General features: G+C 41.0%; 1 protein-coding gene across 1 annotated transcript; it reads left to right on the top strand.

The window, feature by feature from the left end:
• Positions 1 to 29083: 29083 nt before the first annotated feature.
• Positions 29084 to 62918, top strand: Slc25a36 (solute carrier family 25 member 36). Its single transcript, XM_028866048.2, has 7 exons — positions 29084 to 29357; positions 39904 to 40068; positions 43191 to 43268; positions 48368 to 48468; positions 55892 to 55958; positions 58476 to 58765; positions 59247 to 62918. The coding sequence occupies exons 1-7, from the start codon at positions 29317 to 29319 to the stop codon at positions 59438 to 59440; spliced, it is 936 nt and encodes a 311-aa protein (XP_028721881.1). The 5' UTR covers positions 29084 to 29316; the 3' UTR covers positions 59441 to 62918.
• Positions 62919 to 72089: the final 9171 nt, after the last annotated feature.

The following is a 72089-nucleotide window of genomic DNA, read 5'->3' as shown; positions in this document are numbered from 1 at the left end:
GGCAGGACTTTTACATCCCGCCTGATTGGCCTCCTGCCACTGCCACCAAATGTAGTTTTTAAGGAAATCTCTACCATTCTACTTATTAAAAGGACTTGGGAGTCAGAGGCTGGGGTGAAAACCTGCTAGCTCAGAGAGGTTAAGGTTAAGCTCAGAGGAGCAGCTAGCTGTAGCACGAATATTAAAAGGACTTATTAATAAAATCAAACCTGAAGCCAGGTATTGGGGTGAACGCTGAAAGATCAGAGAAGCAGAACAAACCACAGTCCTTACCTTGCCAATTCCTCAGCCGATCCTGTTTCCTCAAACTGGAAGCCTCTGTGTCCTTATCTGAATGGATCTCAGCTGAACTGCTGCTCAAAAGCCTAAAAGCTTAACAGGACCTTAGTTCCTGGTCCTCACACCTTATATACCTTTCTGCTTCCTACCATCACTTCCTGGGGTTAAAGGTGTGTGTCACCATGCTTGGCTGTTTCCAGTGTGGCTTTGAACTCACAGAGATCGGAATAGATCTCTGCCTCCAGAATGCTAGGATTAATGTGTGTGTGCCACCATTTTCTGGGCTCTATGTCTATCTAGCAGCTGTTCTGTCCTCTGACCCCAGATAAGTTTACTATGATTCACAGTATATTGGGGAACACAATATATCACCACAGCTAGCTGACCTTCCCAGGAAGAGATTGTTCTGCTACTCTGCCAAACCAAAAAAAGGCCACTCAAAGTCCCTCCTCACTACTTCCTGCATGTCTCTCTATTCATCTTCCAGAGTCTTTCTGACTCTCGTGACTACTTTCTGTCAACTAGTTGCTGGTTCTGCCTCCTGACCCAAGGTTAGTTCTATCTAATTAATGCAAGCATAAACTTGGGGGCTCACAATGTGATTGAATATTTGACTCTGCCATGCTCTTGGAGAGACATCACTTCTGTGTCTTGCTTTAGTCATTCATCATGTTCCCTTAGCACTCCATACTGGCTTCAGAAACTAAAGCTTCCTGGCCATCACTGGTTCCCCAACTCCAGTAGCCCAATGGGTGGCCAGCTCTAGTCTCTTTCTGAGATGCCAACTTCTTGGATCAACTTGAGCCCAGGTAAAGTTTCCTTCCCTGGAATCTACTGATTCTTGGAAGTGATCAACAGAACCTTTGCACATTTTTATTCAGGACTAGGACTTTTTCTAGAAGATAGCCTCTTCCTAGGCCTCATCAATTACCCACACAGTGACCCACTGCGAAGGTCAATCCCAGAATGGTTTGGCAATCCTTCTACAGAGCTTCCAGCAGCACACATGGTGGAACAGAATGGAGACCTTTCCAGCTTACACTGGCCAGCGCTATATAAGGAATTCAAACAGCTCGGTCTTGGAGGTCAACTTTATAATGAGTTCAGTTTTTAAATGAGGACTAGTTTTATTCACATTTCGTAACTAGACACTAGAGCTGTCAACACATTTAGACAGGTCACAAAGTCCCTAAAAATAGCACTTGTAGCCAGCCACTGGATTCCATAATGCTGAGGATTTAATGAAACCATTCTTCCCATGTTGGGAAAATGTCTGCATGTTGATAAACATGCTGTCAACTGTGGCAGAGCAGTGAACAAACAATTAAGTTTTGGGGTTTGTTTGGTTGGCTTTTTTAAAATAATAACATTGCTGTCTTGTAGGAAGAACTGTTTATATTTTCAGATTAATATTAGACTGGTGTATTTTAAGCAGAATTTTGAAGGGTGGCAATTTATTTTCTTCCACAGAAATAAGATTAGTTCAAATGGTCTTAAAGAAATACTTCCAATCTGGTTTCATGGTCTCCTGCTGTTTGCTAGCTGCCGTGGGAGTTTCAGCAGTTAGTTAGAAATCCCAACAGAATCAAAGCAAGTAAAATAGCATGTAAAGCTGGATGCAGAGAAATGTATGGTTGCCTGTGGCTGGCTGTTTCATCCCCCTCTTCCTTTTTCTGACTTCCCCAGTAGTTTTCTGAGCTCAGAACAAGGCATCTACTCCCAGCCAGCTTCCCACAGCCTACCACCATGAAAATAAAGTTAAGAAACTATCGACTCCTGTTTCTCCTGGATCCTACTGGCCTTGATAAGAGCCATTTTAGTGAAAGATGATGAAGTGAAAATCTGATTGTGAGGAGAAACACGACACACATGAAACCAACAGAAACCCAAGGCAATGGCCAATGAATACTAAGGCGTGGCGTGTTGACAGGCTATTTCTTTAGAGGACAGAATAGACCTCAAATAGAGAAGAGGGTAGGGAGATGGCATGAGGACCCGAACTCTGATCCCCAGCACCTACTTAAAAAGCGAGACACTATAGTGAGTGTCTGTCACCCCAATGCCAGGTCAGGTGGAAACAGGTCAATCCCTGGAACTCACTGGGCAGCCAGCTAGCTGAACCAAGTCAGCTGCAGGTTCAGTGACAGACCTTGTTTCAAAAAGGAAAGTGGAGAGTGGTAGAAGAGAATACCAACATCACCACTGGCCTGCGCACGCGCGCGCGCACACACACACACACACACACACATACACACACACACACACACACACACACACACACACACACACACACACACACACACGAGAGTGTAGAAGAGAGTACCAACATCACCACTGGCCTGCACACACACATACATACACACACACACACACACACACACACACACACACACACATACACACGCATACACACACATACACACACACATACACACACACACACACACACACACACACACACGAGAGTGGTAGAAGAGAGTACCAACATCACCACTGGCCTGCACACACACATACACACACACACACACACACACACACACACACACACACACACACCTGCATGGGTGTGCACCTACACCAACCCACACACGTCCATACACACAAAGAAAGAGATTTGAAATAGAACTACTGAGTTGGACCTTGAAATAAGATGACACTGATAGTATTGATAGATGACATTGATTAGTAGGAAAAAAAACAGGCTTTGTGTGGATGGCCTTGTTTACTCTTCGGAACAACTCATCTCACAGATAAGGAAACCAAAGCTCAGAGAGGCAAAGGACTTTGGCCAGTGAAGGAATCAGGTTCATCAGCAGTCTAAGCAGGGATCCGTCCCAGCACATCAGATGTGGCCCCTCCTCCAGTGGTAGACAAAAGCCAAATTTGTTGTCTCTCGATGAAAACCGTCTTTGATATTGTGAAGTTGTAAAACTAACGTAGTATGATTCAAGAGCCCCTCACTCAACCTAGGCTTCCAAAAGAAAGGAAGTCATGGCTTGTTAACTCAGTTAGAGACTAGCTGGATATTCGTTTGTTCTGGATGGGTGCCAAATCCCCCCACAGAGAGAAATGAGAAGTAGGAACTTCTATCAACCAGAAACAAAAGATGGGAGGCCAAAACAAAAGCCCTCACTCCCTGGGAAGGAGAGGAAGGACTAACTTCAAAAAAAATTTTTTTTTTTAAATTTTCTTACATTCCTTCATTGTGTGTTGGCTTGGCAAGCATGTATGTATCACTGCACACACACAGAGGTCCGAGGACAATGTGTGGAAGTCTGTTCTCTCCTTCCTTCCTATGGGATCCGGAGAACGAACTCAGTTTTTCAGGCTTGGCAGATAGTACTTTACCTGCTCAGCCAGCACTCTGGCCCCCAAAAGGACTACCTTTCTGGGAGACTGATCCAATGATAATGGACTCTAGGTAGAGAAGAGGCATGGGTGTCTAGGACCCACATCTGTGTGCTACTACACCTAGGATCGTGGGTGATGGAATCCAGTCTACCATAGGCTATGTGGTACCCAGTCTCCAAGATGAATCCACATTTGTGTCATCTCCTGCTCTACTGCACCAACACTGTGCTCCTGTGCTCCCTGCCCCCTCCGTGTGTGTGTGTGTGTGTGTGTGTGCGCGTGTGTGTGTGTGTGTGTGTGTGTGTGTGTGTATCTCACTCCAATAGAAGTTAGCTATCATATTATGACAGGTCTATTTTTATAAGTGCAAATCAGAACACAGAGGGGCATCCACTGAGATTTCTAAGCCATGTGCCCAAATAACAAATTAGAGCAGGAGTAGGTGGCTAGTGATCGAAATAAAGGCGTTTTATGAAGAAAGAAGGCACATTTCTCCAGAGGGTAGAAATGGGCCACTGAGCTGGGAAAATACAGAAGCTCAGCAGCTCCAACCCCTTGAGTTCTGATCCTTTCTAGGTCATTACAGTGTAAGTATCTTCTCCAGATCTCTCAGGCTCTTCTCCAGCATGTTCTATTTTGTTTCATTTAGTCCAGTGAGCAAGAATTTCCAATCCTTCTCTCTCTCTCTCTCTCTCTCTCTCTCTCTCTCTCTCTCTCTCTCTCTCTCTCTCTCACACACACACACACACACACACACACACACACACACACACCTATTCTACTGCCACTACTGTGGAGAAAAGCCAAAGCTTTGCCAACAACCACATGGATTTGGAAGCAGATTCTCTGACCTGAGTCAAATTTCAAGACGAACTGGCTCAGGGAGCATCTTGACTGTGACTTCATGAGCAATCCTGAGCCAGAACCAGCTAAGCTGCTCTGAGACACTGGCCTCAGACACTGTGGAGGATGATAACTGTCTGTCGTGTTGACTGCTCCTTTTTGCATTAGACCTTAGAGGGCTAGTATAGGGGTGTGCGGGAGCTTGCCAATCAGGCAGAGGAGCTGCTCCTGACAAATGCAGAAGGAGGAAGGAGCCTTGGGATTCTCCTGACTGTAAGTCCAAAACACATTCTGCTTCCTCTTCCACATAGGCTACTCCTTCGCCTGCAGCATCCTCCTCACGTGACTACCTGTCTCCTCCTTCTGGGGCCTTCTCTAATCTCCTCCACTGGGTACTTCCTCTATAATCATCCTGGCAAGATCAAAGATTGTTCTATAACTCGATTTGTAGACCAGGCTGTCGTCGAATTCACAGAGATCCACATGCCTCTGCCTCCCAAGTGCTGGGATTAAAGGTGTGCGCCACCACGCCCGGCCGAAGATTGTTCTAATGAGAGATGCATGCCTCTCCCTTTGACTATCTTGAAACAATGGGCCACACGGAACTGGAATTTCCTCAGGAATCCAGAGCCCTGGTGCTCACTTCCCAGGAAGAGATTTCACATACTTCTGACAACTTGCTACCACCTTGGAGTAGGGACTGGAGCCCCAACAATGGTGGGTCTGTGATAGATGAGACCACACTTTGACCAGGACATCTTAGCTATGCGTACCTCTTGCCCCTCTTTGAACCTAAATCTCACGCCACAACCCTGAAAGTGGGCTTGGAGTCGCTGGACGGCCCTGTTTGCTCTCCTTTCTCTGCTATTACTTGTTTATTTCTTTGGCATATTGAAGACAGCTGGCCCTAGGCTTTGTCCTAAAGTGCCAATAACAATCCCGTGGCCCCTCCCCCACCCCCCACTCCACTCGCCTCCTTTTTCACAGCCATGACTCCTCAGGGCCTGCTTCCTTGTCTGTCCACCACACAGAACAGGGTAGGGCTGATCCCAGCACCTAGCAAAGTGCTTGTCAGTTAAGAAGGACTTCCAAGTTTCAGTGGCTCTGGGAACTCGGAGTCATTGCTAGTTCTGGGGAAGGGAAGCCCCTGCAAGAAAGAGCTAGAGGAGACTCTTTGGGTTATGAGGACAAGGGCATCCCCGTTAAGAGAAGCCAGAATCAAGGCCACCAGGCTGTCTGCCCTCAGAGCTGAAACATAATGCCAAGTGAGTTGAGACTGGGAAGCCAGCTCTGGACAGGACCCAGCATCCACCCAGGCCACTATGTTATTCCAACCAATTGACCTTGATCTGGAAGCTCAGCTCTCTTTATTTAGAAAGCAGGAAGCACTGCCATGAGGGACGGAGCCCAGGCTAGGCGGGTGACCTGTTGAGTCATCAAGTCTAATCCAGGACTGGGTTCTGGGTTAATCAGAAACTAGGTTTCTGGAAGACACTAGGTTAAGGCAAGGGAAGGGTACTCTAGCACAGTGGAGTTTTCCATTTCTTTCCTTTCTGTGATTTGACCTGGGAAAGCAAACTCAAATGATGTTTTTCTTCATCTTGATCACAATCTGGAAGGAGAAGAAAGAAACAAAAACTCCCTTGCATTCCAGAGTTTCCCTATTCGGTCTTGATCTGTACACACAGGCTAGACCAGGAGTGTAGGTTCCTTAGCAGCAATAACAGCAGCAGCAACGGCTGCATGGGCAGTACAACAGCAGTCTGCAAGGATGTGAGAGCCAGACATTGAGGAGGCTAAGGCAAGAGGACTGTGTACAGGGGCCAGTGTACACTACGAGATAAGACCCCATCAAAAAGGAAGAAACCAAAGTTTAATGTGGTTGCATTTTTCAGTTCCTGCTGAGGGATTATACAAATAAAACCACTCTGGGATTGCCAAGCACTTTCTCCAGGAAGCCACGTTGTCCATGGCCAGCCCAGCCCCGGCTCCCGTTGCTACTTTCAGTTCTCAGAACTTAAGGGCCCTATTGCCCTCCCAGGCTCCATGTGGGCCAGGGTAGCTTTGTTCTAATGCCTTGTTTCAGGTAGATTCTTCAGAAGACAAAGAAACCAAGTTGCACATCTTTTTTCTAGCTTGTTGTTTGGTTTACTACTTTGCAAATGTTTTTCCCAAAGAGAAAACCCTCATTTCTATAATTGAATTTATCTTTCTTTTATGACTTAAGCTATATTTAGGTGAGGTTCCATATCACGCTACTATGTATTTATTTTTTTAAATCTTTCAAGTTTTATTGTAAACTTTTATTTTCTAATTTTAATCAAATTTCATATAAATCATATGCAATAAAATATAGCCATTTCAAGGATACCCTTCGATGAATTTTGAGAAAATGCATACCATTAAGTGGTCAACACTACAATTAGTAGTTCCACCTCCCACTGAATATGTAGCCCTGCATAGACAATTCCCCTTCCTGCCTCCACAGCCAAGCATTGATCTCTTTCCTCTCCCAAAAGAAGAATGGCATAGGAGTTGAACAGTGTGTTCTTTGTATCCTATTCTCCCTTTGAGCCTAATGTCTGGGGATTTATTCACGCTGCATATGTCTTCTTTCTTTTTTGTTACTTTCTATGGTGCCGGAGATTGAACCCAGGACTTCGCACATGCCAGGCAGGTCCTCCTCCATGAGCTGCAGCCTTCACCAGCCCTTCCCACTTTTTGTTTTCTTTTCTTTCATTTTCCGAGACAGGATTTCTCTGTGTAACAGCCCTGGCTGTCCTGAGACTTGTTTTGTAGCCCAGGCCGGCCCCATACTCACAGATACTTGCCTGCCTTTGCATCCCCAGTGCTGGGATAAAGGCGTGCACCACTGCCACCCAATCCTTACTTTTTATTTTGAGATAGGGTCTCACTAAGTTCCTCTAGCTGGCGTGGAACTCACTCTCACCTAGAGAGGCTATGAAATGTCCCTCTTCCTGCCTCAGCCTCCAGAGTAGCTAGGATTACAGACTATGCAACCATGCCCAGATTTTCTTCTCTCTCTCTCTCGCTCTCTCTCTCTCTCTCTCTCTCTCTCTCTCTCTCTCTCTCTCTCTCTCTCACTCTCTTTATTGTTGAGTATAATTTCACTCTCTGGAAAAGCAGAATTTGTTTATCTACTCACTAGTTGGACATTTCCCAGAGTTTTGTTTTGTCTTATTTTCATTAATAATTCTTTTGGTTTTACAGTTTTGTTTTCTCATGGGTTAATTTTTAATAGATGTTTTTAAGTCAGAACAATAAAAAGCACAAAGTTCACCTATACCACCTATCCTACCTAAGTTCAGCCTAGCCCACTATCAACTTCCTACACCACAGTGGCACATTCGTTAAATCAAATCAACACAGTATTGTGGACCAATGTTCAAAGTTGATACTGAAGTTCACTCCTGCTGTTTTCATAGTCAGTGGATTTGGATGATGTATACTGTCACTTATCCCTCATTATAGCATCATACAGAGCGGGCACAAATCCTGTGTTCTGCCTGTTTATACTTGTCTAAACCTGACCACCGGCAACTAATCTTCTTGCTGCCTGCCTAGTTTTGTTTCTTTCTCGAGTATCTGTTTATGTTCTTCGCTTCCATCTGTATATCTTCTTTGGTTGGGGTGTCATGTCTTATACTCACTTTGTAGAGTGAGTTGAATAGATTTTTGTTGTTGTTGTTGTTGTTGAGTTTTAAGAGTTCTTCAGATACTTTTGTGTTAGTGTTTCATGACTGTGACAAATCCCCAGAAAGAAGCAATGTAAAGGATAAAATGGATCTTCATTTCAGAGGTTCCAGTCCAAGGTCAACTGGATCTATGGCTTTAGGCATAATGTTGGCAAACTATTGTAAGGTTAGGAGCATGTGGTGGGAAAGGCTACTCACCTTAAGGTAGTTAGGAAGCTGAGAGAGAAAAGAAAGAGGAAGGGGAAAGGGAGAAGGGGAAAGAGGATGAGGGAAGGAGGGATAGGAAGGGTGGGGAGAGATGAAGGAGCCAGGGAAGAACACAGCCCTCCAAGACACATCCCCAGTAACCTACTTCCTCCAGCTTTCCCTACCTACTATTTACACTGCCTTCAGATAGTGCTATCAAATTATGAGGCCATCAGTAGACTCATCCACTGATCAGGCTAGAGGCCTCATGATTCAATAAACTGTCAAATGGATCCAATAAACCATTCAATAAACTGTCAAATGAATGGCACATACCTGTAATCCCAGCACTGGAGACTCTGAAGCAAGAGAATTCTGAGTTTGAGACCAGTCTAAGTTACATAGTGAGTTCAAAGCCAGCCAAGGATACATAGTAAGACCCTGTCATAGAAAGAACAATATTGCTGGGTGGTGTGGCACATGGACCTTTTGAAGAGATCCTTCATGTCTAAACTAAAACATCTTGGATAATAAATAGTCTTGTATTTTCTGGTTGATGGGACCAAATATCTGACAAGAAATAACTTGAGGGATGAAGTGTTCATTTGGGCTTACAGTTCAAAGAAACACAGTCTATCACTGTGGAAGGGCATGATAGCCAGAGCAGAAGGTCACATTCCATCTACAGGCAGGAAGCAGGAAGCACACAGGAAATCCAGCTAGGCTGTGAAACTTTAAGGTCCGCACCCAGTGGCACACTTCCTCTGGCAAGACTCTACCTCCTAAAGACTCCTTGACCTTCCCAAACAATATCACCAGCTGGAACCAAGAGTTCAAACACATGAGCCTATGGGGAAGGGCACCTTTTTTATCCAAGCCACAACGCAGTTCTTATATGAGAATGTTTTGCAAATATTTTCTTGCATTCTGTGACTTGCCTTCCAATTCTCTTGATTCGACTTCCATATTTAAAGTTTTGATCCCTCCATTTAGATCCCAAAGGGTGAGGTGGGGAAACCAAGTACAATTACTCATCATGTAACAGCATTTCAGCCAACAATGGATGATGATGATGATGATTTCCCAACACTGTATCCACCAGTAACACAATAGCCATCTTATTTTGTTTAAGTATACTCTATAAAGTTTGTATAATCATCAAATTGCCTAAAGACAAATTTCTCAAAATACAACATTATTCTACAAGGTTTAGTGATAAGTGACTATAGTTTTGAAGGTGAGATATCTAAATTCACCTTGATCTGGAGAGATAGCTCAGTAATTAAGAAAATTTGCTGTTCTTACAGACAACCTAGGTTCAATTCCCAGCACCCACATGGTGGCTCACAACCATCCATTAGCATGCACAAGGTGCACATCCATACACAGGAAAAAACCTCATACACATAAATTAAACAAAAATGTAAATCTAATAAAAACATGTTTAAAGAAAGAAATTCACAACTGGGTGGGGGTGGTAGTGCACGCCTTTAATCCCAGCACTTGGGAGGCAAAGGCAGGTGGATCTCTGTGAGTTCGAGGCCAACCTTGTCTACAGAGCAAGATCCAGAACAGGTACCAAAATTACACGGAGAAACCATGCCTCGAAAAACCAAAAAAAAAAAAAAAAAAGAGAGAGAGAGAGAGAGAGAGAGAAAGAAAGGAATTCACCTCTCCCCGCTGATCTGAAGTGCCTTTAAAAACTAAGTGCTCATGTACATTTGGATCAGAAGTCATTTCCTTGTAGTTGCTCGCAACAAAGGGTGCCTGAGAAGCTTCAGACATGGTGAGGTGCCCAATTATTCCATGCGTGAGCTCACCATATCCTGGAGTGTATATTAAACCATTGTGGAACCACATTGCGCAGGAACTTTCTCAAGGGTTACTGGAGCATCTCGGAGAGCAGAAACCATTAACCTGGAAGTTCTGGGCGCTTCTCTTCCTTTTCAAACTGACTGTTCCCTAAGGGCAGGAATAGTATCACATCTCTCAGAAAAAGATGGTCTTTCTCATCAGTCAAAAGGGCTCCTGTGAAGGTGGCGATCCTCTAGGGCAGTCTGCACCACTTTCCTGAATTACTGGCTACCGGCCTAGAATATTGGCCACTCCCTTTCCCCCATTGGCCCCCTCTCTCCCTATTAAAACTGTTTCTGATACTGTGGCTCCCTGTGACAGTGTGTGCCACCAGGAGCCAAGAGAAATAATGACCCCCTATGTTTGGTCCAGTGCTTACATTTCTCCTGGCCAGCAGAAAACCACTTGGGGATAGAACAGCCTCACCCCACAGCCAATCATCTCGGGAGGTCTAAATATGCCTCCTGCGGCGATGCCTCCTGCTGAGTCTGGGTGGGGAGAGAGTATCTTCAGCTTGACTCTGCCTGCTGCATCCCTCATCTTTTTCTGGACTACCTTGCATTTTCCACCTTTACCTGCTGCTCTTTTCTTCTTTCTTTCTTTCATTTTCATCATTTTGTTTTCCTTCTCACAAAATACTAGTACTACTACTACTACTAATAATAATAATAATAATAATAATAATAAAAGTTTGCCGCTTTAGTCAGAAGGACAAAGAACAGAACTAGGCAGAGTCCTAGGGATGTTGGGATGTTCTGGTGGAACAGCAAAGAGAATCATGACATAGAATCCAACATGGAAAACGGAGGATTGGGACTCTCAATAATGAAATAAATCAACCAGGACACATCTAGCAATGAGTCAGAAAAATGACACAAATTAAGGTTACTTAGTGCTGACCAGACTTGATGTCTGCGAGAATTCATGATTAATCTATCATAGAGAACAAACTAATACACTGTGCAAATAAATGGTCCTTTTTAGCAACTCCATCTTAATGTGGCCTGCAGCCTAAAGTGATAATGCCTGGGGCAGGAGACAGCACAGAGCCCTGAGCTGTCATGGGCTGGGGTCACAGGCACCTACAGCTCCTCATCTTTACAGTGATGATGGCATCCCTCAGTTTCCTTCTGAGACTGTCATGATGATACAAAGCATCTTACATATGGTAAGCATGAGGCACATTCCTGTGGGTGTATAGATCTGACAAGTGGAAGTTTATTCTAGTCAAATCATCCAATACCCACTAAAGGGCCCTTGTCCTGGTCATGAAGCTAGCATGTCATAGGCTAGCATCGCTATGGTGATGAATTAATTTGGGTTAAACAACATTTTTATTGGAGGTGCTGTGTATTTTCTTCCATATTCCATCCACTCACTCTCCTCTCACTCCCCGACACCCATCATCAGACAGAAAATGTTCTTTCCTCTGAGGTCACTGTCCGAGCTGCCACTGACTGTCCTGACAGGTCTCCGAGCTCCTTTCCTGTCCCCTTCGAACCCAACTTCCACATGTTACCAGAGCGACTTTTGGAAAGTGAGACCCAGGCCCTCACACCACCGCACTTAAAGCCTCCAGCAGTTTTCCACGTCACTTAGAGCTCCTGCGGTGACCTACAGCGTGAGCTGGCCCTGTCTTGCCCTTCCTGTTTTCTCTGCTTGGGCCCCACTGTCTGCCTCTTCCCTTAAACTTACTCGGGGCCTTCATGCTTTCCATGCTCAGATCATGCACTTGGTCTCTCAATATGAATTGTACCCCCCATCAAAAAAAAAAAAATTCACATGTTGAACTCCTCCACTCCCTGCAGGAATGTGATTGCTTTTACAGATAGCCCCTTTCTAGAGGTAGTTAAGAATAAAATTAAGTTATTCATGAGGCATCTAAGGCAAAATGATTTCTTTCTTTATCAGAGGAGATCTTGACACAGACACTCTCAGGAACAACTCTATGGGGTCACAGTTAGAAGGCACCTATCTGCAAGCCGAGGAGAGGCCTCCAGAAAAAAACTGAAGCTGTTGACGTTTCGACTGAAGTTCTGTTGAAGCCCCCAGTCCATGACGCTTCCTCTGGGCGGCCCTAACAAACTACCACCACCTCCACCCACATCTTCCCATGCTTGCTGCCTCTCATTCTCAGCTCTCAGCACAAACGGCAGGTCCTCAATGAGGATGTCCCCACCCTACACAATGCCCTTCTTTCTTTTGTTCGCTTTCGTCACAGTATGTCTTGTCCGATGACCGTCGGTCCTGTCGGTTTTCCACTAGAATCCAACTTTGATGAGAGACGGCTGCCTTAATCTGCCACCTCAGCTAGGGTAGTGCCAGGCACAGGGAGAACAACTGGGACATACGCACTGAATGTCCACATTGGCAAGTACCCAAGAAGCTACAAATATAAGCTGCTGCAAGCCTGGGGAAGCAAGCTGCCTGCCATGTGCCAGGAATCCTGGCACTCAAAGGGTGCCTGAGCTGAGGCTGTCCATGGAGCATGGTCTGGAGAGGTCGGAGGAGAACTGTGCAAGCCCAGAGGGTGAAGGAGTTGTTCCAGAGGAGCGTCTGCAAGCCCAGAGGAATGAAACAACTGTGGACAGTGGGCACTGCCCATAGTGCCCTTGACCTGGAGTAACCTCCTGTATTTACAGGAAGGAGGGAGAGGCAAGCGGGCACTTTAGTGGGAAAGGCTGAGTGCCAGAGTCAGTCACTTGAACTTGCTTCTCTCAAGAACTACTCATTCTTCTGCCTTATAAGTAGGGGAGGGGGAGTACAACGCATAGATTTGTTAATAAAAATCAACTAAATGAATTAGTTGCATACCTGTGTACATAGTTTTGTTTCAGCCTTTGGCCCAAGTGGATTCTGCAGTTTCTCAGCCACAGTCACAGTTTGGCTAGTTAGTGACTTCTTCAGCTGCTCAACCCTTACAGGTACGCACCTGGTAACTTCATGCCACTGACATGACTTGTTTGCACACCACGAAGTAGAGTTGTGCAGACAATTTATAGGAAACAAATTCTATCAGCTGTAAATTCACCCAAGCCTGAAACAATCCTATAGTTCAGCCCTAAGGACCAATTTCCAATTAGAATTTCTTTGTGCTCAGAGAACACAGTCCGTGTCCCCAGTCCTCTTAAATTCAGTGTTTTATAGCTCTGATACGATCTGTATGGTGAATGTTCCATGTTCCACATGGTAAATGTTCCATGTGTAAAGAATATAAATTCTTCTGGATATGCAGGAACATGCCTGTAATCTCAGCACTTTGGAGGTAGAGCTAGATAGAAGGAGTTCAAGGCCAATCTCAGCTACAAAGTAAGTTCAAAACCAGACTAAGTTACAAGACACCCTGCCTTCAAAATACAGCAGAGTTGGCAAGCCCCAGAACTCACATGATGCAAAGAAAAAACTGACCCCTACAAGTTGTCCACTGACTTCTATATGCATGCTGTAGCATGTACATTTACTCTCTGTTCTACATACAAATAAAATAAATGAGAAGGGATTTTAAAACCAATAACAACACAACAAAGAAAAAGATGCTATTGAGAGACCATCTATAAATGTTAGGGCAAGTGACTGATAGTTTTGTTCAAAGCTCCTGTATGCTCACCAATTTCTGCCTACTTGTTCTGTCAATTATTCCGATAAGAGTGCTAAAATACCTGACTATAATTTTAAATTTGTCTATTTCTCCTGTATAGTCCTACCTTTTTTTTTTTTGCTAACTAGACTATACCACAATCAAATGACTTTCTTTCAAGAATAACTTGCTGAAATGCTTTGCTGTGAAGTCTATTTCATTTCATTTTAACCTATCCAAGACAGCTTTAACTACTATTAATATGACATACGTGGTGGTTTGAATGAAAATGACCCCCATGGGCTCGTAGGGAGTGGCACTGTTAGGAGGTGTGGTCTTCTTGGAAGAAGTGTGTCATTGGAGGTGGGCTTTGAGGTTTCAAATGTTCAAGCCAGGCCCAGTGTATCTCTTCCTGCTTCCTGCTGATCCGGATGTAGAACTCTCAGCTACTCTCCAGCACCATGTCTGCCTACCTGCCTGCCTGCATGCTGCCATGCTTCCCATCATGATGATAATGGGCTAAACCTCTGAACTGTAAGCAGGCCCCAATTAAATGGTTTCCTTTATAAGAGTTGCTCTTCACAGCAACAAGACACTAAGACAGAAAATGGTACCAGGAGTGAGGTGTTGCTGTGACAGACCTGACTATACTTCCTGGCAAAATGTGGACTTTTGGTCTTTGGATAAACAAAACAGTTGAATGCTTTAAGTAGGGCTTAATGGGCCATACTAGTAGGAACAGGGAAGACAGTGGTGCTGAGAACAATGTAACATGATGGCCCAGCTCAAGAGGTTTCAGAGGAGAAGAATATTATTAGTAAATGGCCTAGAGATCATTTGTGTGATATGTTGCGAAAGAATATGGCTGCTTTCTGCCCTTGTTCAAAATCTGCCTGAGGCTAAATTGAAGAGTTTTGGATTAATGGCATTAGCAGAAGATGTCAAAACAGCTTAGTATAGACTCTGTCACATGGTTGTTAGTGACGAAATAACTTCCTATGGACTCTATCCAATCTTGCCTGATTTGTGACATTTTCCACTTTACCTGAGGTGAAAAGGCATTAATCTTTGATCTTAACCCCAAGTACAATATAATTCTCCATCACCTACCTATTTGCCCGACTATTAATCCTGCTAAGAGGTGGTGGCCTGGTGTGGAGGCTAAAGAAGATGAAAAGCTGCTGAGTCCATTTTCCAAAACCCAGCCCTAGAGGGAAGCGGCCTCCTGAAGAGCGGTCACACTCTTCACTGAGCATTGTTTACCAAGAGTTTGTCCGTGCTGCTTCTCACAGCACCTCTGCCAAACTGGACACTGAATCTCTAAACAATGGCCCTTGACCGTGGCTGCTGACTCAGGCCTGACCTTGGGCCAGGTGTTGTAGCAGAAGAAAAAGAGCAAACATAATTTTGGTTTGGGGAGCTGGAAGACAAGCTGGCACTGAGAAACCACTGAAGACAGTCCAAGGGCATGCCCAGCATTTCACTTTCTCACTGGAAGAGTCCACTGGGGACCCAGCTACAGAGAGTAAGGAGAACCCACCAGCATCCTGATACTTTGTCACGGAACTTCCCGAAATGGGGGATAACGATAAAGTTCCTAAAGGTTTTTAAAAATATGAGACAGAAACAGACAAGTAGGAGGTTGGACTAGGAGCTCGGTCTGCATCAACTCTCACCAGAAATGGAGTAGCTGAAGTAGAGTGCAGTGTGGGGAAGCGAAAGGGATATAGGGAGGAAAAGCCCCTCACACAGGAACCTGCTTTGCTTTTCTCATTGGCTAAGAGACAAGAATCTCTTCACTACTGAAGGGAAAACTAAGAATAAATAAATAAGTAAGTAAGTAAGTAAATAAATAAATAAATAAATAAATAAATAAATAAATAAATAAATAAATAAATAAATAAAAGCAAGAAAACAAAAACACTTGAGAGATTGCCAATAGACACCACAATCCCTTTCCTAAGAAACATCTTAAATAGTATCAAAGCAGAGAAGGAGAGGGCTTTAGCTTTTAAGAGAGCTTCCTGTTGCTCTTCTAGAGAACCCAAGTTCGATTCCCAGCACCCACATGGTGACTCACAAACATCTGTAAGTCCAGGTCCAGGGGATCAGTCACCCTCTTCTGGACTCTGGGGGCACCAGGCACACACAGGCATGCAGGAAAAATTTTCATATACAGTAAATAAAATGCTCCCCAAAAGTAATAAATAAATAAAAAGAACCAGAAAACGGAGTCGGGTGGGGTAGAATGGAGAGTGGGCTCAGTGGTTAACATTTGCTTCCCTTCTGAGGACTGGAGTTGGGTTCTCAGTACCCACATCAGGCAACTCACAACAACCTGTAACTCCAACTCTAGGGAATTTGATGTCCTCTTCTGGACTCTGAGAGCACTCACATACATAGGGCACACACACACACACACACACACACACACACACACACACACACACACACGCAAAAATAGAAAATATTTAAAATCAATAAATCAACAAAAACACCATAAACTGCTATTATTAATAAATATGGTGCAGTTACTGTCAGATCTCCTATCCCAGCATCCCCTGCTGTGAGCAGTTGGTATAAGTAAAGGACCTAATCACCTGAAATCCACCTCAGCACACCTCTAGTCCCAATCTAGAAAGAATCATCACTTTTTAAAATATATGGTGTGACTGAGGGGAGATGGGGGGAAATGTAATCTTAAAACAAATTTAAAATTAAGAAAAATGTTATACTGGACCCTAAATAGAAAAGAAAAAATATTTAAGTGGCCGGAGTTTTGTTATGTTGACACAGCTGGCCTTCCATTCCGTAGCTCAAGTGATCCTTCTAAATAACCTGGATTACTATTTACTTGTGCACACAAATAAATTAATTAATTAATTAATACCTTCCATCAAAGCCTACCACATGTGAGGCAAAACTTGATGCTTGAGAGGTATGCTGACATGGATGTCTATATGGGTGGCTCTTTCTAACTAACCACTCAGTACCCCTGCCCAACTGCTGCTGGACCTTCGTTGAGGTTCTGTGGCCTCTTGGGCTTTTCCCCATTGGTGGGGTTCTGGTGGCCCCTCTGTACTCCTGCCCTACTCCTAAGGTTCTGGGTCCTCTTTCCTGGACTCTACCTTGGCAGCAGCTTGGAAAACTTAGGACCTCAAAGGCAAAGAGAAATACAGGTGACATCTTTTGGTGTTCCCAGTTAAAACTGGATTTCCTTCATCTTCATCCTGTGTGATCCACTCAGAAGGCTGGGTCTGGCTAGAAATCCTAACCTCTCTAACCTCTGTGGCCAGGACTTTCCTGGTCTTCCTCAGCCCCACTTCTGCTAAACTATCAGGTCTCAGTTCATTTTCCCATGATAAAACCAGCTCCTGGACTGTAAGAACAGCGCACCCCACATTTAAGTCAGTTACAAGTTCAACTCTTGATGCCATTCCAGAGGGTTCTTGGAAAGTCAACCTTCAGCTGACCCCACTTAGTACTGTGGCTTTCTGGGAAACTCCAAACTTATATTCAAAAACAACTGTCCCCTTTCTAGTCCTGCTAGCTAGCATGCCACATACATGGACTCCAGTGGCTAACATCCTCATGATGCAGGAATACAGACACCAACCTCTGACTCAAGGATGGCTGTCTGTCCACTGCCACAGGATAAAGGGAGAGGGTCTGACATTAACTGCCCAGCTTCATCAAGACAAAGCCAGAAGAGAAACAGATGCCCATAGGTCCCTTGGGCCTCACCTCCCTCTAATCCCTATCCCACAAAATCATTTCTTTCTAAAAATATTTAGTGTGTGTGTGTTTGCGCGTGCGTGCGTGCGTGCGTGCGTGCGTGCGTGCGTGCGTGCGTGTGTGTGTGTGTGTGTGTGTGTGTGTGTGTGTGTCTGTATGGGTGCCCAAGAAGGTCAGAAGTAGGCCTAAGATCCCTTGGAGCTAGACTTACAGGCGTTTGTGAACCTCCCGACACAGGTTCTGGAATCTGAACTAGGTCCTCTAATAGCGTAGTAAGCTCTCTTGCCTACTGAGCATCTCCCGCAGCCTCCCTATTTTATTTTATTTTACTTTATGAGCTGGGGTATCCTGGCTAGTTGTATGTTAATGTGACACAAGCTAGAGCTATATGGAAGAAGATACACACAATTGAGAAAATGCCTCCATAAGATTCAGCAGTAGGGCATTTTCTTAATTAGTAATTGATGGGGGAAGGCCCAGCCCATTGAGGGTGGTTCCATCCCTAGGCTGCTGGTCCTGAGTTCTATAGTGTGGTGGTTTGAAAGGAAATGGTCCCCAAAGGGAGTGGCACTATCAGGAGGTGTGGCCTTGTTGGAGGAAGTGTGCCACTGTGGAGGTGGCCTTTGAGGTCTCATATATCTCAAGCCACATCCAGTGAGATAGTTCATTTCCTGTTGCTTTTGGATCAAGGTATAGAATTCTCCAGCACATGTCAGCCTGCATACCTCCATACTCCCAGCCACCATGCTCCCTGCCATGATGATAATGGACTAAACCTCTGAACTGTAAGCCAGCCACCCCAGTTAAATGTTTTCCTTCATAAGAGTTGCCATGGTCATGGCGTCTCTTCACAGTAGAAGTTGGTGCCAGGGACTAGGGTATTGCTATGATAGGCCTGACTATGCTTTTGTTTGAAGGAACATGGACCTTGGGACTGTGGATTAGAAAAGCTTAATGGACCATCATTATAGTACTTTCCCTAAATTACTAAACTCTTACCATGTGACAGTCCCATAGGATTGTCTTCCTAAATGACTGTCTGAGATCCTATCTAGGACCGTCACTAATCTGTTAAACTTAGAAACTTTTCCCTGTAAGCTCAGAGACCCCCCCTCTCAAAGCTCAGAGACCCTGACCCTCTAAAGTCTGTAAATTGCGACGCTGCCTTTGTTCTGCATGTGTTGTTGAGTCTCTTATTCCAGCTCCCCCTGTTGTCAATGGTTGGCCTTAGGAAGGACCCAGCTGCCTGACATCCATCTAAGCACATCTGTCTACTGGACCTGAATCTTTATTATTATTTACAACACTGAGCATGGGGATTCCAGGCCCACAACCAAGCCCAGCTTCCACCTCGACCCTCTTCAGCCAGTGCTGACATATAGACTCATATCACTGTATAACCATGACCATTTCCAGATTTTCCCATTATCCCTAACTGAGCATTGTCCTCATTAAAAATTAAACTTTCGCCGGGCAGTGGTGGCGCACGCCTTTAATCCCAGCACTCGGGAGGCAGAGGCAGGCGGATCTCTGTGAGTTCGAGGCCAGCCTGGGCTACCAAGTGAGCTCCAGGAAAGGCGCAAAACTACGCAGAGAAACCCTGTCTCAAAAAACCAAAAAAAAAAAAAAAAAAAAAAAAATTAAACTTTCTACAACCTCTCTCTCCCAGGAGCTTCTATTCTGTTTCTGTCTCCATGAATTTGCCTTTCTCTCTCTTTTTTATAAGAAAAAGAGGAAGAAATATGGAACTAAAAGCTAAAAGAAAAATCTTTATAGTTACTCATAGAGACAAAAATGAGGAGCTAGGAAGGTTGGGGGATCTGATATTTTCCTTGTAACTTTCCTAGTAGTATATATTTACTTTATGACCATGTGCACTGCCTACATACTTTTATTGTGGTTAAAAATCTATAATATAACATTTTACACATAACCACTATGGAACATAAACTTTATTGGTGTTAAGCACATATGTGAGCTAGATGTGCTGGTGTGTGCCTGAAATTCCAGCACTCAAAAAGATAAGGAAGGGGGATTTTAGGTTTCAGCCCATCCTACAATGCATATAGCAAGTTCAAGGTGAGCCTGATATACATAGTAAGACTCTTGCCTGAAAAATTCAAGAGCTCAACATGTAATTCTGTGGTACAGGACGTGGCTAGCCTATGCAAGACCATGGGTTTAATACCCAGCAACATCAGAGAGAGAGAGAGAGAGAGAGAGAGAGAGAGAGAGAGAGAGAGAGAGAGAGAGGCAGGCAGAGAAAAAGTAGTGTACATTCACATTATTGTATGGCCATTGTCACATATCAATGCCTGAAACCTTTCTATCTTAAACTGAGATTCTGTCCCATCAAGTAACAGCTCCCATTCTTGGCCTCTCTCTTCCCCTACCCTCGGTGGCCATTTTCCTACTTTCTTTTTCCATGACTTGACTATATACTAGGTGCTTCCTGTTAGTGAAAACATAGCGCGTCTGCCTTTCTATGTCAGGCTGATTTCACTTCAAGTGTCTCCATGCTGCAGCATGTGTCAATTTCCTTCCCTTTAAAGATGAATACCATTTTTCAGCGTGCATAGGGCATTTGTAGTTCATCCCTTAGTGTACTTGTTGCTGGGGAAACCCCGTCAGCTACCCTGGATGATGCTGTTATGAGTGTGATATATGCATCTCTTTGAGTGCCAGCTTTCAGGTCTTGGGGTATATGCCCGGGAGTGGAACTGCTGGAGACTATGGAGATTCTGCTTGACTTTTTGAGGAAGCACCATGAAATCCCTCACAGCATTTCACATTCCTTCCAGCAGTGAGCAAGAGTTCCAACTTCTCCACTTCTGGCCAGCCCTTGTTATTTGGGGCTTTTTGTCTGTTTGTTCAGCCAGCCTATGAGTAGAGGAAGTATCATTCTGATTTTGATCTCTATTACATTGGTGATTAATGACATTAAGTGTTTTGACCATTTATTTTTAAGCCTTTTTTTTTTTTTTTTTGATAAATGCTGTTCAAATTCTCTCCTCATGTTTGATCTGGACTATTTATTTGTTTCTGTCAGCTGTTTGTTTTTTCTTGGAATTTAAGAGATTTATTGGTTTCCTTCATTTTTGTTGTTGTTGTATTTTCCTCCATTTCTTTAAGGGATTTTTTTCATTTCCTCTTTAAGGACCTCTATCATCTTCATAAAGTTCTTTTTAAGATCATTTTCTTATGTTTCAGCTGTGTTGGAATGTTCAGATCTTGCTGTTGTAGGATCACTGGGTTCTGGTGGAGACATATTATCCTTCCTGTTATTGATTGTATTCTTACACTGGCATTTAGGCATCTGGATTTGGGGTGACTATAGGTCTAGGTGTTGATTCCTGTTGTTAGATGAGTGTTTTATTTCTTGGCATCTGTTTCCTCTCTGGTTTTTTTGGCCTAAGTGGCCAAGGGTTCTAATGACTTCAGTCTTCAGGTCCAGTAGGGTGTCTTCCCTGTGGCCTTGGATCCCTTGTTCCGGTCTGGCCTCCAGTAAAGCCAAAGTCTTCTTGGGCCTCTAGATCTGGCCTGGCCTCCTGTAAAGCCTGAGTCTTCTTCTGGGGTACCTAGGAGCAACTTGGCCATCAGTACAGCTGCTGGGGCTGCTCTTTCAGATGGCATGAATTGTATGCAGGCCTGTGGTGTCTGTTCTTCCAACTGGTAGGGACTGTGTCTGGGCCTATGCAGTCTGCTGAAGTTCCATTCTGGTTTATGTGGTCTGGGCCCATTTTAGCTGATGTGGTCTGTGCCTTAGTGGCAGAAGTCTGCTTGGATTGGGGGTGGGAACCTAGCAGAGCAAGGCCAAGGATAAGCTGAGAGGCATTGGCCTGGGGAAGGGTGTAGTTTTTGCTCTTTTGGGAGCCTCCCAGCTCCCAAATAAATCACATACGGAGGCTTATTCTTAATTATAAATGCCTAGCCTTAGCTTGGCTTGTTTCTAGCCAGCTTTTCTTAAATTATCCCCATCTATCTCTTGCTTCTGGGCTTTTTCCTTTTCCTACTTCTGTATATCTTACTTTCACTCTTACTCCATGGTTGGCTGTGTGGCTGGGTGGCTGGCCCCTTCTTTTCTCACTCCTTGATCTCTCTTGCTGTTTTTTTTTCTCTCTCAGATTTCTCCTCCTATTTATTCTCTCTACCTGCCAACCCTGCCTATCCTTTCTCCTGCCTTGCTATTGGTCTGTCAGCTCTTTATTTTTAGACCATTAGGTGTTTCAAACAGGCAAAGTAGCACAGCTTCACAGAGTTAAACAAATGCAACATAAAAGAATAGAAGAAGCCGGGCGGTGGTGGCGCACGCCTTTAATCCCAGCACTCGGGAGGCAGAGCCAGGTGGATCTCTGTGAGTTTGAGGCCAGCCTGGGCTACCAAGTGAGTTCCAGGAAAGGCGCAAAGCTACACAGAGAAACCCTGTCTCGAAAAACCAAAAAAAAAAAAAAAAAAAAAAAAAAAGAATAGAAGAATGTAGCACATCTTTGCATCATTAAAGCAAATGTTCCACAGCATAAACAAATGTAACACACCTTAAAATAATATTCTATAACAGAAGGGTCTCAGTGGACAGAATCCAGGGAGGGGTACAGTTCTGCTGCTAGGCAGGTCATTCACCTGGACCTGCTTGGCAGAAGTCTTCTGGGGTTGGGAGGAGGGTCCAGCTATGAGGCTGGAAGGGTGTGCACTTAGTGACTGCAATCTGGACTGTTTACTTGACTCTATTGATTTGCTGGTTTGTTTGTTTAGAACAAATATTTAGGGACTGTTGTGGAATATTAGTTGAAGATGTGTTACATTTGTTTGCGCTGTGGAACATTCGTTTAATGATGCAAAGGTGTGTTATATACTTTATGTCGCATTTGTTTAACTCTGTGAAGCTGTGTTACTTTGCATGCCTAAAACACCTGATTGGCCTAATAAAGAGCTGAACGGTCAATAGCTGGGCAGGTAAAAGGACAGGTGGGGCTGGCAGGCAGAGAGAATAAATAGGAGGAGAAATCTGGGAAGAGATGATCAAGGAGCAAAAAGAGGACAGGAGGACTCCAGGGGCCAGACACCCAACTGCACAGCCAGACACAGAATAAGAAGGAAATAAAAGATATACAGAAAGAGAAAAGTAAAAGCCCAGAGGCAAAAGGTAGATAGGATAATTTAAGTTAAGAAAAGCTGGCTAGAAATAAAGCCAAACTAAGGCCAGGCATTCATAAGAAAGAATAAACCTCCATTTACTTATTTGGTAACTGGGTGGCGGGCCCCCCAAAAGAGTAAAGAGTAAAAACAATTACAAAGAACCATGAAATGGCTTAATTGGTAAGGACATGGGATGGTTAATCTTAGTTGTCAACTTGACTACATCTGGAATCAACTAAAACCAAAGCAACTGGGCACACTTGTGGGGGATTTTTCTTGATCAGATCATTTGAGGTGGGAAGACCCACTCTACATCTGGATCATTTGAGGTCAGAAGGCCCACCTTAAATTGTGGTGATATTTTTATCTGTGTACCCCAATAAAGCGTATCTGAGATCAGATGAAAAAGCCAGCCACTATAGTAAACAGAAGTCAGACAATGGTAGCATATGCCTTTAATCCTAGCATTCACGAGGCAGATCTCTGTGAGTTCAAGGCCACACTGGGAACAGAGCCAGGTGTAACACACACTTTTAATCCCAGTATTAACCATGGAGGTCTGTACAGACAGACAGGAAGTGATGTAGCTGGGCAGAGAGAGGACGTGAGATGGCAGGACAGAAAGGCATATAGGCATGGGTATACAGGAAGTAGGTCTCTTTGGAGGCTAAGGAGTCGGTAAAGTGAGGTTGGCTGTGGCTTGACTTTTCCTCTGATTTCTCGGTTTTCACTCCAATATCTGGCTCCGGGTTTTTTTTATTAATAAGACTGTTTAGCAATTCATCTTACATTAAATCTGGGTCATTTGAGGTCAGAAGGCTCACCCTAAATTTGAACCATACTTTCTGGTGGCAGCCCATATAAATGACATGAAAGAAGGAAGCTTTTTGCCTTTTCCTGCGTTCCCTCTCTGGTGCTGGCAAGTTCATCTACACTGCTGCTGAGGAATTCCTTTGCTGATATTAGAACCTACTTCTTTGGAACTCCAGCACAGACTAAAAACCAACCAAGACATCTACCCTCACCGTCTGAACTACCTGATTATTGACCTTTGCATCAGGAGACAGCCATTGCTGGATTAGTGGGACCACAGCCTGAACATCACTCTAATAAATCTACTTATGGTATTGTATTAGGGTTCTCTAGAGTCACAGAACTTATAGAATGAATCTTTTTCTCTATTCATATATTCTCTCCCTCTCTCTCTCTCTCTCTCTCTCTCTCCATATATATATATATATATATATATATATATATATATATATATATATATATATATATAATGAATGACTTACAGGCTGAATCCAACAATGGCTAGCTGTGAATGGAAAGTCTAAGCATCTAGAGTTGCTCCATCCCATGAGGATAAGTATCTCAGCTGGTCTTCTGTATATGATGGAATCTCGAAGGAGACTCCAATGTCAGTGAAGGGACGGATGTGCTGACAAGGCAAGGTCAAGCAGGCGAAGAAAGAACACACCCCTTCCTCCATCCACAGTCTTCATATAGGCTGCCAGCAGAAGGTGTGGCCCAGATTAAAGGTGTGCCTTCCAGCCTCAATGTCTGGATTAAAGGTGTGTGTCATCCAGCCTCAAGATCCAGATCAGAGGCCTGATGTCTTCTTGCCTCAGGTCTGGATCACAAGGGTGCCCTCTATTTCTGCATTATAGTTCATTCCAGATATGGTTGACAACCAAGAACAGCCATCACAACTGTGTATAGATTCATTCTGTCAGTTCTGTTCTTCTAGAGAAGCCTGACTGATGAAGCTTGTTAGACCAGGAGCGGTTCTAGAGAAACACATGAATTTTGACATAGACTATGTGGGGAAAAAAGTTTTTAAAATAAAAATGTTGAAGTTTTTCAGGGGATCTTGGGCATGTTTTGGGAGCCCTGAGACAGTATTTCCCACAAGGAAACAGCTGATTCACTTTAGGGAAACTCCATCTGTGTAAGGAAAGTATCTTATCTACCTCCAGTACTCCCTCTAAATGCTTATCACTAGTGTTCATAGCTAAGTCATTAAATGTCACTCAGTGTAAGTGTCACAGAGTGGCTGATAGGAAGGTATCCTGGGGAGATTAAACTGCATAAGGAAGCTATTACCCTGGAATTTTCCATTTGGAGCTCAGATATAAGTACACACTTCTTCTCCAGACCTTTATCTTCTGATGTCTCTCCTCAAAACTGCTCAAGTTTTTGTAGGAACTTCAGCTTATGTTCTGAATGTGAGGAGGGGCTACTGGGCTATCAGTGTGGACTAGAGGACGTGGGAACAGACTTTAGAGCCCGACTTCTTCGGCTTCCAGCCCAGCTCATCACTTGCAAGTTGAGTCAGCTTAGTAAGTCCCACAATCTCTCTGCATCTCAATTTCCTGTCTGTAAAATGGGACTTCCTTATACTGCGTGTAGAAAGGATTAATTTAAATATGTGCCAAGTATTTGTAACGCTTCCTAGTACATAAGAGGAACAAAAGCCTATGTCAATACAAATGCATGACCATGAATGATCATAAGGACTTTATTTGTAATAACTGAATACTTCATGCAACTTAAATGGCTGCCACAGACCAGAAATGAGCTACCGATTCATGCTACTGCATGAATTAGTCTAAGAATAGTTATGCTCATTAAAAGAAACCAACACACATATGCATATGTGGTATGTATGTATATATGCGTTTTATTTAGATCTAATTATAGACAAATGTAAGTGAAAATATAGTGGTTGCCTAGAAGGGTTAAACAAAATTGGAAAAACCACAATGGGCAGGAGATTTAGGGATGGGGTGGAAGGGAGTTGATAAATACATCATTTACCTTTATTACAGTGGTGCTTCTGATGTATGCATATAACATATCATCAAATTATATTACTTAATTGTGTGGTTTACTACATGTCAATTATAACTCAACAAATCTTCAAATAAAGCAATCAAGGGCTAGCCATACATAGTGCTGTATACATATAAAGTGCTTCAAGATTATCATCACCATGCCACAAAGTGTCCAAAGGGAGAGTCACCCAACTCTGGACAACGGTTTCCACTGAAAAACAGAATTTGGGAAAGGATATCGGCAGGAAGATTTTAATTTTTTCTTCAAACCCTTCTGCATTCGAACTTACTGCTAAAAGTAAAATGAGGAAGTAGGGGTGTGGCTCTGCTGGGAGAGGGCTGGCCTAGCAGCATGAAGCCCTGGGATGCAGCAGCAGCACTACATTCAAACCACAGCTCCACATAAAAGCCAGGCACGGAGGCCTAGACCTGTGCTCCAGCTCTTGGGAGGTGGAATCAGGATCAGAAGTTCAAGGTTATCCTCAGAGAAGTAGTAAGTTTGAGACCAGCCAGGATGCCTGAAAGCCCATCTCAAAAACAAAACAAAAAAAGAAAGAAAGAAGAAAGGAAGGAAGGAAGGGAAAGGAAAAGGAAAGAAAGGAAGGAAGGAAGGAAGGAAGGAAGGAAGGAAGGAAGGAAGGAAGGAAGGAAGGAAGGAAGGAAGGAAGAGAAAAAAAAGAGGAAAGAAAAAAGAGAGAAATGCCACATTTGGTAAAAAGAATCTATTTACCCTTTGAGAGGGTTTGAATGAGAAACGTCCCCCATAGTTTCTGGCATTTGGACTCTTGGTCCTCAGTTGGTGGCACTGTTTGGAGACGTTTAGGTGGTAAAACCTTCCTGGAGGAAATACATCATGGGGAGCAGGCTCTGACATGCCACTTCCAGTTGGCTGTCTCTGCTTCCAAGGTTCCCCTTGAGGATGTAAGTGCTCAGCTTCCTGCTTGGGCATCACACCTACAGCTGGTGCCATGCTTCCCCACCCCACCATGATCCCTAAGCCAAAATAAATCCCTTCAAGTTGTTTTTGGTCATGGTGTGTTAGCATAACAATACAACCTTACACAACAAAAACCCACCAGACATTACGATTGATGTGCCAACCTAAGGCATGAAGCTTATAAGAATTTCTAAACTTACAAGAAATAAAAATAACAGGAAAAAATTAAAAAAAAAAACAAGATTAACACTGTGGCATCAGTCTAGCTGTGCTCTGCTGCACCCTACCCCCATAGCTACTAAGAACTTCCTTCAACTCTTTAGAAATTAAAATTAGAAACCATTATTAGCCAGGAAGTTGAGGCCTTTGTCATCTGATGGTGACCTACTATCCAGAAGCCCTTTGGTAGAAATTGGGAGAGAGTGGGCAAAATGGTGGGAAGCGTCCTTTTGGTTCCATTCACCTGGTCCTAATACCAACCTTCAGGAAAGCGCAGAGAAGCTTGTAGAGAGGGCAAAGGGGGCTGTAGGAAGAATCTGTTGAAGAGGTGTTCTAGTCCAGAGAGATAAGGAAGGTTATGATGGAGCTGTGGCTGGTAGCAGGCTTGGCGGTTAGCTCGAGCCTGAGTCCTTGTGGACTCCAGCAGCTGTGCCCCAGTGGGTCCCCACCCCATTCCGCCCCGATTTAGCCAAAAATGTGTTCAGTCAGAGTCTGCTTCCACAGTGGCCTCTAAGAGAGTCAGAAAAGGAAATGGCAATACCGGACTTGTCACTGATCTAGGAATTACAGAAACCTGTCATTGTAATGGACTGCACAGAAACATGTCCCCGGGAGAGCTTGTCCACAGCTGCAGCATTGGTAATAGCCTCAGTGTAAAAACAATCCAAGTGACTGTTCACTGAATGTGGATCATAGTGTCATCTAGCCAAGCGAGGAATATCAGCCGTGAAAGGGAATGAAGTACCCATCGTGCAGCATGCTACAATTCATCAAGACCACACTATGGTGATATTTTATTTGTATTCAAATGTTATTTGTATGTTAATAAATAAAGTTGCCCGGGGGTCAGAGCTATTAGCAAGCCATAGGAAAGCAGGGCAGTGGTGGCGTACGCTTATAATCCCAGCACTTGGTAGGCAGAGCTAGGTAAGTCTCTGTGTGTTCAGGGATACAGCCAGTATTGGATACACACACCTTTAATCTCAATATCAACCATAGAAGACCTGGAGGTCTGTACAGACAGGCTGTGATGAGGCGGTCATGTGGTTGGGTTTACAACCAATGAGAAGGAAATGGTGCCGCCAGGAAAGTGGCTCTGGAGAATTCCATGTAGGCTGGAAAGGGTGAAGGGGTCCCTGCAAATGGAAGGGCAGTTATATGAGGAGGAAAAAAAAACAACAAAATTTGTTTTGCTTTTTTGGGGGCCTGCCACCCAGCTCCCAAATAAACTACACACGGAGGCTTATTCTTAATTATGAATGCCCGGTCTTAGCTTGCTTAGTTTCTAGTCAGCTTTCCTTAACTTCTCCTGTCTACCTTTTGCCTCTGGGCTTTTTCTGTTCTCTTACTTCTGTATCTTACTCCATGGCTGCTGTGTGTCTGGCCACTGGAGTCCTCCTCCTTCTCTGGCTGCTCCTAGATCTAGATCTCTCCTCCCAGATTTCTCCCTCTTCTAGGAGGAAATGGGTAACCTTGGACAAAGTACTTTGACTGCATGTGCCCCTCCCCCAACAACAATAATAATCAAAATAAGAAGGAACACAAAATCACTGGCACTTACTCCAAACTGTTGAGGTTCTTTAAATATTTTTACCCACTCAGTCCTCTACTGTGGTGTGAACTCTTGCAGTCTGCACATTTTGTAGGAATTTAGGTGCAGGTCAAACAGGGAGAGAGCTAAGGCAATTAGAGAAAGTAAACACTTTCCTTAGTCCTATGTATACATATAAGAAACATGTGTTGACCGGTAAGATAAGTAGTTAGTTTATTCCTGTAGTCAACCTTCAGATTCATCTACTTGCCCTTTCCGTGAGACACTGAAGATTCCCCCCCACCACCACATGACTCTACCTTATTCCTATCAGGAATTCTCTGTCAGCATTCCATCAAAGGAATGAATGAATGTTCTGCAGAGTATGGAACGTCTTTAATCCCACCACTTAGGAGGCTAAGGCATGCCGGTCTCTGTGAACTGAAGGCCAGCCTGAACTTTATTGCGAGCCCCCTAGACCTACCAGGCTTAGTTCACAGTGAGGCCTATTGCACCCCTCTCCTGATTTAGCTCGCCACTCCCCTACAGATCCCAATTTAACACTCATGTTTAAGGATCACGTTGAATACTGTGCTGTTTGTGAGACTGCCCACGAGGATCTGTGCACCAGCCTTTCCAAACATGCAGCGATTTCCAAAGGCAAACCCCGGTCTACGCCGCCCGCCGAGCGGCGACGGCTGGGCAGCCTCCCGGATCAAGCGGGTCAGGTGCGAGGGGAGCCGGCCGACCGACTTACCCTCCTGCACGCGCTCCCATCCTGCCCCGCGGCCCTTCATTGAGGAGCCCCCCCCATCCTCACCTCCCCCCGCCTCCGCGATCACGTGAAAGAGGCGTGCGGGGCTCGTGACGTCACGCGGCCTCGACCAATAGGAGCTTCTGTTTATGTAGGGACGTCCGACTCCTCGGGACTCGGGCTGCGCAGTCTGGCGGAGGTCGCTGAAGCAGGAACGCCGCCGGGAGGGTCCGCCGGTGGCCTTCCGTCGCTGCGGCTCCGCCCGCTCCCCCGGCGTCCCCTCTCGGCCCACGCCTCTGACTGTGGCGGGCTGCTGAGTCCGCGTCCCGCCTCTGCGCCCGGAGGACATGCAGAAGAGAGAATGAGCCAGAGGGACACGCTGGTGCATCTCTTCGCCGGGGGGTAGGTCGGTGGGGCGCTCGGCGTGGAGGCTGCGGGCGGACCCACCCGCGGGCCCACGAGGCCGCGCCGGGCCCGGGCGGGGCTTGGGCGGGAGCCGCGGCCTAGCTTGTCTGCCGCGCGGCGGCCGAGGCGCACGGACCCCCGGCCTCACGTAGGAGGCTTTGGCCTGGCGACAAAATGGGAGCCGCCTCGGCCTCCTCGCCCCGCGCGCCTGGGCCTCACGTTGCCCACGTTCGCGGGCCACCTTGTTTCCGGCCGCCGCTGCGCGGCTGCTGCTGGCGGGCGTCGCAGCCGTCGGGGAAGGCGTCCTCTCAGCCGCCCGGACCTGGAGGTTATTTCCAGCCCGGGGGGAATTTTTCTTTTCCCTAGCTTGTCCCGCTTGCGGGAGATGGTGCAAAGCGGTAGTGGCTTTGAAGTCTTTTCTCTTGTTATTTTTATTTGTTTTGAGGAAAACCAGCCCTCTGAGCACGCGCTGCTTTGGAGGAGGGGTGGGTTGGGATAAGTCGTGCACTTAGAATGAATGTTTAACTATATATGTGTGCAGGATTAGGTTGGAGCCAGAAGTCTCGTTTGCTGATGCCACAGCCATTTTACCCAGCCAACTTCGTTCCTCCATTCGATATGTTCCTTCCCAATTATTTAGATAAGCAGAACAACGTTTTATCTGTAAGATTATAACGTCATAAAAACAGCCATGGTGAATTAACTTTCTAATCTATATAGCAGAAATAAAGTAGTATTCTCAAACCCCAAGGGTTTTGATTTTTGGATCACATCAAAGGAATACACACGCATTCTCTTCATGGTTGTTTGCTTTGAGTTAATTAGTTCTATTGCTAATAATGACAATGCTTTCATTAGTTTGCACATATTTACTGCACAACATTTATTATTTACCAATTTTGAACCTTGAACCATCCACTACTCTGGCATTAAAACAACTTCTAATTTTGTGAGAACCAGTTTGCTTTTCATGTTTCTGAAATACTTACTGCCAGTAAAGGGCTAATTAAATCTCTGCTGTACCTGAACTTTCCACATGCTAGGCAAGTTCTCCACCACAGGGCTCCATCCCCAGGCCTTTAAAACATGTTATTAAATTCTGTGTGTGTTGCGGGGTGGGGTAAGGGAAGTAAAGTTGGATTGTCCTGAAGGTATTGGATTTCTACTTGTAATTAGATCTTCTGGCAACACCTGCAAGTTAGAAGACCATAGGTGTAGTTCAGGCTGCTTGTTTTAATTTGAGTAAAAAATAGACAAAGCTCATTTTAATCACTTCACCTGTAAAACAAAGTTGACGTCTCTTCTAAGGCAGGCCCTCTGTGGCTCCTAATATTTGTTGTTCTATGTTCAGGTTTCATGTTTTTCAAGTTTTGTTCAAGATAGAGCGCACTTGTATATGAAATAAATGTTAGCACGAGTGCATTAATTTTCCAGCTTGTATTAGGATCATCACGTTGTGTTTATTAATATTTATGAATTTAGGCCATTCAGTTTAGTTTTTTTGGTTGAGAGCTGGAATGGAGGATTTTTATGGGATCCAAAAATATCAGTTTGTTTCCTGCTTCCCAAAGAAGTCTAGAATGTGCACAGTGGAACGTTAAGTAGGACAAGATACAGTGTTTGGGCTTGTAATTCCCTTCCTTAGCATTTCATCTCGATTTCATATTTGTAATAGTGGTTGCCTAAGTGATTTAACATACACTCTTCACAGAAACATAGAGTGATAGGTGATAGCAAAGATTATTTTGATCAAAATATAGAAAAAATACAGATGTCAAAAAAAGTTCTCTAAGGTCAAACATTTTCATAATATGCAAAATGAGGCATAAGTAATTGTAAAAGTCTTGATTCTACATAAATTCTGTTTTGTATGTCATTCTGGCGGTGTTGTATGTGATAAATGTGGAGATGCAAGGCAGGTTATGTTGAAAATGATCTTAATTGAAAATGTCTAATTTATATATCAGAATTGCTTATTTTTTGGCAGTAATTTAGTGTGTTCTTCATAAGTGCTAGGGTTTTTTTTTTTTATCATGATAGGATCAGCTTTATACTAGAAGTCATAAGTTGTTTTACTACACAGAAGAGGCGTGTCTGTGTAGATTCTGTCTGGGCTTCCTCACATGGTACTCTTTGGATTACACTCAACCTTTCCTAGTGGCATTTATTCTTAGGCAAGAGTTTTCTTAACACGAGAGCCTTTGAGTTCCTTTCCTGATGATTAAAATTGTGTATACTCAAGTGTGCACATCAGGATCCCAGGAGATTTTTACTGAAGGCTGTCTTGTTAAACAGGAATATTTGAAACAGACTGGCATGGACCTTGGTTCTGAATTACATATCACGTGCTATCTCGTGCTTTCTTTAAGGCACCCTTTGATCTCATTATGCCTTGCCAGAGTTAATATTCAGAATTTGTAAGGTCATTTGTTGGGTTAATTGAGTTACAGAGACATACTATGGTAGGTTGCAAAAAAGAGAATGTTAAGATTTAGTTTTCACTATACTTCAGATGTTGTATGTCTGTTTATACACATAAAGTAGTATGAAGACAATTTTTATCAAGTTACTTATTAACTTATCATTTATTGAGTAATAATTGTGATTTTTTTTTATTGTGAAATTATTTCACCTGGGTCCTTGTAAGATCAAGCCAGAATAGAATACTTACTTAATGAGGTTTATTTTTATTATACTATGATTTTTTTACTATTCTCATTTCCTCCATCTTTCCTATTTTTCCTGTGGGGTTTTGGTGTATGTGTGTATGTGTATGTGAGATTTATTTATGTGTGGCTGGAAAGATGGCTCAGTGGTAAAGAACACTTGTTGCTCTTGAAGAGGACCCGGGATGTTTGATCCATACAGTGGCTCACAACCATCCAAAACCCCAGTTCCAGGGAATCTAACAGGCACACATGGTACAAAACATACACATGAAGTAAAATAAATCTTAAAATTATGTATATATTTGTATGCGTGCATATTTGGGTATATGTATGTACACCATATGTGTGCAGGAACCCATGCAGGCTAGTCAAGAGGGAATCAGATACATAGCCATGAGCTGCCACATAGGTGCTGGAACTGAACCCAGGTCCTCTGCAAGAGCAGTAAGTGCTCTTAACCACTGAGCCATATCCCCAGTTCTATCCTGTGTCTTACTTAGACCTTTTGGGTCACAATCACAAAACCATAAATCAGGTGGCGTCTAAAAAGTTAACATTTATTTGCTCCTGGTCTAGAGCCTTGAAAGTCCGGTGATGATGGTGGAAAATTACATGCCAGCCTGGTCAGGCAGGGCCTTCTTCCTCAAACTGTGTTCTCATCCTGCCTCACATGGTAGAAGGGACTAGCTAGCAGCATACTTTTATGACATAAAGCTCTGTCTCAGCATCTCGTCACTTCCCCAAAGCCCAGCCCTTCTGCTCAGTGCTGTCACCTTTTAGGGGGTAGGATTTGAACCTGTGAATTGGGGGTGGGATCTTAAACATTTTTGAGATATACTCTCCTGTGAGAATTTCATTCCAATGGATTGGGAAACTAAGGGAAGTTGCTTATTCTGACAATATTTTGTTCAACTCTTTCCCTGTAGTGGATTCGTGTAGCACAGCAGGGGGTGATGTTTCACTTAAAAATTCATGAGGGTAGGGAGTCCCTGCTGCTCAAGCATGAAGACTTAGTTCAAATCTCCAGGAAAAGGTGAGGACAAGAGGAATCATCTGAAGAGCCAGATGAGTGTGGTAGTGTATGCCTTTGGTCCCGGCACTCAGGAGACAGGCAGGCAGATCTCATGAGTTTGGGGTCAACCTGGTCTGTTGTTGCTGGAGGGCTTCTCTCCAGGTTCCACCAAGCCCCGCAGTCCCACAATCCACGTATAAAATAATCACTCAGACACTTATATCACTTACAAATTGTATGGCCGTGGCAGGCTTCTTGCTAACTGTTCTTATATCTTAAATTAACCCATTTCTATAAATCTATACCTTGCCACATGGCTGGTGGCTTACCGGCGTCTTTACATGCTGCTTGTCCTGGCGGTGGCTGCAGTGTCTCTCTCTCCTTCCTGTTTCCCCAATTCTCCTCTCTCCTTGTCCCGCTTATACTTCCTGTCTGGTCACTGGCCATCAGTGTTTTATTTATATAGAGCAATATCCACAGCAGTCTATATAACGAGATCCTATCTCAAAAAAGAAAAGAAGCTAGAAGAAGCAGAAAATGTGTTCTGAAACCAAATGAAGTAAATATCCTGCAGGAAGGAAGACATGGTGAGCTTTCTAGTGTTATTGCCGTATAAACTATGTTAAGAGCCCCTAGCCATTGGATCTGATCGGATTGGAGACCTTCAGTGATTTTGATACGGTGTTCACAGGACAAGGAGTTAAAAATGTGATTGAAACAGGAAAGAGATAGAAAACAAATGGACAACTTTGAAATTTGAGGCAAAGGGAAGCAAATAGACTTAAGCTAAACTTTATGAGGGAAATTTAATTTTTAAAATATCACATTCTTTTGTTTATTTTGCTTCCATAGTGGATTTTTTAGTCCTTAGTCTGATATTACAGCTGTATCTTGATGTATGTATTAGTGTCCTTTCACAGGTCTGTGTTTATCTAACCAATTGGCCAGCATTTTTCTGATTTAGGTATTATTAGTCTTTATTTTCCTCTAGCATTCAAAGAAAGAATAGTCTTAATTTTTTTCCTGCACCAGAAACACCATACATACTTTAAATGCATACCCCGTTATTTTCAATAGTTTATTTAATTTTTCATGGTAATCTGTCACTGTATCGGAAATGTTCCTGGCCATTTTGAAAAAGTGTGTTTCTTGCCTTAAATACTAAAGGCTTGAAGATAATGCTCAATCTGTAGTATTGGTTAACAAATTAAGCTACAAAAGAAAAACGTTGGTAGTAAGAATTCCTTAATGAGGTTTATGGGATTTTAGAGGTGACCCATGTGTTTTAAGATACAAAACCCCCTTAAGATTAGTTAACATTTTTGTAGACTGTTTTTAGTGTTGTTTCTCATGAAATGGTGTATTGCTTGGAGACACGAAAATGGGTCAACCTGTTCATTCTTCTTTTACAAAGATAAACTGCATTTGTCTGAGGAAATAAGTTTGTGTAAAGATAAGAAAGATGAATTCCCAGGCACCTTTTATAATGTGCACATAACCCAGATTTGTGGACCTACTTAGGAAATACTTCCGCACACTTAGGAATGTCCTTGCCTGCCCAACAAGTGTCCTGACCCAGGCATGCTCAGAACCTCAAAAAACTGAAGGCAACCTATGTCTGACAGCCAAAGTCTTGGAATCTGTTCTGTTCTGTGTTCCTCCCTTTCCTTCCACAGAATCTTGAAGGTTCTTAGGTTCCTGTGCTCCCCTGAGCCCCAGTTTGGTTAGTAAGTTCTTTCTAGACAGCGGAACACAGTTGGAGACTGTGTGACTGTATTCGTTTGTGTACACCTGGCCGGCTCGTGAGTCTGAGCATGGTTGAAAGGGATCCGCTTGGTATTTCACTGCTGTTTAGTGAAAACTTCTCCTTTGCCTTCCCCATCCCCTCACTCTCACCTTACAGCCCTTGTTCCCTCGGGTAAACTTGTGTGGGAGAACACTCTGAAGCCCTCAGAGGCCACATTGCTTTCCTACAAGATCTGTTTGCAGAGGTTTGGGGATTTTGTGCTTTTAAACAGTCTCTTGGTTACACTGTGCCTGACTTACTCAACCATGCCACTTTCTCAAGAGGTTGGTAAAAAGTACTAAAGTAGTTGACCACTGGTATGCCTGACTTTTTCTCTTAGGTACATAAGCAAATAGAAGGAACTCCTCAAAGTTGGGTAAACTTACTGCACAGACATAAAAGTAGAAATTTTAACTGTCTTTATAAAGTTGTTGACTTTAACCATGATTGAATAGTCTGTAGATCAATGTATAGAATACGTGATTGTCTAGACTACACGACTGTCTTATCTCTGAGTAATCTTGGTTGTTTACTCCTTTAGTTCCTTTTCCTTTCTTTTCTCCTTCCCTTCTTCCTCCTTCCTTCTCTCCCTTCCTCTTTCTGGGTGGCAGTGTTTTGTTACATAGGTCTGCAGTTCTTGGTCCCCTTCCCTTAGCCTCAAGAGTGCTAAATTATAGGTGTGTACCACTCACCAATAACTGCCTATATTTATTTATTATTATATGTGTATAGTGTTTTGCCTGCTTGTATGTCTGTGCATTGTGTGCACTGGGTACCCTTGGAGGCCGTTGGGTCCTCTAGAGCTGGTATTACATACTGTTGTGACCCTCCATGTGGATGCTGGGCACTGAACTTCTGTTCTCTGGAAGAGCGACCAGTGCTCATAACCTCTAAGCCATTGCTCCAGCCCCTGCTTATAAATTTTTTTGAATGCACATTGGTCCAGATAATTTGATTAAGAAGAAAAAAAAATTGAGGTTACTTTGAATATACCAAAGATATAATGCCATTTTATAGTTCAAAAAGATTCATAATCTAGAGATTTTTGGTGCTATAATGAATTTTTTTTCTTTTTTGGTTTTTCGAGACAGGGTTTCTCTGTGTAGCTTTGCGCCTTTCCTGGAACTCACTTGGTAGTTCAGGCTGGCCTCGAACTCACAGAGATCCGCCTGGCTCTGCCTCCCGAGTGCTGGGATTAAAGGCGTGCGCCACCACTGCCCGGCGCTATAATGAATTTTTAATGCTCCTTGGTCTCAGACTTGGCTGTTCTCTCCCTGGAATTGCCAGTGAAGAAAAGATAGAGTAAATGAGTGATTGTTTTACAGAAATAACTTTAAATTGTAACTTTTAAATAGTAAAATATTCACATTAGCAGATTAATTGGCTGCCACACTGCAGTTGCTCTAACTCATGGTCGCATCACTGGGTCAGAGGAAAATAGCACCTGTAGAAGGGAGAGGAAATCAATCCTAGGGCCGTGCTTTAACGCACTTGGAGTGGGGTGCTGAGAAGCATGTCCACAGCCAGTGAGATTTGACAGGAATTGATTTTTATTTCTAGTTATTTTGTGACTTTTGTGTGTTTCCTTTGCTTTTCGAGACAAAATCTGCTAGGTACCCATGGCCAGCCTGGTATTTGTTATGTAGACCGGGCTGCTCAGAGATGCATCTGACAGTTTCCCAAGTCCTGGGACTAAAAGTGTGCACCACCACACCTGGCTGATGTGTCTTTTACTTTTGCTTGTGTTTTTCTGATAGTTGAGTGTCAGAAAACCTTGAATCCCTTTTTACCTTCCTGATGATTTTTAACTTCTAGAACTTCCTGCGTGAATATAGGCTTTTCAGCTAGTTTTGATTTGAGGACTTTCTCGTCTTGATTCTATATTCTCCTGTTATTCTGCAAAGTAATCCAAGAGCCTCATGCTCTTTTTATCGTGAGATGGGATCTCACTAAGTTGACCTTACTCATCTTGGAATGGAGTAGCCTAGGCAGGCCTTGATCTTGTGATCCTGCTTCTTGACTTCTTGCTATTTAAAAAACGTAATTATATTGATTATGCAAGTTTGTGTTTCTGAAAAGTTTAATTATTGCCTTATGAAAATTTAATTGTTTATTGGTATGAAACTGGATGTAATAAGGCTAAAATAATATTACAAAGTATTTTTTTTTTTTAAGATAGGGCTTCATGTCGCCTAGACTTGTTCGAAACCACTGTGTAGCTCAGGGTTACCTTGAACTTCTGATTCTGCTTCTGCCTCCCAATTGCTGAAACTAAAAGTCTGTGTCACGACACAGCTCTCAGGCCCTTTCCATTAAGTAACTACTTGCTTAGCTTAGAATAATTGTGCCATCCACATCTTCGATGCATAAATGAGCTAAATACTGTATATTTATATAGTTTAGTTGTGCTCAATGTTCATTTAGATGTGGTGATAATTGTGTTCCTCAAAATATTGTGCACCCTAATAAATTTACCTGGGGTCAGAGAACAGAACAGCCACTAGATATAGAGGCCAAAAAAAATGGTGGCACACACACCTTTAATCCTATCACTTGGGAGGCAGAGATCCGTTCAAGGCCACACTGGCCACACTGGAAACAGCCTGGCATGGTGACTCATGCCTTTAATCCCAGGAAGTGAAGGCAGAAAGGTATATAAGGCATGAAAACCAGGAACTAGGTTTGTTAAGCTTTTAGGCTTTGAGCAGCACAATTAAGCTGAGAGGCATCCAGTCTCAGGAAACAGGATCACCTGAGGAACTGGCAAAGTGAGGTGGCTGTGGCTTGTTCTGCTTCTCGGATCTTCCAGCATTTAACCCAGTACCCAGCTCCAGGTTTGTTTTTATTAATAAGACTCTAAGATTCATGCTACATTTAGACTAAAGCTAAATGCATTATAGCACAGTGCTTTAATCTTGTGCACGAAGTTGATGATGCCATAAAAATAAAATAGCTTTCATGTAAGTTAAATAAATACAATGTTGCTGAGCACTCAGGAGGTAGAGGTAGGCAGCTCTAACTTCCAGATCAGCCAGGGCTGTACAGACAGACTGTCTCAAAAAGCACTTTTTTGAAAATAGATGCATATGATAAGAAAAAAAACAGCTGCTGAAAGAAAATAGAACCAGCCACACTGCCACCTCACTCTTACTTAGTAGTGAGTGGATCTCTGTGTCCAACTCTAGGTTTTTCTTGTAATTCTAGTTATTGATTTTTTTAAATTACTATATGATATTCTGATAGATGAGAATTTAGTTTAGTGTAACATTCCTCCCTTTTCACTATGGTTAGTTATAGTACAAGTTTTAATAGAATTAAGTCAGAGCTTACCTTTTTTTGTTTGGTTCAGTGTTTACCTCTTGTAAGAGTAAATATCTGCAAAGCTAAGTTGTTTCTTAGGCTTATCTTCTCTTACGTGAATAATGTCACTTTCTCCCTGAGTTAATAATTGTACATATATATATATATATATATATATATATTTTTTTTTTTTTCTTAACTATGTGGGTATTCATACTTGTGATTCTTTTGTTGTTTGCTTGGCAAGGTTTTGAGACAGGTCTTAATGTAGCCCAGGATTACTTTGAACTCCTGACCTCCCTTGGCTTCCCAAGTGCTGGAGTTGTAGATTTAAGCCTCCACACCTGGCTTCTATTTTCTGTGGTCAAATATATTAGTTTTATTAACTCCATTTTAGAGGTTTTTGTCCTTCTGAGCTCTCATATAATAATCCATCTGGATTGTCACTTCCTTACCATTTTGTGACCAAAAAAAAAAAGTGTGTTGTCAGGGAGGTTGTTGTTCCTGGATTAGTTAACCGTCCAAGAGAAAAACAGTGTAAGCCATTCTCATGCATCAGTATCCTTTGTCTGTATAGTAGTTCGGTTTTGTTTAGGATTGAGAAGTCTGACATTGTGATATTTTCTCCTTTTTGTGTTATCTTCTGTTCTCTCTCTGGACATGAAGTCTGCAGTGGAAAAGATTGCAATAATGTGTCTGCATTCAGTGCAATTTGTTAAACTTGAACTCAGATTGTTAAGTCAACGGGGAATTAGACTCCTGCCCAGGAATGTAAGGAATGTAGTGCCCATGTCTGTTTCTCTCTCTCTCTCTCTCTCTCTCTCTGTGTGTGTGTGTGTGTGTGTGTGTGTGTGTGTGTGTGTGTGTGTGTGTGTGTGTCTGTCTCTGTCTGAACCCGTTTCCTGGTAATCTGGTAGCCAGCAAACTCCCAGAATCGACTAATCTCTCCCCCCCCCCCCAGTTCTAAAACTACAGACATTCACTCACTGTATGGCTATGATGTGAACTGTTGTGCCCTGCTTTTGTATTTAAAGATAATAATTGCTTAAGTTATTAAGTTCTTTTTTTCCTAACCAGTTTAAATAAGACGTTTTGTTAAAAGTTTTTATTTCGTTACTCTGATGATCAGTCTCTATTTAAAAGGGGCTTTGTTGTTGTTGTTGTTTCACTAATCCTGCCTGTTCTGCACGTGTGGACATAAGAGATAGTGACTGAAACTATGTTTTGTAGGTAAAGGCCTTCTGAGTGTTGGGAGTACTTAAATTAGAAATGTGTATATGTATGATTATCCATAAGTAGTTGATCTTTGTCCTACTGCTCAGAATTATTTTTGGGATCTTAAAGGGTTAGAAATTTGAAAGATGGGATATATTTCAAACACTGGTGTAGACTCCAACAGAGCTACAAGTGAGCACTAGTCAGCTCTTCCAGCTTTAATTCATTGTCAGTCATTTAAGTAACAGTCATCACTGGAACTTTTCCGTTACCTAATTGTGTGTAAAGTACTAAACTCAGCTTTTGTTTGTTTGTTTCAAATTTTATTCTGATGTGTGGGGACAACATGCTGGGTGCTCTCCATAGTTCCCTCAGTTCATTGTAGTGGCTGAAAGTGTTCATTTGCAATCAAGTAAGTGAAACTTTCACAAAAATTAGTCTTCAGATTTTTAAATTTTATTAAGGTTGCAAATCACCTTTGGGTTAGAGCACCAGGTAAGAACGTATATTCTCATTGGCTGATTAGATACCTAAATTCTGGTCTTGTTGATTTTTTTGTAGATGTGGTGGTACAGTGGGAGCTATTCTGACATGTCCACTGGAAGTTGTCAAAACACGGTTACAGTCCTCCTCTGTGACACTCTACATCTCTGAAGTTCAGCTGCACACCATGGCTGGAGCCAGTGTCAACCGAGTCGTGTCCCCCGGACCCCTGCATTGTCTAAAGTGAGGAGGGCAGAGCTTTCACGGATGTGGCCGCCGCTGCCGCCGCTTATCTTAGTGATCCCACACCCTTAGTTTTCCCTTCACGTCTGACAAGGTTCTTTAGAAAAGGTCATGACAGAAGTCAGTGTGAACCATACTTATTAGCAGTAACAGGCCATAGTGGAGTAGAACAATTACAAAGATTGTATATATTTAGAATATTTTTTCTTAATTTATCCAGCGGGCTTCTTTTCCAAAGTTATTATAGGGATTTTGTTTTGATTGGATTAATTTTAGTTTCATTTGTTTTCAGGCAAGGTCTCACTATGTAGCCCTGACTGGTCTGGAATTCAGTATCCAGAACAGGCCCACCTCTGTGCCGCCATATCCAGATGACTATTCTGTTCAGTTTTGAAATGAAAGTAGTATTGGTGCTACTAGTGTGTGTTAAATGTTCACACATGTGCACAAGTACCTGCATCTATATATACAAAATATATAACATATAACCTAAAAAGCTTCAGCTTGAAACAGTTATCCCAGTTTTAAAAATCTGTGTGTTGACATTTTCTGATGATTAGAAAAAGATTGGCATATTTCTATTACTAGACTTAATTAAGTTGCTTTCAAGACTAGCCATGGTGGCACACACCTTTAATCCCAGCACTTGGGAGGCAGAGGCATGTGAATCTGTGAGTTTGAGGCCAGCTTGGTCTACAGAGCAAGTTCCAGGACAGCCAGAGCTACATAGAGAAATCCTGTCTCAAAAAACAAAACTTAACTCAGATCCGTTTCTATGTCTTTATATTTGTATTAGAGTTCAATGTTTGTGTGTCTGTCTTATCAGCTCGCTTGACTTAAATCTGTTTGAACTTAGTTCAGTAGTATTTATTTTGTAGTAGCAAATGAACTCATCCAGTGTATTTACATTTGCTACTAAAAGATTGCATCACACCTATTTCAACTTGGTTACCTAAGTACATGAAAGGTAGGATAAAACTGTCAGCAATTTTGAATTAAAATGTTGTAGTTACAGAAAAGTACTGATTGATGTGGGAAATGTCTCCTTTTTAAAAATATTATTTATATATTTTATGTATATGGGTATTTTGTGTATATATATATGTGTGTATATATATATATATATATATATATATATATATATATATATATATATATATATATATATATGCATACTAGAAGAGGACATCAGATCCCATGGGACTACAGTTAGAGATAGTTGTAGCTGCCATGTGGGTGCTGGGAATTGAACTCAGGATCTCCAGGATCTCTGGAAGAGTAGCCAGTGCTCATAACCACTGAGACATCTCTCCAGCCCTAGGAAATGAATCCTGACATCATAATTCTGACATTACCATTGATCAGATCTTAAGATTCTCCCTTATACCCCTGAGATATATTTTGCTCTGGTTTTCAGTAATTTTGCTTTTCCTTCATCATAAGAACTTTTTTTTTTTTTTTAAATTTAGATTTCTTGAGTGTTTGTTTGTTTGATACAGAGCTTCACTATGTAACACTGGCTGACCTTGAACTCTATATAGACCCAACTGGCCTTGGACTCACAAAAATTCACCTGCTTTTGCCTCCCTGGTGGTAATGGGATTAAGGCATGCACCACTACCACCATTTCCTCAAGATTTTCATGCCCTCCTTTAATCTCTTTATAAATTAATTTACTTAATCACTAAAGTACCCAATAACTGAATACTGTTTTGTTTTCTTATCCTAAAACTAAGGTGGGTGAAGTTAATTTTTTCGTGGTTATTCTCCACCATTGGACTTGATAAGAGAAAAGTCTTATTTCAGCTCATACCTTTAATTAACTATTACACTCATCTGCCATGTAAAAGATCTTTCTTAAGTATGTAGATACACCCAGACAAGCACTTGATCCGCCTCTTTCTTAGCTCTAAAGTTTCCTTTGCTTTCTATTTTTTGTCCAAGTCAGTTCTGATTAGACTGGCCTGAACTACTTCAGCCTTGACCTCCCGAATGTGGTATTACAGGCATATGCCACCACATCTGACTTCTAAATTAAAATATTCTGTCCCTTCTCACCTCTGCAACTTCATTGAACTACTTAATCTCAGAAAGCCTTATATGTTTTAGACTCTGTCCCTTTCTCTTCTGGGGATAAATATCTTGTGCAATATTTGCTTTTTATGACCTATTAAAGTATTTACCTTAATACACTTTTTTTCACAACTATTCAAAGTTTTCAGTATGCAGGGCTCTATCTTTTCTATTTATCTAGTCAAAAGATCTTTATACACTAAGTTCTCAGTAAAATAAGTGTTAACTGATTGGAGGGAAACCAACCATTGTAGTAACCCATGGGTGTTAGGATGATAGAATTGCCATAGCATCTCACTGGAACTGTTGATTGGTATCATACTTCAGAACTTGAGGTAGTTTCTAGGATTGTGTAGACTACAAGAATTGGGCTGTGTATGAGGCTGAGTCAGATCCCCAGCACCAGACAGAACTGTGAGAGCAGGAAGAACATGCATTTCTGCTTGTGGAATTTGCTGATAAAATGAAAGAGAGAGAGAAAGCAAGTCAGTGTCATAATCTATTTTTTTCATCTTTTCTGTTATTTTGAGACAGGGTCTCATGGAGCTCAGTCTGACTTAAAACTCACTCACACTTAAGATGATCTCTTATCTCAGCCTCCCTCCTGGTGTTGGAATTACAAGCATGAGCCTGCATACCTCAGTAAAACTGTAATTTTAAGATTTTGTGCATGTGTGTATGGGTACATACATGGCATAGTATACATGTAGAAGACAGAAGCCAACTGTATGGATTCAGTTTTCCCTCCAACATTAGAAGAGTTCCAAGCATCCAAATCAGATCCTCAGGCCAAAAAGCAAGTGCCTTTACCCACTGAGCCACCTTGCTGGCCATTTTAGAAAAGAGTATGTACAGAGTTTTATTATCACTAGTATCACTTTGATTCTTCAGTACTTTTTCCTGCTCCCCCCACCCCCAAAGTTGTTATTAGTAATGAAAATCGACCAGAAAGATACATTATAAACAGGAGACAATTGGCTTTGCTCTGGGATATTAGTGAAGGGTGTAATAGGGTATTTCTTTCTAATAATTTCTTTTTCTCTTTTCAGAGTTATCCTGGAAAAAGAGGGTCCTCGCTCATTGTTTAGAGGATTGGGCCCCAATTTAGTGGGGGTGGCCCCCTCCAGGTAAAAAAAGAAGGGGGGCTAAAATTATGTCAGTCTTTATTTCAAGGTATCTGGATATAATCATCGGTAGATACATTTAAATTTATAAATGTGACTTTCAGTATTCATGGGAAGGTATTTGAGAGTTTCTGGTGCTAATCAAGTATTCTACAAAGAAAAGCATGATTCTGGGACTGACAAATTCATTGTACTAAGGAAATGTTTCATGTTGTAAGGGAGAAGGGATAATGTTTGCTTTAAATTATTAATGCTCACACTTGGAAAATGAAATTAGAAAAAAAATAGTTCTAAGTTTAAAACTATTTGTGGATAGTTTCGATTTTAAATTGTTATGAATGGATCTGAGATTTGAGGGGAGAATACTATATTCAAAACTATAAATTGAAATAGCATCTTTAAATTGGATTGAATAGGACCTATGTTGCTGGAGGGTTTCTCTCCAGCTTCCACCAAACCCTGCAATCCCACAATCCACATATAAAATAATCACTCAGACGCTTATAATACTTATAAACTGTATGGCCGTGGCAGGCTTCTTGCTAACTGTTCTTATATCTTAAATTAACCCATTTTTATAAATCTATACCTTGCCACGTGGCTGGTGGCTTCACATGCTGCTTGTCCTGGCGGTGGCTGCAGTGTCTCTCCTCCTTCCTGTTTCTCCAATTCTCCTCTCTCCTTATCCCGCCTATACTTCCTGCCTGGTCACTGGCCATCAGTGTTTTATTTATATAGAACGGTATCCACAACAGACCTATTATATTAGGTCTTTCAAAATAAATCTAAATTTTCTGTTATGATAACTTCTGAGAAAATGTTTATATTCTCTTTTGACCTTAGGAATTAGAGTTTTTTTTTTTGTTTTTGTTTTTGTTTTTTCGAGACAGGGTTTCTCTGCGTAGCTTTGCGCCTTTCCTGGAGCTCACTTGGTAGCCCAGGCTGGCCTCGAACTCACAGAGATCCGCCTGGCTCTGCCTCCCGAGTGCTGGGATTAAAGGCGTGTGCCACCACCGCCCGGCGAGAATTTTTATAGCTACGGGAAGGGCTGGATATTTACCCAAGGCAAAAAACTATAAACTGATGTGTGATGGGTTGTTCTTATTTTTTTGTTCGTCTGTTTTGAAACTAGGTCTTACAATGTAGCCCTGGTTGGCTTGGCCTTGGTATATAAACCAGACTGGCCTTGAAATCACAGAGATCCACCTGCCTCCACCTCCCAGAATGCAGGGATCAAGGCTAAACTGACTTTTTTTTTTTTTTTTTTTTTTTTGGTTTTTCGAGACAGGCTTTCTCTGTGTAGCTTTGTGCCTTTCCTGGAACTCGCTTTGGAGACCAGGCTGGCCTCACAGAGATCTGCCTGCCCCTGCCTCCCGAGTGCTGGGATTAAAGGCGTGCGCCACCACCGCCTGGCCTAAACTGACATTTTATGATAAATTGTTGGAAGCTGTGTTTTTAATTTAACTGGGGTAACTTAAAGTCTTTAAAGAAAATAAACGGTATGGTGTATGGTGGGTGAGGGGAGTGCATGCTTTCGTTTTGAGACAGTCTTACTGGGTAGCCCTGGTTAGCCTCATTTACATGTACTAGAACCCTCTGGCTATACCTAAGTATTTTTAAAAATATGTTTATTCTGTATGAATGTTCTTCCTGCATGCATGTCTGTATACCATGTGTACCTAGTCAGAAGAAGGAATCAGATCCCCTGCAACTGGGTTCTTCTGTGGTAGAATCCTATACAAAAAAGTTCATATTTAGAATGTATATGGACACCTAGTTCTGTACTTTAAACCACATCTTATTACTTACTGGATTTCACATCTTTCATTTTTAAGAAATTATTCAGGCCGGGCGGTGGTGGTGCACGCCTTTAATCCCAGCACTTGGGAGGCAGAGCCAGGCGGATCTCTGTGAGTTCGAGGCCAGCCTGGGCTACCAAGTGAGTTCCAGGAAAGGCGCAAAGCTACACAGAGAAACCCTGTCTCAAAAAACCAAAAAAAAAAAAAAAAGAAAAAAGAAATTATTCAGAGCTGAGCTTGTTTGCCTACACCTGTAATTGGGAGGCTGAGCAGCATTATCTTGCATTCAAAACCAGGGCTTAATTTAATTAATGGGGGGGGGGGACAGCATAGGTGGTGGTAGTGAGATGACTCAGTGCATAAAGGAAAGAACTTGCATGCAAGCCTGATGACTAGAGTTCAGCACTCAGAACTAACAGTGGAAGAACAGAATGGACTCCTAGAGTTGTTCTCTGACCTCCACATGCACATAGGAGCATACACACAGACACACAACGGTAATAAAGTCAGATGTGACGATTTTTGAAAATTGTGTGTGTGCATTGCACGTGTTGGTATGTGCACATGAGTGCAGGTATTCATAGAGTCCAGAAGAGGGCACCAGTTCCTCTGGAGCTGCAGTTACAGGCAGCATGAGTGCTGGGAACCCAACTGAAGTTCTCTAAAAGAGTGGTAAATGCGCTCAGTGAGCCATCTCTCAAGTACCTAAAATAAAAATTTCAAAAGAAAAGAAAATCCAGTATATCACATCGTCATGAAGATAAAGGGGGGGAAGTATCATAAAAGTTCACTTTCCACCTTAAATATATTGCCTTACTATTGGTGACATTATTAAGGCCACTCCACGTAGTTAAAAGGAAGATTTATTTAGTGGGTAACTTACAAAAAAGGGATAGGTAGGTCGTGAGGTCTGGGGAAGGTGTATGACAGTCCAGCAGTGTCCTCTGGAGCTCTGCTCGGTCAACCTCCACCATCAAGAGTCCAGGAACAGAGAGCGCTGGCCCATCCAGATCTCGGGTCTCCAGGTGCCTCCCTTGGAACTTCCAGATCAAAACTGGAATGGCTACCCACTACACCTTACTGGTTGTGTTTTCCACACACATTCATTCTTTTCCTCAGCCACCTTTAATAAACAGTGCAGTGTACTTCATCCCAGTAATTTCCTGGGCTGTCATATGCTTAAAGACATGTGCATATATTATTTACATAATCGAATCATAGGAAATAATGTAACTTGTCTTGAAGCTCTATGGTCTTAATATTTTTACCTTTTGTGTACATGTGTGTCTGTTTATATACAGGTGCCTGTGGAGGCCAGAAGAGGGATTAGATTCCCTGGATCTGGACTTGCATCCTCCTTGTGGGGGTGCTGGGAACCAAATTCAGGACCTATGGAAAAACAGCAAGTGCTCTTAACATCTGGGCCATCTACCAGCTCCTACCGTAGTGGTGGTTTTGTGAATGTTCTCAAACATTTACCTTTTGTACTTAAAGAAGTTTATTAGTTTATATTTGTTTTTGTTTCTTTTCTTTTCTTTTTTTTTTTTTTTGGTTTTTCGAGACAGGGTTTCTCTGTGTAGCTTTGTGCCTTTCCTGGGACTCACTCGGTAGCCCAGGCTGGCCTCGAACTCACAGAGATCCACCTGGCTCTGCCTCCCGAGTGCTGGGATTAAAGGCGTGCACCACCACCGCCCGGCTGTTTTTGTTTCTTTGAGACAGGTAGTAATATATAGCCAGGCTGCCCTCAAACTCAAAATCCTGCTTTTGCATCTGGAATGCTGGGATTACAGTAATACACAACAGTACCACAAAGATATATATTATTTTAGGATGACTACTTAAATAGGACTTCTGGATAAAGGGAACTACATGCATTGCAAAGTAGAGATTGCTAATTTGTCCTCTGAAGAGGCACATCATGTTTTTATTTTCATATAGTGAACTCATTGCTCCCAAGCCATGTATTTATGAATGCTGGATACTGTCCATCTTTTTAATACTTACTAAATGTACTAAAAAGTTTCTTTTGGTATTTGATATTGTATTTAATTAATTTATATTTCCTATATGTATATTCCATATCTATTTTCTCATTAAGATGTCTTCTGTGATTCCTTCATGGGAATGAGTTTATTCTCCCTAATGTTTTAGAATTGCGTATCCTAAGGGCTTTGTTGTTGTTGTTGTTGTTGTTTTAGAATTGTGTATCATAAGGTTTTTGTTGTTATTTTCCTCATAAATAGAATGTTTTGTTTCAAATTTTGAAACAGCCTTTCACTTAGTAATTCAGGTTGCCCTTGAACTTAAGATCCTCTTGCCTTAGCTTGCTGACTACTGAGATTGCAAATGAAAGCCACGTGCCTGGCCCCTTTTTTTCTTAAACACTTTTCTTAAATTAAAAAAAAAAAAAAAATACAACAATGGAAGCTGGAGAGATGATGCTTTCTTTTTTGGTAAGAGCATTTGCTGCTCTTGCAGAGGACCTGAATTCAGTTCCCAATACTCTCATGGAGGCTCACAGTCGTCTATAACTCCAGTCCAGAGGATCTGACACCCTCTTGTGGTCTCCAAGGGCTCTGCATGCACCTGGTACACTTCTTACATGCAGGCAGAATACTCATACAATCAGGAGAAAAAGACAGAATAATGAAACTGTCTCCATTATCAGTTATTAGTCTATTTTGTTACTGATATGTAAATCAGCATTATTGAGAAATAATGCAATATTTGATTCAGGAAGCCAATAATTCAGTACTTCAAAGGTTAAAAAGAACTCCACATTTAATGGAGTATTTACATACATTGCAAAACCTAACCTGACTTGATGGGCCTGATTACACTTGTTAAAATTATTTTGTCTTAAGAATACTGTGGGCAAGAGGTATAAAAGGGTAAAGGCTTGGGTGGGATCTCCAGCACTAAAAAAGTAGAATATATGAACCTTTTCTTTCTATGTTTCTAGTGTAGAATATACCACAGAATCTCAAAACTGTCCAACATCAGACCTCTACAATTCTATTCACCCAGCTGAGGTTAAGTACACTGGCACAGAGCAGACACCACAGCCTCACTGGTGCAGAGTCTCCAGTTATCAGGATGCTCTGTACGTTGTCAGTATTGAGCACAGCTTGGGAGCCTAGAGAATGGTTGCTAGGAACTATACATTGGAGTTTGGCTTTCTAAACATGCTTTGTGGAGAAAATGGGTAAACCTGATACTACATTGAATATGACTCAGACTTTATTAGATTTCTCCATTCTAAAATTAGGAAGATTTATGCTTTATTAATTATTTTATTTTTAGAGCAATATACTTTGCTGCCTATTCAAACTGCAAGGAAAAGCTGAATGATGTTTTTGATCCTGATTCTACCCAAGTACACATGATTTCAGCTGCAATGGCAGGTATGAATATTTAATAGTAAAAAACTCTTCTGAAACCTGGAGATGTTAATATTTTATGATGACTTTACATCAAATTAAGGTGGTTAGTGTGCTCTTTAATAATTAAAATCTACAAAGATGATGATTTTTTGTTCACTTGAATAAAACATTTGCTATACATAAAATCTTACCAGTTATATCTTTGTAGTTAAGGGTTTAAGTGGCAAACTAAGATAGTATATTTACTTGGCTGTGTAGTACCTAATATTAAATGCACTCATGCTTTAAGAGTCCAGCCATAATCCCACTGGAATCGAGCTGCCTCTGGCCCTCCTCAGTTTCCATTAGTGCCTTCCTGCTGCATGTTTTAAAATGCTTCTGTCTGAAATGTGCCGCCAGTACTTGGTAAAGTATTCATTGTGTCCTGTGCTTAGATGCTGCAGTTTTTGTGATGTTTATTATGACCCAGTTACTATAATTTGCTTATGCTTTAGAATATGTTTATCATTCCTCATAATCTAGACTACATACTAGACCTGAACTTTAGACACTGCCTTATGTGTACATGCTTGAGTAGAAATGTTTCCAGGAACTTAATGTCATGGTGAGAATGATTCTGAATCAGCACAGCCCTCACAGGTCTTTGCACTACCTTCTAAAGCCAAGTGTAGAGATGGTTTGTCAGTCTGGTTCTGGAATCATTTGCTGTCATGCATTTTAGATGAAGCCTTGAATTTTAATTCTTAATAGAAAATTCTTCCAATTTTCTGACAATTATTTAATCTACCTATTTCCAAATTGTTCTGTAACTTTTTAAAGAAAACTGTAGCTGCTTGTATCAGCTGTTGATCAATAAATTAACGTCCCATTGCGTGCTTGATAAGTGCCTTAAGCTGCTAATCATTTTCTATTTAGAATAGTTTAATTTGAACCACATATTTAACTAAGTGTAAGTTTGAAATACTGATTGGTGAAAGATTGATAGCCTTTGCTATATAATAAATCTAGCATATAACTTACAAATTGTTTTCAAGACTTTTTATATTTGCAGTTGATGACTGATTGACATTTTGAAGCTGGAAGGGACAGTGTTTAAAGTCAAGATAGTATATACTCTGATTTTCCAGTCTGGAGATCTTGATTCCTGGGAGTTTGGGGAACCTTATCCATGGAATTACTGGATTGATCTGGATAGATTGAGTTTTGAGAATTAGTTCTTAGTGTAATTGTATTTACCTAGTAACAAACTAGAATTTTTTAATTGTACTATTTGTAGATGTTGGTTATGGATGTTTTCCTTTCACAAATTTGACTGAGTATAGGTGAAAATTGGACCAATTAGTTATAAACCCCGTAAACATTACATTAGGTTAATAATAATATATTTCTAGATTATCAGCATTTGTGTTGGGGGGAATTATTTGTCTCTAAAAGAAATGTTAATATTACTTTTAAAAATGAAATCAAGAAACTAGATAAGCCGGGTAGTGGTGGCTCACACCTTTAATCCCAGCATTTGAGAAACAAAGACAGCAAATCTCTGATTTCGAGGCCAGTCTGGTCAACAGAGTGAGTTCCAGAGCAGCCAAAGATACAGAAAAACCTGTCTCAAACACATACACCCCAGAAAAAGAAAAAGAAACTAGATAAGCAGTCATTTTAAAGTTGACAATGTTTATTATGGATTCAGTATTGCACATTTAGAGGTTCAAAGTATCTAAATTCTTCCCAGAACATCTTATTATATTAGGATATCTCACAAAATTTGTTGTTATTTTTTGTAGCCCATTGCAAAGTAATTCAGTAAAACTTCTTAAAAATTCTTCTCAAATGTATGATATCTTCATTAATACTGTTTTCCAACTTGAATTCCTTCCATTGTGGTAAATTGATAAGCATGCCTAGTCAGACATTATTATACTGTACACTTACTGTGTAATTTGAAAATATTTTTTCATTTGTTTGCAGTTACATTGTCCTGAAAAGTATGCCTTCAGCATTTCCTTGCACTGTTTGTTAGCACTGGCATCTAGCTTTGCAGGTTTTTATGTGTAGCTGCATGGCTGGTGAAACAGAATGGTCCAGGACAGATTGATTAAGGTAGCTTTTTGCCCCCTTTATTCTTACCTGCACCAGATTGCTCTGGGTTTTCTTCAAGGTCATATTTTTGGACATCAAAAGAATGATGGAAGAGGTACAAAGTACTTAAAGATAAGTCATGTGAAAAAGATTTTAACTGACTGTTACAAAAAAATGCTAACCTTGTCACCTTCGTAGCAAAAATGCATTAAAAGAGGCGGTTAGCCATATTGCTTGGGGATTTTGCCACACCAGTCTGCACACACAGTCTCTCTTCAGTTTCATTTTGCATGTTACCCAGATTGACTAAAACATATAATTTAAACATTAAACTTAGTTCAAGTGCAGTTAAAGAGTCATTTTTTACAGTGTTATTAGTGGCCACACCTAAAATGTTTTCATTTACTGGAACATTTTCCAGTTACAAAGATATTTAACCCAAGTAATCCTGATTGTCTTTGTGTTTTACCTACCCCTTTCCCACTTACACACGACTTTACACTGTTGACTATGGCTGTTGAGGTTGTCTGGTTGAAATAATCTTGAGTAGCCTTCTGAGTACACCATGACATCTGTTAGCGTGCCAAAATATATTGTTACTTCTTTCTTTACAGTAATTCTCAATTTTTAAAAGTTTACCTGACAAACACATATATTTATATGTGACATAAGTATAAAGGAAATGAATTTCTGTTTTTATTTTTATGTGTATCCATATAGGTTAGTGTGAAATTTCTAATGTGTCAATAAATATAATCATTTAGTGTTGTCAATATATCTAGTGAGTAGTATATGCTTACAGAATACACCATTATTATTTTTTGTTTTCAAGAACACATTTTTTTCAAGTTATTTTTTTCCTGTTATTTTAATTTCATATTTAAATATAAGGTTAGGTGTTTTTTCACTCTTAAATATAAAGTTTTCCTTACAGTATTCAGCCAAATGCATAGTTGCACAGCTGCTTTGTATGCTTATTTGTGAACATTTTTCCTGTTTTCTGTTTTGTAGAACACAAGAATTAATACAAAATAATCCAAACTATTCCATAACTATGGATGTGCAGTATTACTGCTAGAGTCAAAAGGTGACAGGTACTATTGGTAGCACTGTGTTCTTTATTAGTTACGCAAAGTTCCAGACTTTAATACTCTGTTGGGGCTCTTATTTCTGTTTGGTTGGTTGGTTTTTAAATTGCTAGATAATCTGATTATTAAAGAACAGATAAAAATGTTTGCAACTCTTTTCATGGTAGATAACAGTAGCAGGAAATGGAACATAGAATCCCTTCTAAATTTTTATTAGATTCTCCTTTGACAAGGTTAGCATTTTTTCTTTAAGACAAAATTGATCGTCTTTTTAGGTAAGTATTTAGACTCGGAATCTGCTGAAGATGGTGGGATTGTCAGTACTCTGTACGCTTTCATTATAAAACACAAGGCCCATTCTGATATTCTTCTAACTTAAAAATTTTCAAAAAAAAAAAAAAAAAAAAAGATCTCACAGTCACTATTTCTTAAATCCTTCCAGTGGGATTCAGTTTGTACACGTGTATCTGATGAGGTCACTGCTTGTTGTTATGATACAGAAAAGCCTGTGTCTATTTTAGGCATTTACTGTACATTTCTCCCGAGAAAAGAGTGAGATCGTGTCATCTCATGCTCCCCATCCGCAGGTCACTTCCTGTAGAAATATGGACTAACTTAAACCTCGTGAGTACTGATCTGAGCATCTCTTGCAGCCTCTAGTATAAGAAACACACCCTGGGATTTTATAGTAGCTGTGGAATAGTAGAAGGTGGGACGTGGATTTGTGTGCATTGTTGAGTATTTCATAAAGATTTAACTCTGGTCCCTTTGTTATCCTTCTAGAAGGAAGCATGGGGTACTTATCAGTTACCATGTAAACCTGGGGTCTTCAGCTTGGCCATAATGGTCTTGACCTCCACAGAATGACAACAGTATATATTAATATTAGAGAGAGCTATAGTTGGTAGTATGCTGTCCTACAACTGTTACATAGTAATGGTTGTCTTGTCTTTGCCTAGCTAACGTTTAAAATTCTAATAAGGTGCTTTCCACTCTAGTCTGTTGGTATTTGAATGACTTGATTACTGCTCTTTTTTGAAAAAACTGATGTCTGCATTCTAAGAAGTGCAGGCTATAGTGAATGAGGCCTTAGCTGTTTTAGTGTAGTTTTAAATTTTAAAATAGTTGATACTTTTCTCTTAGGTTGTATATGTTTTGTACTTTCAGAATTTAATTGAAATGTGCTGAAATAAAATACTGCAGATATCACTCACTTAAACATTTTCAGCGAGTTTCTATAGGTGGGATTTGTTTATGTTTTTAATTGGCGTATTATCAAGTGGAGTTTTATTTGATGCATAACTTAAATTTACATTTAAAGTTTTCTAATAAAACACTGACACTACTAACTAAATGCCTGTATTGGCACTTTGCTTTAGCTGATTCTGGAACAATACAGATTCTTACCATCTATAAGTGGATTCTTCACTATACTCTTCAGTTGGTTTTAATGTTTCATTGGGTGTTCTGAATACAGTAGCCTTTTATCAAAATGTAACAAAACTAAAATGAAAAATAAAAAGTGATAGGCAATTTCTAAACTGCAGGATGACCTGGCCCAATGTCTATGTGCTTGTCGTAAATGTAGGAAGAAGACATGTTTAGTTGTGGCTAACCACAAACTGCCTTACCACATAATTTTGCTAATAGTAAAATTTTGTTTTATTCCATTTGTTTCGTTTCTTGGGTTGATAAGATTATATTTTTCCAGATTGAACTAGTCTAATAATATCTATTTGCTACTTAAACTATTTTTTGGTTAAGAGAAAGTAATACTGTGAAACTCAAGAACCAGTTAGTATTTTTTTTTTAAGGACCAACAGCTAAAAACCTGTAGCTAATGCCTAGCTTCTTTATCCAAGCCAGTAGTAGTTTGCTGATTGGCTGGTTGTCTATCCTGAAAATTGGTGCCAATTACTAGAAGAGTTAAGTATAATCTTCTCTCACTTACCTAAATCTTAATTTGGCCTCTTACAGATTGTATCTGGAAATACATTTTAGTTAAGTGAGAAATACCAGTTGTTTGCTTTCTGACGTAGTTTATTTACAGAGATATTTTAAAGTTACCGTTTGAGTCTTAAAAGTTTTGTATTCTGAGTAATACTTTAAAATATTTTTATATGTGTTGTTCCTATCTTAAAGTGAGGGATTTTGTGACTTGGAAAGAGATTAAGGGCAGAAACTTGAATTAAAAGTTTTATTTTAAACTTAAAATTGGTGGTAATCTTTTCAAGGAAAAGTTAAATGAAAAATTTTAATTGGATAGCTATATTTTTAGCTTAAGAGAAGGATTTCCACTTCATGCCTCTTAAGTTTTATAAGAAGTCAGGTTTTTCCTAGAAATAATTAAAATTATTGTGAATAATGAATAATTGTGGATTTATGTTACTCCCCATCTTTTCACTTAGAAACTTTCACTTAGAAATTCTTAATCTTGCTGTAGACACATAGCTACTATAACTGCTTAGGAGATAGAATTCTTGTTTAACTAATAAGAATCGGGCTTAGGGATGTGGTTTTGTAGTTGGATCACTTGCCCAGCAGCTGTGAGACCCTGATTTCAGTCCCCAGCAACAAAAAGTCGCTTAGTTGGTGTTTTCATTTGTATTGATGTCTGATAATACATAATTTTAATATGTTGAGCTTAACTTTCTCATTTAGAAAAATGGGGTTCAAAGGAAGAAAATAACAGAGTGTAAGTTCATTCTCAGATTAAGCATGTAAGACAAACATTTCAGCTAATCTGATAGTCATGTTTTTTCTTTCACCAAGAATATATTCATGAAAAGAACCCCTTATTAAAAAGATGTTCTTTGGCCATCTGCTCCACATTTATTATGTTATTACCAGCTAATGCTGCCATAGTGATTGGTCTCATTCCTCTTTATGTATGTAGTATTAAAAGCACTTAAGTAAAGCAGAAACCATGTACTAGTCACAAAATTATTAAAAAGTTAATAAACCAGATTTCATTTATCTTGCTAAGTAGGTTTAATTGGGACACCCCTCTGTGTGTCATGGGGCCATTTCTACAGTATTAGAGCATAAAACGAGTAAAATGTGAGTAAGTTAATGATCTGATATTACAGAAGGGAAAGAGCACTGTGACACCAAATTTGGCTTTGTAAACAGTTTGGTAAAATTTCACTTATGTAGCAGCTCCAAGAGCCAAGGAAAGTTTATGATTGAGTCTAATAGCTTTTAAAGTAGTATTAAATTCGTCACAGCAATTGTGTCCATAGTAAGTGTGATGAGTATAGTATATCTTTAAAAACAATCTGCTTGACTTGATAATATTTGATAGAAAGTATTGAAATAACTAAGTCCCTTATTTCTGTGTCAGTTTCCAGTTGAGTAAATGTAATTCTGTGAAATTTCTATTACTGATCTTAAATGTAAAAGGGAAATAAATGCCCTGTTTTGTGTAGATGAAACATCTTTATAAATGCCTGTCATTAAGATTGCATTTTCTATGCTATTTTTTTTTTAAGTAGGAAGACACCAAGTAAAAAAATGCATGGTCCCAGAAGCATACTGCTCCAGAGATCCTAATTGACTGTCTGACACTGAGCCCCTGTGGGGACTGCTCTGCAGCAGTAGTTACTAGATAGACTTGAATGCTAGGAAAGGAGAGCTGCCTCCTGCCCTGCTGACTTTCTTCACTGTCTGTAAAAGTGAGAGGAAAATTCCAGTTTGTAACTTTTTGCACTTTAGAGTTTTTATTTGCTTAATTGGATGACAAGTAGATCCCACCTATTAACCCTAACAGAATCCTTACCTCTGTGCTAATACTTACTTATTAAATTTAAAAAAAAAAAAAAAAAAAAAAAACTGGGCCAAACAAATCTTTTCTGGCCCACAGACCTAAAGATTGCTAAGCAGTGCCATTTGTGTAGGATTCCATCTGAATGTAGTGTGACGGGTGATGTGACTCGCCCCCAGGCAGCTATTTTAGAATGCATGCTTTTTAGCTCTTGAATACACAACATTTCTGTGTGGACTCGGTTTACAGGGTAGAGAGCACCCTGTTTTCATGTAAGTTAGGGTAACACTTGAGGTGAGATAAGACTGTTCCTGAACGACTCTTCTAGGAAGGGCAGAATTGAGAAGTTAGGTAGATGAACAGGCCTTCAAAGTGTAAAGCTTACTTCAGTTAATAATTTAAACATTTGTAGACATTGTCATTACTGTAGAATAATGTATGTAAAATGTAAAGATCCTTAGTGTGAACAGTGTGGTTCCTTTGTACTGACATTTATTTAAATATATTTGTTTAGGTTTTACTGCAATCACTGCAACAAACCCCATTTGGCTTATAAAGACTCGGCTACAGCTTGATGCAAGGTACGTTTTTATTTGGTTGTCTGGTTTAGTTTGCTTTGGAGGCAGGAGGAGCAGAGGCTGCCCTCTTCTTGCCTCAGCCTCCCAAGTGTTATGCTTATGAGTCACCACACCCAGCTTAAGGTATATTTATTCTTGAAAATGAAATAAGCTAACATAGATTTAACTAATTTTTTATATAAATTTGTGTCAGTAATGCCTCACGGCCAGGTTGCCTTACCTCATTTTATCCTATTTATACACAAAAATGGGAAGGCATTATGACATTTCCACACATGCACATGATGTATATCTATCATATCCACCCCCATTACTCTCCTGCCCCATTCTCACGATCCCCTTCTCAACTATCCCCATTTCTGCTTTTGTCTTTTTTGTGTATGCAACTGTGAATTTCTTTAGGATTATTTACAGGAGCCCTGAGTAAGAGTTTATTTGTAAGAGAGTAGACCCCTTAAAATAGCTACACCGCTGAAGAAATTCTCTCCCTGTCAACCTTCATCTGCATCTAAATCTTCAGAGAAAAGTAGCATCCCATGAGCCCCCTTCCCGTCCCCCGAGAGTCTTGTGGAGATCCTGTGCAGGTCATTTACAACAGCCATACCGCAGTCGTATCACAACTGGAAAGCAGTGTTCCACACCTTTCCCTTTCCTCTGCCTCTTACATTCTTTCCACCCCTTCAACAGTGTTTGCTGAGCCTTGGAGGGGGTTATGTCCCGTTTATAGCTGAGCATTCAGCAGTCATTTATTCTTGGTACTTAGACCAGTCTTGTAGTCACTGCTCACCTTTACAAAAAGAAGCTGACATCAGCATTCTTCTATGGACATGAGCATAGTTATTTAGAAGGCAATTTGACAGGCATACTATGTCCACTTAGCAAAACACAAGTCGCTTCCCCGCTTAGCCATGAAGTCTTGACCAGTTTTCAGAACCAGATGTGAATCTTTCCTATGCAGAGAGCCTCACATTCAGTCAGAAAGCAGATTGGGTATCCCCTGAAATAGACTTGCCAGTATTGTACCAGTAGGTTCAACTTGCCTAGCCAATCAGTGTTGTTGCCCACAGGGTCTACAGCTGAGTAAGATCTGGTTGAAACATCTTACCTGGCATCCTGAATAGCACTTTCCGCTGCTGGGAGGGCTAGCTGCTGAGTATTTATTGTTGCTTTTGCTTCATATTGAAGTGTGGATCTCCCATCACAAGCAAAAAGTTATATAACAGTTGATAATGAGACAAACTAAAGAAGAGAACTGCATATATGTTAGAGTTTTATGTGCTTTTTATTGTAGGCTAATCGGTTGACCAAGCCAGAGAAGTGTTACTCTACCTACCTGTATGAGTTGTAAGGGCCTCCCAACAGCTAATTAAGTTACATGGTAGCTAGTCTAAAGTGAAGACCATTGCTCAGATCCCGGGACCTATGTATAAAAGACACTGCTAGGAGGTAGCATTCCTATGATGTATTCCAGTAAATATTTTTACAAGGTTATATACATATGAAAGAGTAGATTCTGGACCCTTATGTGGCACTAAAGGAGATTGTGTTGGGAAAGATACTGAGTTGTAAGCACCTTGTAACTTTAGGGACTGAGTCATCGTTTACCAAGTTACTACCAAGGACACCACATAGGATGTCAGGCTTCCGTTTATCTGGTACCTTCAGGTGGACCTGGGTGAAACTGAAAGAAACTCAGTCATACTCCTCGCTTAGTGAGGCCGTGTCATAATGAACTCCTCCCTCAGTTGTTGTTGTTTATTTGTTTTGTTTTGATTTTATTGGGGGCTGTTTGGTTAGGTTTTTGTTTTTTGAGAGCAGAGTCTGTATTATGTAGCTCTGGCTGGCCTAGAACTCACTATGTAAATGAGGCTGGCCTCAAACTCAGAAAGATCTACCAGCCTCTGCCTCCCAGAGTGTTGGAACTGAATGAAAGTGTGCACCACCATGCCCAGCCCTCATTTTTGTGTGTGTGTGTTACTAAATGCAAAGGAAGTTGAGCATCACTAGAACTGGAATGATCACAGTGTAAGGAATTGGGGGGTTTGATACTTTGAGTCTTCCTTGAGTCAACACTTGAACATGGAGTTCTACCACCTGAATCCCATTGAGGAGTGGGGAGGCTGAAGAGTCAGTGTAATGTGTTGTGTGTTTGGTAAGATAATTACATAATATCCATTTTAATAGGACAAATTTAGGAGAAAAGATAAGAAATCTAATAAATGTTTACTTTGAATTTTTTTTTTAAGATTTATTTATTATGTATACAGAAGAGGGTGCCAGATCTCATTATAGGTTGTGAGCCACCATGTGATTGCTGGGAATTGAACTCAGGACTGTTGGAAGAGCAGTCAGTGCTCTTAACCTCTGAGCCATCTCTCCAGCCCATGAAATTCTTAATAAGTTGACAAAAGACCATTGTTTAGTAGAGTGACAGGTTAAAAAATATATATATATATAGTCAACTTTGATAAAAATCTTCCAGTACTTAATGACAGTAACATTTCCCTTTTTTCCTTTCAGGAATCGTGGGGAAAAGCAAATGGGTGCATTTGAATGTGTTCGTAAAGTATATCAGACAGATGGACTAAGAGGATTTTATAGAGGCATGTCTGCCTCATATGCCGGCATATCAGAGACAGTTATCCATTTTGTTATTTATGAAAGTATAAAGCAAAAACTACTGGAATGTAAGACTGCTTCTATGATGGAAAGTGATGAGGAGTCTGTGAAAGAAGCATCAGATTTTGTGAGAATGATGTTAGCTGCTGCCACCTCAAAAACCTGTGCCACAACCCTAGCATATCCACATGGTAAGAGAGGAGCAGGGGGGATAAAAGTGCATGCTCCAAATTGGAGCGTGCCAAATATGACTTGAATGACATATAACAAAACACTGTTCTTAATAGTGTTAGGTATGCCATCATTTTCAAATTGGAAACAAGAAATGTAAAAATTAAGTAATTTGACCAAGGGTACCTCAGAAATGGATCTCAAATTTAAAGTCTTTAAATTGCAAGGACCCAAGCAATTTTATTTTATGTTGGCACATCAAACATGCCTGCCAAAAAATTTTCTAGATTCATCTTTCCTATATTTATGAATATTATTTATTCATCATGCTGTATATACACCCTTTTACCTGATCTGCGCCATATTAGTTTGGTGTTTATGTAGTCTTACTGGTTCAGTAAGCTATACATTGAACAGATCAGGGATGTGTTCAATTGATGAGAGTGGAAAGGTAAGAGTAATGTTTCAGTAAAATAATTTTTCATTTTTTTCCCTAAACAGAAGTTGTAAGAACAAGACTACGTGAAGAAGGAACAAAATACAGATCTTTTTTTCAGACACTGTCTTTGATTGTTCAAGAAGAAGGTTATGGGTCTCTTTACCGTGGTCTAACAACTCATCTGGTGAGACAGATTCCAAACACAGCCATTATGATGGCCACCTATGAATTGGTGGTCTACCTACTCAATGGATAACAACATGGGCTGCCATGTTACAGCGCAGGAAGACCAAAAGACGACAGTGGACCATGGAATCTTGAAGCCAGCACGGTGGACAGGAGACAGTAGTTTGGAAACATCCAACTACTATGGCTGAGTGGAAGTTTGGTTGTAGGAAGTAAAATACTACACTACATTAGTCTTTCAGGGAAGAAACCCTGGGCCACCTGTAAGAGAATGCTTTGAAAAGCGTTCCTTTTCCAAAATTGCCATTTTCTCTACCATTGTTTACCAACATTGGTTTTGTTTTGTTTTTTTATTGATTTATGACATTCAGAATATAGTGTTAATTCCATGAGTATTCTTTCAGGCTTCTAAACAAAGTCATCTCTAAGTATGTATCCAAAGGTGGTAGTGACAATTACAAATGTCCAACTTGACATCTGTGATACTGTAAATACCATTTCCCTGAGAGGGCCCTGCCTGGTACAATGTTTTAAGTTATTTGTCATCAATAGTGTATTTTGACAGCCAGTGAAATATTATCTAAATACTACATGTATTTTCATCATTAAAATGTTTTGGTTACAGCTAAAATTATTAATGTGAACTTCAAATTAACATCAAATATGCATGGTTAATGTTGGGACTATAAATAAGCTAGTGGATACTGACTCGGTGACTTAGAGTATATCATCATGCCTTCTCCAGTTACATAATGCATGAATAGAGCCATAATGTGATTATCACCTTTTCATACCCACCTATTATTTACTTTAAAAGTAGAAAAGTTAATGATGAGTCTCTTCTACTTACTTACACACTGAGAATTTTAACCTTTAAATTATTTCCACATCTGTATAGATTATTTTTAGTTGGTAGAGAAAATGGTAATTTTGCACTTTTGCCCTCTATAGGTTCCTTGAAGTGATAACTAATATTTAGGACAATATAAATATTACAGAAAGAGGTCCTCAGCTGTGCGATGCAGCGAATCTTAGTTGGCCAAGAGTCTGTCACTGAGTGTGCTGCACTGGACAAATTTACTCTGTCCTAGTTTCCTGAATGCTCTATCATAAAGTCAGGCTAATTTTAGTTCAGTGCGTTAACAGGATATAGTTTTTAAATTTTGCTATTGAGTCAGCGACACCTTTTAACACTTAATTGTATTCTGTATGGCCATTATGAAGGTGTTTGCTGGAATACTGTAGATTTCCAGTGGATGTTGCTCTACTGGTATATAAAACTTCCACAGTTAAACTCCACTGTGGTACTCATCAGTGTCCCTTAACCTTACATTTTTGTGCAATGGCTTTCTCAATTCAGAATGACTGTGTGAATGCACTTTGTGGCCTTTTAAGAGGGTAAGAATTAGGAGAGGATTCATGTTCATTTTTTTAACATTGTTATATATTAGGCAGAAACAGTATTCATAATATTTTTCTGGATTTTTAGATATGTTTTGGAGATCTTATAGTATTTTAAGTGTGCTGTGTACTGTGTAATGCCACAATATTATGGAAAAAGCCACATGCCATTGAAAGCTTTCTCTGCTGTCACAAATGAAGTTTAATGCCCTCTTAAATTTCTCACCTTGACTTCTTTGTAATCAATAACTGGATGTTTTTGAGGTGCTCAATTGGAATTTATAATATTCCAGTCTATTTGGAGACCAAAGGCAAGTTCAGATTGTTATCTTTGGAATTACTGCAGCTTTGACATTTATTACATGGAACATACCAAAAATAAATCCTCACCTGGGGGTTTAACTTAAATCTGTAGAGAAGGTCTCAGACTAGAGCGATTATTGCCTCTTCAGGTGCCATTGATACTGCCTAATACAGTGCCATTTGCTCTGTGAAGATCCATAACTCTTAGTTGTGTTGTGTAACTCAGGTTCTCCTGAGTTACAGAGATCTCAGATGGTGAAGAGTGGCAAGAAAACCAGCAGCTAAGGAACAGCTTGTGTAGTTGGAGCAAATCCATAATAAGTGTCCTTCAAGGATGAACATGTATTATTCTGTATTTTGCAAAAACATACCATTAACCTCTAGTGCGTTGTGCCCAGCTTTTAAAGTGTTGGTGTGTGTTCTGCAGGAAAGTGGGTGGTTAGAGTCTTAGTACTGACTTGGAAAGCAATCCTTGGAAAGGAGCAGTGAGGTCTGTTTTGTTTTTATCCTTAGTACTGTCTCCATAGTTTATGACAGATAATTTAAAAAAAAAAACCATATATATGTGTTACATATAGTTTGTCTTTAAAGTGTTTCTTTGAAGATTTTCTTAAGTCAATTGTAATGTTTAAAAAGCTGTGCATACTCAGAGCATTGTTTTTTAAAAACAGTTTCCAATCAGATAATCTTCTAAAAAGGTCTTAGAGAGCTAGTGTGTACCTTGTTGTATACTTCTGTTACGGTCTTCTCAGGAAACTGGACTTAGTCAGGCGGAGCAATAGCTACTAGAAGCAGACCCTCACACAGCAGGAACTCGGCTGCTGCTGTGCCTCAGAGGCTTGAGCTGTGGCTGTTCCAGGTGTTGAGTTGCTGAGCTGTGGGGATACCATACAGTGCTTTAAACTTCCAATGAATGACCTACCACCAAACTTCTGTCTTTGTTTTCTGTTTGTTTTGTGATAGGGTCTCTTGTTGTTCAAGATGACCTTGAACTCTGGATTCTCCGACCTCTGCCTACTAAGTGCTGGCATTACAGACCCACCCCTTCAGGCTCAACAAATCTGTCCCAGTTTTCATTATGTGACTGTAGAACCAGCCGGATTCACCAGAGGGGGCTCAAGCTGGCTTGTAATTCTGAAACCATGGCAGCATCATTAGGTCATTTAGCCCGGCCTTTTGTCTCCTAAACCTGGACGTCTCCTTGTTAGGATGAGCACAATTTGGGGTGTTCACTAAAGTGGCTTTTTTGAAAGTCACCACGAAATAGTAGTTTCAATCTGAAGAACTTAAGTGGTAGGAATCAATCTCCCATTTCTCTAAGGACTTTGTTCATACCTCTCGGTTTACATGCTCTTCTGTCCAAACTGCTAGTGTTAAATAGGGACCCCTGTAGGGCTAATACATAGCTCCTTTATCCTCATTGATCATGACTTTTAACATTCCTAAGAAGATAGATAGATCTGATTTAAATGGGACAGAATTTTACCATATGAAATGAAGTATGCTTTCTGCCCCCTCATATACCTTCTCTGCCGTAACTTTGTTTCTCCTTAATTGTACCTTGATTTTTATGATACCCATTTTAGAAACTAAAAGTCTAATTCTGCTCAGTTATGTTGAACTTTTTGAATGTACCCCAGTGGATGTGAATTAAATTATACCGATCACTCATCGTTTAGTCAGCTTTAAAAGAGCTGATGAGTTTTGCCCTTTCATATGAGTGTTGCTGTTGTTGCATTTTTGTACATGGCTGCAGATGATGTGCATTTATTCTGTATTTATGTTAACTAGCTGACTTGTACTTGAATTAAAATTCAAAAAATTAAAATGCTTTTGAAAATGTGGTTTTTAAAATATCTATCTTAATACTTTGTTATGGTAAAGATACAATCATTGTACTGTGTGTAGAACAGATTGCATTGCTCTCTGAGTTAGGCATTAAGCTCTTCTATTCATACAGTGAACTGCCTACCTGTAGACCTAATGGTATCAAAAGGTCAGGTAGTATAACTCCTTCATATCCTGGTAAAGAATACCTGTTCTTATATGGTCCTACAAGTCTGTTGATGTTTGAGTCCAGTGATTTTCATGTATCAAAACATCCAATTTAGAGAACATTGAACAATTTGAGTCTGATTAGATAAATTGATGCGCTTTGGGTTGTAACATTTTTGCATCAATATTTTTTAACCCAAAGGGCTTGTAGAATAACCAAGTGAATCCATACATAGTAGGTGCCGTAGGTAAAATAGATGTTAGTGGGCAGGCAAGATGGCTAAGCAGGTGGAGGTACTTGCTGCCAAGCCTGACCTCCTGGGTTAAGTCCTTGAGATTCACATGGTGGAACACAAAAAACTTCCAATTCTTGCAAGTTGTCCTCTGACTTCTCCATGCACACCATGGTACTTGCTCCCGCTCCCGCACATACACACATAATAATAGTTGTTGTTTTTAACTGAATTGTGCACCTAGTGCCTACCCACTTTACAACTGTAAGATTGCCCCGAGTCCCCGTCAACCACAAACATGGCATGGTTTTCCAGGCATGGAAGCCAGGTCAAGTTGGTCCTGTGTCCGTGGCTGGCAGCATTCTTCACACCAAAGGTGCACTAACAAAATAACAGTTGAGATTGGTGGATTTAATTCATGTCTCATGCTAAGGGGTTGGAGTGTGGGTGTATGTGTCTTACTAAACGTCAAAAGAGCTGTGGCAGGGAAAAGAATGGATTTATGCTTTCTCAGACTCAGTGTCATGTTTGTACAACTTGTAAAACTCAGACATTTCCATTGTGCAGATCTTTCCTGTCCTTTGTTAAATTAGTGGAATTGTTTTCTTTATTGCCTCCTCAAAAACATTATTTGTATGTGGGAGGCTGCTGAGTTTTATGTTAATTCTATTATCCATCCATTTTGCTGAGCATCTTCATCAGTTGTAAGAGTTTTCTGGTGGTGTCTTAGAGTCTCTTGTGTAGAATCCTATCATCCACAAGTGGAGGTGCTTGCACTTGAACCTCTTCCTTTCCGGCTAGTTTTCCTTTGCTTATCCTAGTTTAAGACTTCTAGTGCAATTGAATAAGAAAACAGAAAATGGATGCCTTTGTGTTACATTAACAAAATACAAGTTTGTCATGTAGCCTTCATGATGGTGAGATAGGTTCCCTCTGTTCTGAGTGTCTTTAGGACTTTTAATATGAAGGGGATAACATACTGATATATATATATTGAGCCATCTCTGCATGTCTGGACTAAGTAAACCCAGCTTGGTAATTGTGAATGATCTTTTTTAAATGTATTCTTGAATTCTGTTTGCAAGTAGTTTGTTGAGAATGTTTGTGTCTGTTCTGAAATTTTCATTTGTCACATTTTTTTTTTTGTCTGTGTTTGGTATCACGTTAATAGTAGCATCATAGAAGAGTTTGGTAATGCTTTTTCCTGTTCTGTCTTGTAGGATATTTAGAGAAACACTGGTTTTATTCTTGGAAGTTCTGATAAAACTCACCAGTGAATCCATCTGGACCTTAAATTACAACTACATAACTATTCATCTTCAGGGTATTTTTGTAGGTCATCCATTTCTAACAGCATTTCCAATTCAATGGAATGCAAGTGTTTAAGTTCAGACCTAATGATGTTATAAATTTCACCAGTATCTCCTGTTATGGCCCCCCTTTTCATTTGTTTTGTGATTCCTATTTCTTCTGGTCTGGCTAAGGCTTTAACAACTCCATTTAGCTGTTCAAATCAACTTTGTTTCATTCTGTTATTGTTTCTATTACATTAATTTCTTCCCTGATATCATTTTTTTCCCATGTACTGATACGGAGTTTGGCTTATTTTTGTTTTTCCAAGGCCCTAAGTTGAATCATTAAGTAATTCATTTGAGATGTCTCTAATTTTTTTTTTCCAACTCAAATGCTCCTCCCTCTGTGAAGGATTTTATTTTTCCCATGACTGCATTTGTCTATCACATCTCTGAGACTTTTCATTTCTAATGTCTTAATGCATAGTTTAATCTTTTTCTTCCCTTTTCTTCTTCCAAGATTAGTTCAATGTAGGGATTCTCATATCTAGTTCATTAAATGAAATTCCTGAATATTAATTGAGTTAGGAAATTAAAACATTTACAGATTTTTTACTTTAGTCATTTATGTGGTCAAAGGCATGTCTGGCATTTTCTTTTCCCACAGAAATAAAACAATATTAAAAGGGATCATTGCTTATTTCTTTTTAATTTATTTTTTTATTCATTTTACATACCAACCACAGTTTCTCTCCACCCCCACCCCCACCCCCCAGGTCTCTAATTTCTTACTGTAGGAACCAGTATCGATAAACTGTTCTCTTAGGACTGCCTTCATTATTTTCCATGGACTTAAGGATGCTGTGTTTTCATAATCATTCTTTCTCTGGGAATTTTTTAAAATTTCCTTCTTGATTTCAGTTTTTCATTCATCATCCAGTGTGGTGGTGTTTACTGTTAAGTTGGTACATGCCCGATAGTTTCTCTGTTTTTAAAAAATTACATTTTACTTATTTGAGCGTGCACAACCACCAAGAAGGAGGAGAGAGGCTAAGTAAAACACAGTGGGACAATAGCCCCATTCCTGCCCGCTCCCAGTTGTTTGCCTGGGCGCCCGGTAGTGGGGGTTTGCCAGAGTGGCGCCAGTGTGGGCTTCTGCAATTCAGGTGGTGAATGCTGAGCCTCGTCCCATGGGTCCCAAACTCCCCTTGTGACCAAATATGAATTGTCCTGTGGGGCCATAGAACTCAGCCAAGGTCATGTGGATTGAGGTGGGACCTTATCTGGTGAATGTCAAGATATTTCTGTAAATATGCTCTTAAGAATAAAAATGTCAGCCTGGAGAGATGGCTCAGTAGTTAAAAGCACTGGCTATCCTTGTATAGAGGACCTGGGTTCAATTCCCATCACCTACATGGTATCTTAAAACAGTCTATATGACTCCAGTTCTAGGGGTTCTAGTGCCCCCTTCTTGCCTCCACAGACAGCAGACACATATGTAATACACACATACATGCAAGCAGCCATGCATACACAAAAACATCTAAAAGGAATAAAACCAAAATTTAAAGGTTGAATATATCAGCACCATCTTGATAAAACAGTCAGTTTATAGATGTTACAAGCAACACTCAAGCAATTTGATCTAGTCAACATTTATAGAATACTCTAGATAACAACAATCTTTTAAATGAACATAGTGTATTCACCAAGGTAGTCATAGGAAGTCTTAATAAATTTTAAAAAAATCACTTTAGGAAGGAATAAAGATACCTGGAATAGCCTCCCCAATACTTGAAATTAAACAGCATACTACTTCTAAGTAACACAGTTATCAAAAAAGAGGTCATGAGATCTGTTAGGAAACAATTTTGAAGTAAACAATAGTAAAAACATAAATTTTCAGAAAAGAATATGCCCAAAGGGTAGAGAACCACTTAAACTGTTGCATTAAGGGAAAGACACAGAATCAATGATGTAAGTTGCTACCTTAAGCTAGAAAAAGATGAAATTAATTCCTAAATAGAAGGAAGGAAAGGTGATAGTAACGTCAATTAAATAGAAGATGAACTGTAACATCAACAGCTACATTTTTTAAATATCAGTTGAGACTGATAAGAAAGCATATATACACCAGATGAAAGATGATGAGGTTGCCGTCAGTGGGCATGCAGAATGAACCACACCATCTTTGATCTTCGTGTGCACATACCACTTTGGTGTCTCATGTAGTGGAGTGTTACTTATGGGTTAAAGTTTCAGATGGACCTTCTCTAGACCATTGCAATGACCTTTAAGGCCAGAAGCTGAGGTGGTACCTTGTATAATACAAGGGTTCTGTGGTCACAGGCCCATCTCCCACACTTCCTTCCCTGTAAAGTGGCCCCCAGTTTGACATGGAGACTGCATTCTTAGTTCTCAAATGGTGGTGTTGATGAGGCAAGCAGAAATATCAAACATGAAATTCAAGTCTAATTCTGTTATTCCTGAACCTTCTCAAATGCAAGACCCTGTAAGTGGTTTCCTGGTCTCAAGAAATGGTACCATGCTTGGCACTTAGCTTCAGCCTCCATTAAGACTGCCACTGGGTGGCAGCACTAGCTACATCAGACCTGACAGGCCCATACTGTTGGACCCAGGGATCCTTCCATCTGTATGGGGGTGAATACTTGGCTACAGTACCTGTTTTGAGCACTAGGGTAGGAATTAAAGTTTTTCAGACATATCACTGCTAGATGATTTATCCTGTTCCTACGAAGTCACAGCTCTGATCCTGGACATACTAGACCTATCTGGTTAGGCATTTAGTCTTGGAAGTCAGTTCGTTTCATGTTGCTGCTACTCCTCTGGTTTTCATCCTTGTTTTCAGCTGCCTGCTAATCACTAGAGCAACTGGAGAACTTAGTAACAGCCATCCAGGTCAATGTATTTGTACCTTTTCAATGTATCCTGTATACCCATTTAGTGTGCTTGTCGCCACAGTTTTGACAATGAATAAAATGATGTGCCTGGGCTGGAGACATGGCTCAGTAGTTAAGAACACCGACTGCCCTTCTAGGAGACCCATGTTCAATTCCCAACACCCACATGGTGGCTTGCACCTGTCTGTAACTTCAGTTCCAGGGTTTCTGACACCCTCAGACAGACATGCAGGCAAAACACCAATGAACATAAAATAAAAATGTTATTAAACAAAATAATGTTTATCTCAACACTGCCCATATCTTGTTCCTTTCTTTATTTCATTTTGCCTGGAATGAGACCCATCATGCCTTAAGCCAACCAGCCAGTGACAGAGCAGTCACAACATACACTATGGGACTGAGCAGAAAGACTAAGAGATCTGAGTGCCACACAGCACAATGGAGCTGCCACAGCACTCCATAAACAATCCACTTCTGATACTCAAGAAAAATAAAACCTGCTTAAGCCACTAGATTTTGGATTGCTGTTGCAAAAAGAAAAAGCAAAATGCTAATTGTATGATCGTGGAAATGTTAAGAAAATTGCAAATTATAAGGATCACCAAAACTATTAATACTTGCACCTACAAGCATCCTTGAAGGTTTTTAATCATGTTTTACCAGCCACACAAGGACCAGATCATTCCAAATACACACATTTTACCAGAGGGTAGGAAACAAGGCCATCCTTTGGATTAGTATATCTTGATATGAAAGTGGTAAGAAAAGCTGCAGGTAGATCTGACTCATGGACTTGGAGCAAACTGAAGTGGTTCCTGGCTTTTAAAAGGTCTTTTTGGTTTTGGTTCTTTGTTTTGTTTGTTTTGTTTTTCAAGACAGGGTTTCTCTGTGTAGCTTTGTACCTTTTCCTGGAACTCACTTGGTAGCCCAGGCAGGCCTCGAACTCACAGAGATCTGCCTGCCTCTGCCTCCCAAGTGCTGGGATTAAAGGCATGCACCACCACTGCTCAGCACAGTTTCTTTTGAAAGAGGATCTTTGTAACTCAGTCTGGCCAGGAACTATTTATGTAGACCAGGCTGGTCTCCAACTTAGAGCCACCTGCCTCTGTCTGCTGAATGGTAGGATTACAAATCTGACCTACCATGCCTGGCATTCATGACATTAAAAAAAGTCTATTATGTATGTGTGTCTATGTATGCATGCATATACCTGCAGAAATCAGAGGAGGGTGTCACATCCTCTGTACACTTAAACACTGAACCATCTTGTCAGCTCTCTTCCTGGTGTTTTTTTGTAAAAAGATGGCAAGTCTTGACAAAATTGGCTTAATCTCCAGAATTCCAGGTTCATTTATTGTTAAATTTACCACATCTGGCCATTTGGTGGTGGTGCATGCCTTTGATTCCAGCACTCAGGAGGCAGAGGCAGGTGGATCTCTGTGATTTCGAGGCCAGGCTGTCTATAGAGAGTGAGTTCCAGGGCAGCCAAGGCTACACAAAGAAACCCTGTCTCAAAAAAACAAAAAACAAAAAAAATCTGAAGTTTAGTGAAGAAAAAACATATCCTCATGGAAAAGCATTCAACAAAACCTGGTGTTTGCTCACAATTACTTAATCAAACTAGAGATAGGAGACAATTTTCCTTGATTCAAAAATATTTTCCCATCATTAGGGGGATGGATCTCTGAGCCTCACTGACTAGCCAGCCTAGTCTACTCATCAAGACCCAGTGAGAGACCTTGTCTCAAAAAACAAGGTGTTCCTTGAAGGACACCTGAGGTTGACCTCCGACCTCCACAAGCACTCAGGCATATGAGCACATGCCCCCATGAACACATGAAAATCCAAAATAACCAGTAGAACAGAAGGCTGAATCGCCTGGATGCTTGTCAGGTGAGCAGAGGCAAGTGGTGTTGCAATTATAAAGTCTGGGATCATCAGAGACCACACGGCTTGAAAGCGGATCTAGAGGAGGCAGTGGGGCTGGAGGTGGCACCAGGAACAGACACGCGTGCTTCACACAGCATCCTCATGGAAGATGGGTGTGGTGTGCATGCCCGCTGCCCCAGCACTTGGAAGGCTTGGGCAGGAGATTGAGAGGTTGAAGCCAGCCTGGACTACGTAACAAAACACTTAAAAGGAGAAAAGAAAATGTATTTGGGTCATAAATAGCATGATAAAAACTGGACGGACCATCCAACAAAATGGTAATAGCTCAGTGGTTATCCATGTGAGAAGACAGCAAACTGGACATTCATCTCCAGTTGGTGCACCTCTCGTGCCCGAGAATCCCTCCCAGGTGGATTAGACCTAACTAGGGCAGGCTGACCTTTTACAAGTTTAAGAAATCATAGAACAGTCCGTGTAGACTGGTGGGAGAAAGGCTTTTCTGAGCACAGTATTTAAGTGCACAGCAGACAGGAAATGACTGGTAAATTAGTCTGCATTAAACTTCAGAACTCCTTTTCCTCAAAGTACTTCACAAAAAGGAAAATCTAATCCAAAGCCTGGAAATATTCGCAATTCATATAACTGTCAAGGGATAGAATCAGAATACATAAAAACTTCTATGAATCAGTCAGCTAAAGCAACCCAATAAAAATCTGGACAAAAGTTCTAAGTAGGCATTTTACAGGAGAATCAAACCATAATAAATTCTGGGGGTGGGGGTGGGGTGGGGAAGTTCATCTTAGTGGCAATTACGAAACAGCAAGTTAAATTGCAATGAAATGTGATTTTTAAACCTTCCAGAAATGCACAAATTAATAAATCAGACAGTATGAAGTAGATGGGGGACAAAGGAATTCTTAGTTGCTGCAGTTGTCTACAGTGAGGCTGTGTCAACACTGGAAAAATATGTGTTGTACAGTTGATGCTAACAGCATAGGACCTGGCCAGTTCGCTCCTAGACACAGACCCCAGAGAAAACATAGCTCAGATGTTCCAGGAGTCACACAAGAATGTTCATAGCAGCCGGGTTGCCATAGCAAAACAGTGAAAACACTCTCTGTGTCCAAGAATAGGAGAATGGAGAAATTCACATGAGGGAAAATGAATGAACTCCAGGACGAGGCTGACTCAGTCCAGGACCTGATTTTGAATAAGAAAACTAAATCATATCAGTAAACAGAAAAGTAAGCCACAGCTGAAAGATCAAACCCGCAAAATGCAACAATGTATTTAGGCAAGCAAGGTTCCTGTCAGTATGGTACAGAAAGCCAAGAGAATGATAAACAAAAAATTCTTGATATAGTCATCTTAGGCAGGAGAGAATATATTTCTTTTCTATCACCCCATAACTAACTACCCTCAGACTTCACTCAGATATTAGATAATAAGATATTTACTTATTATCACTTAGTTTCTAGAGACCCAGGAGCCTGGGTCCTCCATCTCAAGGACTCTGAGCGGCATGGTATCCTCTGGGGCTGGAAGGCAGTTGAGGAAGGATCTGCTTCCACACCCTCCTGTAAGAACTGCCAAGCCTCGTCTCACCATTGTTGGGCTGAGGGTTCTGGATCTGTAGTAGTTTGTCCTTGACTTCCTGACCTCAAGGAAGCTCTAAACCCCTAAACACTTTCCCATGATGCCCATAGAAGGAACAACCTGATGTGGCATTTCTGGAAGCCGCTCTCTCCAGCGCCTCCTCTGTCCCCACCTGCTGGTCACACCCTACCCATCTCCTGGGCTGGTTGGCTCACGGAGCTCCAAGAGGACAGGGCTTTGTCCCTATTTACATCCGGGCACCTGACCAGAGACCCAGCACATGAACAGGTAAAGCAGTGTGGACCGAGCAGAAGGATGCAGGCATTTGTGGTGAAACGTGGTTTCCATGGAGAAGGAGTAAAAGGGCTGAAAGTTCCCAATAGGGTGGGGTTATAAAGAATGGTTGAGGGGAGGAGTCACTTTTAAGAGCTTTTGAATTTCACATGACGGGTTGTATATTTGTGGTTGCTTAAAATAACTCATCATTATTGGGAGACGTTTATTTTTTCCAAATGAGACTTTTCATCTTGAAAAAATTTAAACCTACAAAAGTTGCTTAATATATGTCCTTCGTTTATTAACTCATTTGTTAACATCTTGATACATTTATTCTGTGTGTGCACACACACAGCACACACATGTGTTAGGCAATAGAGTCCATGAAGATATCCACGTCCTAACTTCACGACATGTTGTGTATATGGCAAGGAGGGATTAAGGCAGACCTTAAACTGAGAGGCTATTCTGGGCTATTAAGGCAAGCCCAGTTCAATCATAAGTGTCTTTGTAACTGGGAAGAAGAAAGGGAAAGAGAGGGTGAGAAATATTCAGCCAGCTCTTACTGGTTTTTAAGATGAGGGAGGCCATGAGCCAAAGAATTCAGGCAAATTCTGGAAGCTGAAAAAGGAAAAAAAAAAAAAAAAAAGCACACAGATTTTTCTGCTGGAGTTTCCAGAAAGGAATGCAGCCTAGTGGGGCCCATCTCAGACCTCTGGCTTTCATGACTTTGAGACAGTAAGTCTGGGTTCCGTAAAGCCACTAGATTGGTGGTAGGTTTTTTTTTTGTGTGTGTGTGTGTGTGTGTG

The sequence above is a fragment of the Peromyscus leucopus genome, chromosome 7 (assembly GCF_004664715.2).
Source record: "Peromyscus leucopus breed LL Stock chromosome 7, UCI_PerLeu_2.1, whole genome shotgun sequence".
In the NCBI taxonomy this organism is placed as follows: Eukaryota; Metazoa; Chordata; class Mammalia; order Rodentia; family Cricetidae; genus Peromyscus; species Peromyscus leucopus.
The sequence above is the reverse complement of the archived record's forward strand: the minus strand, read 5'-3'. Positions and strand labels throughout refer to the sequence as shown.

Coding starts and splice junctions, on each gene's coding strand:
- Slc25a36 (XM_028866048.2), top strand. CDS start 29,317: ATGAGCCAGAGGGACACGCTGGTGCATCTCTTCGCCGGGGG. Junction 40,069..43,190: donor GGACCCCTGCATTGTCTAAA/GTGAGGAGGGCA, acceptor TTCTCTTTTCAG/AGTTATCCTGGAAAAAGAGG. Junction 58,766..59,246: donor AACCCTAGCATATCCACATG/GTAAGAGAGGAG, acceptor TTCCCTAAACAG/AAGTTGTAAGAACAAGACTA.